The sequence below is a fragment of the Cibotium barometz genome, chromosome 25 (genome assembly GCF_041138505.1).
Source record: "Cibotium barometz isolate CiBa-2024 chromosome 25, ASM4113850v1, whole genome shotgun sequence".
NCBI classification, from domain to species: Eukaryota; Viridiplantae; Streptophyta; class Polypodiopsida; order Cyatheales; family Cibotiaceae; genus Cibotium; species Cibotium barometz.
The window spans coordinates 30,983,973-31,056,061 of NC_141070.1; the positions used below are offsets into that span (position 1 = coordinate 30,983,973).

Consider the following 72,089-nt stretch of genomic DNA (forward strand, 5'->3'; position numbering starts at 1 on the left):
ATGATTTCTTGGTCATGTAGATCTATCATAGGAAAGGAATTCATGAGTGCACTTATTTTCTAGGAGATATGATTTCTTGGTCATGTAGATCTATCCTAGGGGAAAGGAATTTATGAGTGCACTTATTTTCCATGAGATATGATTTTTAAACAAAAACCTATGATGAAAGAACACTTTTTTGTCCTATATTGTTACCAAACTAGTGTTAAACAATCCATACCTCATAGAAATTGAATAACACATGTAACACATTGTATTTTGTAGAAATGATTTCTTACATGGCATTTTGTCATTACTAAAAGAAGGAGTACATCCTTAGTTAGACAAATCTTATGATTATACATACTTTGTCATTTCTAAGAAGGAGTACATTACAATTATACTACTCCTATAATTTAGTCTTGAAAGTTGCTTCATCCATAACAATGACTCTAGGGTAATTTATAAATTTTAAAGAAATTAAGACACAAATAAAAAAATTCAAAAAGATGTGACATTACTTGAGTGTGCTTAGTTAGCACATGTCTCTACATATGATATGAACTTTGAAAAAAAAACACATTTAGTGCAAATTTGGAATTTTCAGAACTACCAAAAGTGCCTAAAGAATATTGTAGTATCCTTGATTTTGAAGAGAAGTATAAATAACTTATGCCTTGAATGTACATTCTAGTGATTTGTATAAATGCAGTGTTTGGAGTGTGTTAAAAGAAATCATTGGAGGTGTTTCTTAAGCAACCCCCCCCCCCCAAAAAAAAGCACTATTAAAATGATGAACATGGGAAGATATACTGTTTTGGTACTTGATATATTTTTTCCAATTAGTATTTGAAGAGAAATGGATATTCTATGAAATTCTCAAAATCCACAGAAAAGAGAGATGGCATGTTGGTTAAAGCACAAGTGTTAAAGGGTTCACTTAACTAAAAACTAGTAAAATAAAGCGTGGGGTTGGTGAGGAGGATATTCTTCTGTGGAGGAGGAGGAGGAGGAGGTAGGAAACAAGCGATTCTGCTTGGAAATGAAGCTATGCGCAGAGGGAAGGGCAAGGAAAGCACAAAGCCATGGAGGGTAAGAGGGGGAGGGCGGTGGCGATAATGAAGGCAAGAAGCCTGCTTTGCCACCCGGAAGAGCTTGACGCCGCCGCCATGTCTGGCCTCGCATTGGCCGTCAGCAGGCCGCCTCCACCAGTCACCACCGCCATCCAACGCCCATTACCAGAAGCAGTAGAGCTTGACACAGAGATTTATTCAACAGCAACAGTAAGAGAAGTGATGGGCTCCATGCACTCCATCGAGCTCCAACTGGTTGCATTTATCGTGGTGTTCTCTGCAAGCGGGCTGGTTCCCCTCATGGACCTGGCTTTCCCCATCTTTGTAACAATCTACACCTTCTTGCTGTCAAGGTTTGTGTTCCCAAGCTACCCCATGGAGGCGTCTCGCATGGAGGTCTTCCATGGAAGCAGGAGGTTTCAGCTGTATGTGGTTTTGGGCACCGTGGTGGGCTTCTTCCTACCCCTTGCCTATGTGCTGGGGGGATTCTCTAGAGGGGATCAAGGGGCTGTGAGGGCAGCCACACCCCATCTCTTCCTCCTCTCTGCGCAAATGCTTAGCGAGCTCTTCATCAGCGGCCAGTCCCTCCTCTCTCCGCCCGTCCGCGTCATCCTCACGCTCCTCTACTCCACGAGACGCCTCTTCACGCTCTCTGATTGGATGGTCGAAGCCTTCTCCGCCGACACTCCTTCTTATTCCGCTCGACCAAATGCACAGGCAAATATTCCTCTCACTCTCGTCGGATAGATCATATTTGGTCTCTTGGGATTGTTCCTAGGACTTTAAAAGAGCTTCTTTTTCTTCTTCTTCTTCTTCTCTCTCTCTCTCCCTCCAAGTGTAGCCTCCTCTAAACCTTGCATAATATGCACAACGTTCATTTTCGTCTGATCTTTTTTTTCCCCTCTCTCTTACTCCGGTCGGATAGATTATATTTGGTCTCTTGAGATTGTTCCTAGGATTTTAAAAGAGCTTCTTCTTCTTCTTCTTCTTCTCCTCCCTCTCTCTATCTTTCCCTCCAAGTGTAGCCTCCTCTAAACCTTGCATAGTATGCACAACTTTCATTTTCGTTTGATCTTTTTTTCCCCTTACCAATATTTTTGTGCATAACATCACCATTTAGGATACATTTCAACGGGGTAATTTTGTTAGTATTGCCATCTCCAGGGGTGAGATCACTTTTAAAAATGCCCCCTACAGGAGGTGGCTTGGTCTCACCCCCCCTACATTTGTCAAAAAGACAAATATGGCCGGCTCAAATATATCATTGGCCTAAAATCACCTTTGTCCTCTTATTAAAGGAAAAAATAACCCATCCATACATTAAGTGTAGAAACATTTTGCCCCTTTTTTTATTTCTTCTTTTTTAAATATAATTATAGATATATACTATCCAACCACATATACAACAATCCACCTTTTACAAATGCCATAGGATTAACTCAGACCTCATCAAGAACCACTTGAAAAAGACCTCATGTGTGTCCCTTTTTACTTCTAATGGGACGAGTGCCTCAAATTTGCAGCCTTCAAAGGGCAAAACAGCCCTCCAAGCCTTCTAGAGAAGGCCTCTTCTAAAATTGGGCAAAAAAGCCCTTCAAGCCTTCTAGAGAAGGCCCCCCTCTTCTAAAATTGGCTGCAGGTAGAAGGCCATAGATCATAATTTTTTAAAAATATATATATTTATCTAAATTTGAAGGCTAGCTAAGGTCAAAGTAAAATTTGGCCTTTTAATTGAAGGTTGGGGTCAACCATCAAATTTTAGCCCTAAATGGGCACCTCATAGAAGGTGATATCTTGCCTCAAAAATGGTTGCCATTTATTGTCTCTCTGAGATAGATATTTGATTTTATCTAATGAAATTGAGGGGCTGGTCCAGATTCTATATATGACCTTTCCATCCAAAACAAACAACTTCCTTGCCTCAAAAATGGTTTTTGGCATTTGTTGTCTCTCTAGGATGGTTATTTGATTTTCTCTATGAGATTGAGGGGTTCCACACTCTTTATATGCCATCCCTCTAAAATAGATAACTTTGTCAACACGGTAGCAGTTCAGTGGATAGAACGATTGGATAGAACGATTGTGTTATTCCCCACAACCAACGATTGTATTATTTCCAAGGTTATGGGCTCAAATTGTGCTGGCTACGATGGAGACGTCTTTGTAACTTGCCGAATGGTGGGTATGTGTTGTAACCAACATATCCGGGTTGTAATAAAAAAATAGTAGATTAGTCGCCAAACTTTTTTTTAAAATAGACAACTTTGTCATGTTTACGTGTTCTCTTTATTGCAGGATACATTGTGGATGTGGTTTGGAACATGGTTAGCTGTGGCCAACTTTGTATACTGCAGCATCAACCTATTTTGTTTCTTGATTCCAAGGTTCCTACTTAGAGCATTTGAGCGATACATTGTGGCTAAGAGTGTTTATCATGCTTCCCATCATGCACGTTCACCTCATATTACACACTCAAGCATAGATTCTAAGGAGGATGGGAAAAGTGAGAAAGCTAAGGAAAAACAAAATGTACAAGAGTTATTGAAAGATCAAAAGAATAAGGGCAAGGAGATTGTGCAAGAGAAGGAGAAGGAGAAGGAGAAGGAGAAGGAGAAAGAAAATGAGCAAGATAAGGTCAAGGATGCAAACACTATGCAAAGCTCAACAAAGGATGCACACACTATGCAAAGCTCAATAAAAGATGTTAAGAGCAAAGAGAAGACAACCTTAGCATTATTTTATCCTCTTTAGCTGCTACAAGCTACATTCTATCAAAGCACATTGGGACATAATTTGTATATATAAATGTTATTTAATTAAAAAATCATGATTTATAAGGTCCTAACAACACATCCACTCTTTGATATATGTAGTCATAGTAAAGAAGCTAGATAAAACATATACGCTCTCTCATTCTCTCTCTAGATCTAGTTCCACAAGGTCGTAATTATTAATTTATGTGTAAATCTAATCATTAATCTAAGTCCATCTAATCACATAATTTAATGATATTTTTTAATACTTGGGTGTTACGTCTACCCTCCAAATGGACATGCTAGACTCCACACTTTCCTCCATTTTACCTTGTTGCACTTATTTATATGTCATTCTCCTCACATACCCTTGTCTTCTATGAAATCCAACATTAATAATTAAGCTTCATTTTACTTCTTAAGATGTTTTTTGGAGTGTGGAAATGGGTATTTTTTAGATAGAAGTTTTTAGATAAATTGGGACTTTATGTAACTCTATTATGTGAGCCTCTCATCTCTCTCTCTCTCTCTCTCTCTCTCTCTCTCTAAAGGAGGAGACACATCGATCCCTATCGGCAAAAGAGAGGGCTAGTACTCTAATAATTAGAAAGAGTTTTTACTTTAATTACATCCTAAAGTCCCTTCATGAATACATTGTAACACTTCATCGTCTCATAGATCTTCCTATGTTAATGTATTACATAGGAAGAGGGATGGGCTTACATTCTCCCCCACTTCTCAATCATAGATCTTCCTATGTTAATTTATTACATAGAAAGAGGGATTTTACATTCTCCACCACTTGAAGAACTGAGATGTCCCACAAACTGGGGATAGTCCTTAATCAATTCTTCCTCTTTCTGCTAAGTGGCATCTTCAATTGGGAAAAAATTCCACTTAACTAGATACTCCATTAGAATTCTATTTCTGAGAGGCTTTTCTCTAACATCCAAAAGCTCTTCTATTTAGTTAGGGACAAAAGCATGATTGGGTAGCCATTTTTGAAAGTTTCAAGGAAAGATTTTTTATATTGGTAATTTTCTCAACCCATAACGTATGCATTTTTTATAAACTTTTTGTTTAAACTAATCTACATTTTCTAAATGTTAAATTTCCCAAAAAAAAATATTCAAAGAAATGTACAATCAAGTGTTACTACTAAAAACTATACTTCAGTGAAGGAGAGAAGTAATTGATGAAGTAACTGGGGGGGTGTGTAATGTTGGGCCACAACTACTGTTCAAACACAGTGTGAGCATACTTCATAAATTTCTCTATTTCTAATATAAAAAAAGAACCAATCCATTAAACTCAGAGCTATTGTATGATGGTCTTCAAACATTAATCTTTAGTGATTTTTACATAGGCTGATTCACCATAAAATGGATATAATTTAAAATATTATTTAATAATGTTGAATGATCTTCTAACAAATGGATATAACTGATACATGTTGAATGGTCATATTTAATTAGTACATATTGAATGATCATATTTAATTAGTACATGTTGAATGATCTTGTAAAAAAATAAAAGTTTTTATCATGTTGCATTGCTTCTTTTTCCATGTGATTCCTTACATTAGGGTCCACAAACATGTTAAACATGATTGTGTTGGAGCAAAAACCAATGGTAGCAACACACACACACAGAGAGAGAGAGATATAGCAATCAAGTGGAGATGGAGAGAAGCACAACACTCAAAGTACATTGATGAGTATAAGTAAAGTACAAGTGAAGTTACATAATGTCACTTATACATACTTATAAGAGTGTACACACTCTTAGAGGAAAAAAGTGCCCCCATCCATTATTTAGCCTACGTCTACACATCACTATCATATAAATGGCTACAAACCTCTCCTGTAGTGATGATGTAAACATATATAGGAATCATCATCTGGCTAATCAATCCTAAATGGCAATAAGCCCAAAGCTTTGAGAAAAGCTTCAGACTTCTTTCATGAGAGAGCCTTCATGAACATATATGTCATGTTGTCATGTGTAGAGATATAATCGAGTCTAATCCCTCCTCCAATGAGCCTCTCCCTGACATAATGATAATGCACCTCAATGTGCTTCGTGCGAGCATGAAACATTGGGTTCCTTGTAATGGCTAATACGCTATGGCTACTATCGGTGAAGGTGGAGGCAAGGAACTATTGTCTAACACCAAGATCTGCCAAAAGGCATCTGAGCTACATAATGTGTTGCCAGTGCAATAATACACTGGTTGTAGTAATACAAGACATTGGTGCAAAGGTCTCATCATAATCTATGCCCTTTTCCTAAGTATAACCCTTTTCAATAAGCCGTGCTTTATAGTAGTGGTCAATGTTACCATCCACTTTACGCTTAAGCTTATAAACCACTTTATACCAATGGCCTTTTTTTCCATAAGCCAAATACCAAGTGTCATTTTTTTTAAATTGTCTTATATATCACATTTTAAATTTTGAGTTTTTGCATGGAAGTATATTTTTGTGTCTAGAGCTTGAATTGTTGCTAATTGGCATGTCATAGCTCTATGTTACTCATAGCATATGTGGCAAGAAATTGAACAAGAATTATGTGTCAATCTCTCAAACATGTCCAAGTTATAAAGCTCATGGCTTAGAGTTCCAGATACCACATTGATGTCTACATCACTCCAGTCATGAATTGCCAGCACTCATCATCAACAAATCTGTCCATCGGGCCTACCCTAGCAATGGTAGAGACTAATAGCAAGTTTTTTTTAATGCAGACATGAGAGAGAGTGATTGTCCCCCCATTTGCAGTAGTGAGCATAACCTTACCAACTCTTTTCATTGGATATAAAGAGTTGTTTGCACACGTGAATGTGAGCACAACCTTACCAACTCTTTTCACTGGATATAAAGAGTTGTCTTGCATGTGAATGTGAACACAACCTTACCAACTCCTTTTACTAAATATGAGAAGTTGTGTGCACATGTGACTATGCCTCGTTTTGAGGAGAGCAAACTCAAGGGAGGAAAACAAATCACACTAAGAAGCACCACTATCAAAATACCATACATGCTGATATGTCATGATTGAGAAGTAATGTGCTTAGTAGAACCATTATTAAAATACCATACATGCCGATATGCCATTGACATGCATACATCATGAGAAGAGTCATAACTGTAGTGTATAATGAATGCCCAATCATTCTATGCATACTTTGATGACTTCTTCTTTTCAACACTTGGTGCTAATACATCAGCCACACACAACCATGCCTGGCTCTTTCTTCTTCGCCTTCTCCAACCTTTTTCTACATTTATTGATATAATGGCATGGCTTCTGGGAATTTTTATATTTCCCTTTCTTCTTAGGCTTATTACCCCCTTATCGGCATCCTTGCTTGTAACATGCCCATCTTCAATAATAATATACGCCCATTTGATAGATGAATTTATGGTCTTTTTATGATGTAAAATCATCAATTTTAATAATCGAGCTATTTCCACTTGGAATCTTAAAATTTTAAGTCCAAATTTAGAATCTACGCATGATTTTACCCTAATATAGGATTTTACAGTACTCAAAATAGACACTGGATCAAGCCTCTACGTAAATTTTTAGTTATTTTCAATTAAAATATAGTAAACTTCAGACCTTAATAAATGCATGACTGGGTATCCGATTGACGAATAGTCTGCACCCCCACAACCAGGGAAACACCCCAAACATTTTTGTCGAAAAAAAATTTTCAGCTCTGCAAGGCGTACCGGCACGCATATCGAGAGACCGACGCCCCAAAAAAGGGGTCCCCATCCCAAAAAGATGATGTTCCCATACCTAGGCGCCCGTATAACGGCCGCATAAGGACCAAAGGCGACCACCCTAACTTACGGTCCCCACTAGTCACATGGACACCTATGCGGCCACTAACCCGGAAGGTACATGCATACCGCATCTTTTGTCCACGTACAGGCACCATCCCTTTCCCCAAACTCATGCGGCCACAGACCGGTGTACTTTCACCGTACACCATCCTTTTCACCCCACTTTGCTCTCCGTTTCCCTACACTTGTACCCCGTACCAGCCCCTATATAAACCCCCCAGCACCCCCATGGTCGATACCTCGAGACCCTATGCTGCTCGTACCCAACATTCTGTGTAGAGACTACACCCAACAACCACCCGACACTCTGTGCGGGACTATACCCAATAGCCCTCTGCAGCCCCTCTCTCTCAGCAAGCCTTTTTAGCGCACCTCCAAGTAAGCTCTGCAAAAAAATTATCATTGTCTCACCCTTGTGTTGAGTAGAGGGTGTCCTTAGCTGCTCTCCCCATGCCTTCCCCCCCGGCGGTCCCCCCTATGTGAATAGACTTAAGGGAGAACCCCCATTTTAAGGACATCTTCCCACATAGGAGTTTTATGCTCATGAAGTGAGAAAAGGATCTCTGATTTGTGATCCAATTGAAGCGTTAAGTTTGCGGCAACATGGGCTATGAGAAGGTGAATAGAATGGCTCCTCCTCCTCGAAGACGCCAAAGTATTGCCTCGAGAAACGTGCACAACAACGACCCTAGAGAGAATGCCTCGGATGCGGCCCCACCAACTCTCCCTTTGGGAATTCCACAATGAACTAATGGCCATGTTAGCTTAATAATCGTTTAAAAAAGAGGTTTTTTGATTGACTTTTAATGTTAACATTAATTATAAGAAAGAAGTTGCTACTTTTCCTTGCTTTGAAAAAATACCAAATTTTTTGTGAAATCGTTGCTTTCTCGAGAAAATGATGTTGTCACTTGTATCCTATGGTTTAGTTAAGCAATTGTGTTGTTATCTTGACTAAGTTAAAAGTACAGATACATCTTCTCCCTACCTTAATGTTGACCCCATTTCCATGCTGTGTAGCCGAGCGGCGACGTTAGCAAGGCCCAGAGTTGGCCCAAGGTATTCCTCCTATCGTTGGAAAGATGAGATTCGTCGGTGTAGGTGAGTATTATGATGCTGCTTAGTTCAGCGAGTCAAATCAATTTTTAAATTTCTAGGGAGATAGAAATCAAATAAATTGCAAGAATTGATTTAAATTCAAACAATTCATCAAACATCACATGGTCATGACCAAAATATTCAAAAAATAAATAAATAAAATACTTAGCTCACAAAGATTATGCTCCAAGATTGGGTGCAACCATCCCTCCTCATGTGTGTATGGCCTAATTTTCCCCCACACATGAGTATTTACGAGATACTTTATTCCAATTTAGGCCATAGTCTCCAAAAATACAAAAAGGGTGCTTTTTTGCACGACACTCTCTTATCTTCAAAAATAGAGTGCCCATAAATTGAGGCTTGGGTTTAAAGCATATCACGCTTTACCAAATATTAAATATCAATTCTATGCTTGATAAACTAGGGCTTTTACAAAATAAATCAAAATGTGCACAAGCTAGCACATGTATATACAAAGCTTGTTTACAAAATAGTGTGCCAAGTAATAAATTTGTGCGACTTCTCACCTATAAAATAACCAACAATAAATTGGTGAAATAAATATTCCATAAGCATACAAACCATCATCACACACATGTTTGCCAAGAGTAAGTAACCCGAGAATCACCCCTACATACGAACCAACTGAAACAAACATTGGAGACCCCAAGCATACGTCAATATCCACCAAACATATTAATATTTATAATGGTATCACCCATGATATTAACATAATTTGGCATGACGCAAAGATAATCCAAGCATCCCTGAATTATTTAAGAGAGTAGAATAATATTTTTAAGAGGGCTTAAAATATATTTCCATAACATCTCCTCTTGCTTGAGTTTGCAATTGCCCTCAATTGTCGGTTTGTTGAAAAGAATGGAGGATCTCAGGGAAAGCATGAAAATATTTCTCAAGCACCCATCTTGCATCTTCACGAGGATGATTTTTGAAAGTTATTTAATATTTGCTATATTGGTTTCTAGTATGAGTTGGTGTAATTTGATGGTCAATGATGGTATTTGGGAGTAAGATTTCTTGGTCGTCTTCAATAAGAGAGGTGGTTCTTCGTATACTGGATGAGTGGGAAGTTGTTCTTTGAAAGGTTTTAATAAGCTGACATGAAATGAATTGTGAATGTGCCAATGAGAAGGTAATTCAAGTTTATATGCAACATCATTAATTTTGTGGATCACTTTAAAAGGTCCATAAAATTTTGGTGCAAGTTTAACAGTTGGGAATTTTTCAACACTTTTAAGTCGACGTTTTTTAATTTTCAAAAGTGTGTATAGTCTCCAAGTTCAAAGGATATAGCTTTACATTTACGATTTGATTGCTTAATATACTTTTCTTGAGCATGAGTAATGGAATGTTTTACTTCATTCAGAATGGTCGTAAAATCAATAGGGAATTGATCAGCAACTTCGATTTTGTGAGAAAGTCTAGTTGCCGGGAATAGGCAAAAGTTTTCCATATATATTTTCAAAAGGTGCTCAACTAGTAGAGCCGAATGAGGAGTATTATTGTAAGCAAATTGGAGAAGATGAATGTACTTATCCCATTAGGTTGTTGGGCAACATAGGCTCTAAGTAGATCTAAGATAGTGTTGCTAGTAACCTCAGTTTGTCCATTTGTTTTTGGATGGAAAGCTATTGAGAAATCTACTTTAATGCCTAAGTTGGAGAATAATGTGATCCAAAAACTACTACAAAATCTTGAATCTCTGTTAGAAACAATGACTTTTGGCAAGCCGTGATGTACAAAGATTTGTTTGATAAACATATTTGCGGCTTGTTGAGAAGTTAAAGTTTTCTTACAAGATAAGAAGTATGCTTGCTTACTCAAACCGTCAATTGTTATCCAAATCATATCATTATGACTCAATGTAGTAGGCAAACCTGTGATGAAGTCCATGGATATTTGTTCCCAAGTATCATTAGGAATTGGTAGGAGGGTAAGGAGTCCTTGGGTTTACCTTTGTAGCTTTTAATCTTTTGACAAACAGAACATTCAGCCATAAATTTTGCTATATCTTGTTTGAGATGAGGCCAAAAGAATTCCTTGGATACTAATTGTAAGGTTGTTGAAACAACTCGATGACCCATGTATGGTGGTTGATGCATTTCCTCCACATGTTAACTCTATAAGGAGCTTTACATATGGCGGTGAGCTACCAGGAATTATTTCAATTTTATGGTCTTCTGGACCAGGTCTTGGTAATTTATTTTTCCTTGAATTTTCAATAAAGCATGAATTGAAAACTTACCTTAATCTGAATAGTGGGGATCAGAGTTACCCTCTTGTTTGAAAGAATCTTCGTCGTATCCTTTGATAACGTTGAGTCGAGCCATCAATGTGGAATTCTTCTTTTTGTCAGGGCAATCTTGTGCGAGGTGTCCTTTCTTATGACGATGTGGCATCTAAAGATTCAATTCTTTGGTTGTCCATTTGAAGCTTTACTGTTGTTGTCCTTCTGAATACCTCCTTTAGCCATATCTTCATCCTTTTACATCCTGGATTTATCAAAAGTACTAGAAGAGAAAGAAGATTTTGTAGATTTTATAAAAGATTTATCCTGCATCTTGAAATATCGAGATATAGTTGTTTTACGTTCAGAATTTAGGGCAAGGTCCATAGAAGTGCTAAGGTCATGTGGATGAAACATGTTAGCATCAGCCCTAATGGTAGACTTAAGTCTTGCAATGAATTTTCTGCGTTGCTCTTTTTCCTTAATTTTTTCAATTACTTGAACTTGTAAAAGAATATCCCAAAATTTGTCGATATAAGCTTTGACATTCTCTTTATCAATCTGGCGTAGAGTATCCCATCGTTAACATGCTTTAGCTTTGTACTGCGATGGTAGAAAATGTTTCTTTAAGAGTTTCTGAAACTCTTTCCATGTTGAAGGTCGATGTTTACCTTACTTAATCACGTTCCACCACATAAAGCTACATTTTTTATCAAATGATTACAAGCACATTTAATTTTATCTTTTTTGGAGAACTTCTAGAGAAATAGTTATCTAGTTGGATAATCCAAGCAATGAGAACTCATGCATCCTTCTTGCCATCATAATTTTGGAAAGTAAATGCCTTTCGGCTGATTCGTGAGTCTTTCTTAGAGTTTTGAGCACACAATGTAGCTTTAACATTGTGTCTAACATGATCACTTTCCTCCTCATCTGCGTTGGAAGAATTAGAAGCATCGTGTTTACGTTTGGTACGCTTGACTTGACGCTCTAATTTGCGTTGGAGTTCTCGTTCACTAGCAATTTGTTCTTGAAGCGCTAAGATTTGTTCTTGTACAGTGGGCGGAATGGGTAAATCAAACATTGCAACTAAATTAAGAGGGAGAGTTTAGCTTATGAATCAGTCATCACGAAATGATGGGTTTGATTCCGTCCTAAAGATTTGAGATTTTTCTAATGTTTTTTGAATTGTCGCCTTTTGTGGAAAGTGATAAGTTCTCTTGAAATGTTCTCTTTTCAAGCGATGAGAATAGGCTTTATAAAATTTTAAAGCCTATTAGCAAGTTTAATTTTTAGAAACTTGCTTTAAGAGAAACTAGGAAGTTTTCTCTTCTAGAATTTGGCCAACAGGGATAGAAACAGAGGTAGATGTGGGTTTTATATATATATATATATATATATATATATATATATATATATATATATATATAAGGCTTGTTTTATTAAAGCTTTCTTTATTAAAAAGCTAACAAAGCTTTGGTTAAATAACCGGCGCAGATCAGCCCCCCGCCTTCTCCTTGAATTCGTGCAGTGCTACCCGTCGGGTTAATTTGAGAAAAAAAAATCCCTTGGAGGTAATAACCCATCTGGCCACCGTGGATAGAAAAGGGAATGAATAAAGAAAAATCAATCTAATTAACTAAGTCCCTTGGTTGCACACAATTCTTATCCCCTTCTCCCTAGGTCTAGCTCTGATACCACTGTCACGGATCTAAATTTCTAGGGAGATAAAAATCAAATAAATTACAAGAATTGATTTAAATTTAAACAATTCATCAAACATCAGATGATCATGACCAAAATATTCAAAAAAAACAAATAAAATACTTAGCTCACAAAGATTCTGCTCCAAGATTGGGTGCAATTATTCCCCCTCATGTGTGTATGGCCTAATTTTCTCCCACGCATAAGTATTTACGAGATACTTTATTCCAATTTAGGCCATAGCCTCCAAAAATACAAAAAGGGTGCTTTTCTTGCACGACACTCTCTTATCTTCAAAAATAGAGTGCCCATAAATTGAGTCTTGGGTTTGAAGCATATCACGCTTTTCCAAATATTAAAGATCAAGTCTATGCTTGATAAACTAGGGCTTTTACAAAATAAATCAAAATTTGCACAAGCTAGCACATGTATATACAAAGCTTGTTTACAAAATGGTGTGCCAAGTATTAAATTTGTGCAACTTCTCTTCAATTCTTGGAATTCTCTTCACCTATAAAATAACCAACAATAAATTTATGAAATAAATATTTCATAAGCATACAAACCATCATCACACACATGTTTGCCCCACAGGCGGGAATCACCCCTATATACGAACCAACTAAAACAAACATTGGAGACCCCAAGTATACGTCAATATCCACCAAACGTATTAATATTTATAATGGTATCACCCATGATATTAACATAATTTGGTATGACACAAAGATAATCCAAGCATCCCCGAATTATCTAAGAGGGTAGAATAATATTTTTAAGAGGGCTTAAAATATATTCCCATAACAGCTAGTGCAATGAATAAGTCCACCCTAGCGTGTAGACATCCCTCTGAGGAGCGGGAGGATCAAGCGATGGAGCCTAAGAGGGCGACAGGCCAGCTTGAGTCCTGTCCGACGAGGTGTATGGTCCCATAGGGATTGCCCAGTCTATAGAGGCTGGCAGGCCGAATTCTAGATCATTGGCAGAATAAAGTAAAGGAATAAGAGAGCCTGGATATGGCTACGGATAATTTTGAACATTGTATCTTTTTTTTTTGAAATCCCTTGTTTGTTAGTGGTGTTGTATTATTGTTAAAGGCTGTTTAAAGGAACAATGTGTAAGGTCATTAATTAAGGAACTTGTCTATATATGTTGCACAGCGTGGTAGGACTAATTAGAAAACAAAATTGATGCATGAGTTGGGTGGAAAGTAGGAGGATGGAATGCCCTGACGCCACCATCCTATGGACAGGTGGACTCGATTAGTCGGGTAACTTTCCACATTATTAGATTAATTGAAAGTTCTACGTTAGTTAAGTAGGTTCTTGGGCAACTTTACTCTAGAGGACTAGGCCAGCGGGTTGTGCCTTGCATCGGGTTGTGCCTTGCATAGATGCGGAAAAAAGCGTTGTTTCTAGGAATCAAGAATAGAGGTTGCCCGATTTAAGGTCAGTCACTCTATGAGTGATTTGATTTTAAGAGTTATTTAGAAGGCCACGCTCCCCTTGCGGGATAGAACTAGGTCTTACCTATTAATCGTATCATTGTATCTTTACATGGTCAAGGTGTCGGACGAGTAGGAAATTTTTCTCGAGTTAGACTTAGTAGACTATCTTATGGTTTCCCCTATTTAGGAAAAGGGGGAACCTTACATTGCTAGAAGATTGGGTTACTTCTACCTTTGATATATAGCACCCTAAGAAAAGACTTTTCCTTTAGCTTTTTAGGTGGTAGATCACGGAAACCAGCTCAACAAATGTAAGGGCATTGGGGTTACCCTTCATCATCATGAGCAAAGTGTGGATATAAAATTCTCGTATAAATCCAGTAAAGCTGTGAGAACATAGACACCAATGAATTTTCTAGGTAGGCCTCATCAATACATACAAGGTACTCTTTGAGATCTTTGATCCTTATGTGTAACTCATCCATTAAGTCTCCCTCATCCATATGCTTGATTCTAACTTCTTGACACAAGTAGGCCACTCATGCTTCGATATGCACCTAGTAAAGTGCAGCAAATGCATCCCAAGCTCGCTTGGCAGTTTTACATGAGAGAATACGAGGAATAATACTCCTTTTCGTGGAAAGTTCCACTAATACATGTGCCTATGCATCTCTACTATCCCACCTGGCTTTTTCCATTGTTGTGAGGTGCGGAGACAAATGCCACAGTTACATCTGAACTAGTATCACCATCCAAAGTACAGTGCTCATGAGACAGGGCATGCCTCAATGCTAATAACAACATTTTAAATCTCTTTTGAAATTGGCGCATCATATAGGATCACAATGGGTAGTTTTTCCTGTCAAGCTTATCCTCAATAGAAATCATCCCAAATACATCACTGCCTACCATTTGAGCTTGCAAATAATGAACCTCTAACATAAAAGGCAAATGTCCCAACTATTTGCACATATTGTTGATGCCCACTAAATGCAACCGAGATGGATACCACCAATAGATCATTGATGATAGACAAACTTGCATAATGTATGAAAAATGGAGAAGTGTAGAGTGTAGAAATATTACTAGCAACAAGAATGTAGAAATTGATGATAATGATGACGAATGATGTCAAAGATGATAAGATGATGATGAGCGCAAAGATGTGATGTCAATGATGATAATGGCCCTATGTGTATACCAAATGTATGCTACTCTGTGTAGTGCACAAAACCTAATAATAAACAAAGACAATTCAAACTAACACTCCCTCAGGATGTCTATGAAAACCTTATAGCATGCGAACGAGCCTCGAAACATGCCTAAAAATGGCCGAAATTCACCCAAAAAAGGCCCAAAATGTAGTTAACACCACACTAAGAGGATAGCTCAACCTAAGACAATTAAAAGAGCATCTTAAGGAGAAGATGATGAGGGGGTGCGGGCCTAGGGAACCCAATTGTAGGTGTGGAGACCAAGGTAGCAACACACACATAGATGCAGCAAAAACAAGTAGAGATGGAGAGAAGTGAGTTTAAGTGAAGTACAAGTGAGGTGACATAATAAGGTCACTTACACTTATAAGAGTGTGTACACATGCTCGAGGGAAAAAAAACCTTGTAAGGAGGATGAAGTGTCCCAACACACACATCACCACCATATACTAATGGCAACAAATTACATTTCTTAGTCCATAGCACAAACATGTTACACTTCTCAGTCTATAGCACCAAATCTCATAGCATGCCACATTTCCTATAGGGTTTCTCAACCATTTTTTAATGCTTAAATCATGAAATCAAAATTGGTAGCATGGTAGGCCAGAGTTCACAACCCTCATTTTTTTGGAAAAAAAAAGTCAAATCTCCTATACTAAATTTTAAAATTTTATAGCTCTGCCTTAGTAAGTAAACCTCAATTCCTATTCTTCCTCCTCTTTGGTCATGTTGCTTTCCTCCCTCCCTTATACTTTTCTCCAACAGGTCCTACATTTGGGTGAGTTCAACCACGACCCCAATTTTCTTAATCTAGAAGTTTTTAGTCCATAAAATAAGATATTATATTGTTCAATACAATGGGTTATGGGTTGCAACAAAACCACATAGAGGTTACAAAAAAGTGGGAAAACATGGTCAAGGTACAAGAACAAAGAGGGAAGCCGATGCTACAGTAACATCTAAATGGAAACATAAGGCACAATTACAATATATGTACAGGGAGAAAGAATGCAAGGTAAAACACCTCCTTGTAGACTAGCAACCACAAAAAGATAATAGATGAATGCACTTAAGCATTACCATTAGAGCAAAAAACAAGATTTGTGGGGTCAAATCCAAAAAGAAATTAGAAGTCATTTATATGTATACTAGGTATGTGTTCTCATAAGGTTTATTAGGCAGCTTAAGTCCTCAAAAGGTTTATCAAGCACCACATCCGATTTCTTTGATATCACCTCTAATAGCATCACGGTAGCTCCTCACCCACTAATAACATGGATTCCTCTTATGCTAACCATACTTTAAATTTGTTGTTGAAAGACATTGGAAAATGCCCTTTTGTTCAACCCACTTTAGTAGAAATTGTAAAATTCATAAGGGAGCATCAATTTTCATATACTTTTTGTTTTGCATACCAGGATCGATGTTTATTATTTTTTTGTGCCACAAGGCTTGCAATTGCATATTCTATGTGCTGAAGCGGCTTGTATTAGTTTTCGAATCCTTATGCGGCTAATAGATAGTGGGATCCTTGCAAGAGACACGGCTGATAGACATTGGGATCCTTGCAAGAGATGCGGCTCATAGACAGTGGGATCTTGGGTGATAGGCAAAGAATCCAAAGTATGTTATAGATTCTACAAAGTGTGTGAACTCAACATCATTTTGGCATAATATGCATGTGTGTGTGGAACTAATCTAAAGCATGTTATAAATTCTACAAAGTGTTTCATTTTGGCATAATATGCATGTGTGGGTGGATAGTTGGTGCCATAAAGCCTTTTCTCATGTTTCTACAAATTGTGGATTCACAGAAGTTTGTGATTGGAAAAGTTTATTGGCTTATGTCTGAGGCTACTCATCTTGTAAGAGAATATGATAAATTCTTTAATAGATAGCATCAACAAATGGTTGCAATAGCTAAGACTTCATGGTATGAGATGCACACCCCTCTTTATGGAGTTGGCTTTACATTTGACCCTAGCTCTTAAGTTTTTATACTCAATCTCAAAATAATAAGGTTAATGCAAATTTCAAAGAAATTTACAATCAACTATTTCCAAAAGATCATGAAAAAGAGGTCTTTTGCCAATAAAGAACGTGCATTTGGTGATCCCTACACTTGGATGTAATCAAGAGGGAATTGGCTCCAAGTTTGACTTGTTATAGTAACGATGTTATTACAATGGGCTTCTTGTGTGAGGATAACTGTGCATGTGTGCTCTAATGCGAGATTCTCTTCTAGCAATGGTTCTCAGCATCCAAGATGACTACACCAGCCTGACCAAAGTGAACCCTTAGGTCATGATCCATGATGGCCGAACTTCGCTTGATATTAGTACAAATAGGATATCGACAGAAAAGTTTTTAGCATCACCATTACTTGACATAAAAGAAATAGTACATGTGTCTTTTGATGGGCGTTTGGCATCATTCCCGAGGATGGACTCACCTACTAGCTATATAGGGAGCTACTAGGACGTACCTACTAGTTGTAGGGAGCTATATTTCTACCAAGAACTCCAATTCCACTTCAGCATTGTTACTTGACTCCTTACTTGATGGCTTAAAGTTGCCTCTTCTCATTCTCGACCAACTCATGCCATGATATAAACTTTTCAAAATCATATGCCTTAACTCAAAGAAAACACCCATAGCCATCCAACGATAACAAAAAATAGGAAGAGCCACCCAATGGTGGTAGGCATCTTGCCACAAAGATCAACTTGACAAGAGACTCAGCTATGTGAATGCTCTCTCTTCTTTTGAAAAGGACTTTCAATGCTACATACAAGCTTCACATGCATTTGGCATCTCTCAAAATGCTAGTAGATGTGCCACAATCCTAAACTTATGAAATCTTTTAAGACCATATAGCTCAAGTGCCTAAATATGGCCAAAATATGTTGTCACATCTTGTTAGTGCCCACATCAACTTGGGCAAAAAAGGCACACAAATCATAGAGATTGTTGCACCTAATAAGTAATACCTCTTCCAACGATATTTCCACTAGCATCTAAGATGACTACACCATCCCGTCGATCAAAGTGAACCCTTAGATCATGATCCATGATGGCCACAACAAAGAGTAGATTTCACTTGATGTCAAAACATAGAGGACATCAATAAACAAATTTTAGCACCACCATTACTTGACATAGAAGAAATAGTACACATCTTTTGATGGGTGTTTAGCACCATTCCCTAGGTTGGACCCACCCACTAGCTAGTTGTTTAGGGAGCTATACTAATCATGTGATGGGATACTCTGTCAATTTTGATGACCAAAAACAATTGGGTGTTATAGAATGCTCTACCTTTGCATTAATTTCTTCAATTTCTACAAAAAACTCCACTTCCACTTCAGCATATTGTTACTTGACTCCTTATTTTATGGCTTTAAGTTGCTCATTCTCGACCGATTCATGCTATGATATAAAATTTCCAAAATCATAGGCCTTATAAAACACCCATAAGTCATCGATTAGTAATAAAAAATAAGAACCACCATCCAGTGTGGTGGTAGGCATCTTACCACAGAGATCAACATGTACAAGCTCTAGAGGAGACTTATCTATATGACTACGCTCTCTTCTGTCATGTTGCATACGGGCTTCACATGCATTTGGCATATCTCGAAATGCTAGTACATTGTTTTCGTTTTGAAGTGCTCTTTTTGCTTGAGAGTGCGTAATCAATGGAAAAGGTTCAAGTGAAAAATCACTAGAAGCCAAATGGCATGCAAGCATATCACTAGATTGACAGGGTCTTTCTTAGAATCCTCATTGTATAAGGAGCCTATCAGATACATTATCAAATGCCCAATGTAAGATCTGCTACCACCCTACAATCAAATAGTCAAAATGATTTTGCAGATTTTATTACACAATATTTCTTTAGTACAAGTCAGAGATCCACACTCAATGCGCACAGGGGCGTACATCAAGAACACTACCTTGAATACCTTGTATTGTGTACCAATATAGGAGAAGCCTTAAACACATCAAAAAGTAAAACCACAGGGTTTTGGCTTCAAAGCCTCAACCTATGGAAGAAGTCAAGAATGCTTGCAGAAACTGATGCTGACACCACAAGCCAACCCTAATCCTATGGCAGCAAGATATAAAACTTGAGTGGCCAACGCAAATCTCCAGCATCCGCAATAGTATGCAGACTCATGCTTTGAACCATGCTAAAGTTGAGAGCGTGCGGATTACCTCTCTTTCTGAAACTTGAAAGAGCCTCGATCACACTTGAGAAGCCACCTGTCATTAGTTGCTCATAATAGCCAGAGTACTTGTGCCTCTGCATTATGCTTGCGCACACATGCACAGGCATGCACATGCCCATCTGTATGTTGAGCATTTAAAAGCTTCCCTTTCGAGCTACAAACATTGCCTCTGAGATCCCTATCAAACCACCTTCTGTGCATTGTCTTTGATGAAAAACAAGCATCAGAAGACACAAGCTGTGTGACAGTCAATGCCAATATGCCATGCTCACATAAAGATACAAATATATTTTTGAACGACATAAGTTCATCCATTTAAAGGCTCAAAAAACACCACCATCTTGCTACTAAGTTTCCTCTGATTTCAAAATCCAGTGCATTCTACATTTATTTACTGCTATCAATGCAATTGGAAAGTCAACATTTTCCCAACTTCAAAGGTTACTAAAAAACCCACCATGTCAAGCTGCCTTGCTGTTAAGATTTCTCAGATTTTATTACACAGCCCTTCTCCACCATTGCATTCATCAACTCCGTGGCTTCGCTTTGCCGATCCTTTTTGATCAGCAAGCTAAGAAGGTACTTGAGCTGCCGTGACTGTACCTTTGCATCTGTTTCCATGATGTACTTACAAAATTTCACACCTTCATCTAACTGTCGTGCCCGAGTCAGAGCATCGAGTACAGATGTAGACTTCTTCACGACAAATTTTGGGCCACTTGCTAGTAGCTCTTCAAATATGATGCCCACATCTTTGAACTTGGACACCCGGCTAAATGTCTGGAGGAGCACAATATACATACTAACGGGCAACTGCAAGCCTTTACCTTTCAGCTCATCCAAGAGCTGCTTCACCTTGTCAAGTCTATACAAGTTGCAGCAGCCTCGTAAAACAACTATGTAGCTGCTGATATCAAGTGCACATACACCACCCTGCATTTTTTCAAAGATTTTCAAAGCTTCATCCAGTTTTCCACCTTTGATGAGCCCAAGCAGCAGGCTGTTGCAGGCGTCAGGCGACAACTTCTGCCCGTTTTCTGCTGCCATTTCAAACTCCTGTAACGCTTTCTCCACCTCATTGGCCTTGCAAAGGTTGACAACAAATAGCCTTTTTGTCTCAGAAGTAGGCATGCAGCCATCTGCCTTCATCTCCTCCAAATGCACATGCGCCTTATCAACTTGCCCTGACTTCAGATATCCGATAATCATGCTATTATGGGTTATTATGTCTGGTGGACAACCATTTTCCTTCATGTTCGCAAAGAGCCGCAAAGCCTCATCCACTCTCTTTTCTTGACAGAGGTAGGTGATGAGAGTGTTGTATATATTGGCATCAGGGACCAGACCCTTTTCCTGCATGGTCTCGAGGGATTTCAAGGCCTCTTCGACCATGTCAGCTTTACACAAGGACCTCACAAGCAGGGTATACGTCTGCACATTTGGGAGGCAACCTTTCTTCTCCATGTCCTCTAGTACCTTCTGTGCAAGGTCTACTTTGCCAGCTCTAGTATATGCCGAAATGGCAGAATTGAAGTATTCCACACTACACTCAACATTTTCATCTGAGAATTGCTCCACGAGCCTATCAGCCCTCTCCTGATCACTGGCTTGGAGATATGCATCCAACACAGCACCATAAAGCTTTGGGTCCGGGCTAAAACCAAAAGACTTAATGATCTCCGGGGTCTCCTCCGCTTCTGACGCCATGCCGGCTTTCCCATAATAATGAACTAAAGTAACAAACAACTTGGGATTGATTGACATGCCTTTCTCCTTCATTTCTTTGAGAACTTCTAGGGCACTTTCAAACTTGCCTGCCCGCAGAAAGTTCCGGAACAGCACGTTATACACGTGCTTGCTGTGTTCGTAACCCTCTTGTTTTCCTGCCCACATGAAAAACTGCATCGCCAAGTCAGCTTCCATGTTCTGCACTACCTTTGATACCAGATTATGTGTGAGATTCTTTGAATATCCACCTAGAGCTTTCTCAGTATCTGCACTCCAGGCCTTTCCATCACAAACTGCCAGTATCTTCTTCACTTTGCCTTCAGGAATTCCATCTCCTTGTGGGCTGTTGCAGGCGTCAGACGACAACTCCTCCCTGTTTTCTGCTGCCATTTCCAACTCCTGCGTGGTTTTCTCCACCTTGTTGGCCTTGCAAAGGTTGACAACAAACAGCTTTTTTGTCTTAGACGTAGGCATGCAGCCATCTGCCTTCATCTCCTCCAAATGCAGATGTGCCTTATCAGCTTGCCCTGACTTCAGATATCCGGAAATCAGACTATTATGGGTTATTATGTCTGGTGGACAACCATTTTTCTTCATGATTGCAAAGAGCCGCAAAGCCTCATCCACCCTCTTTTCTTGACAGAGGTAGTTGATGAGAGTGTTGTATATATTGGCATCTGGGACCAGACCCTTTTCCTGCATTGTCTCCAGGGATTTCAAGGCCTCTTCTACCATGTCAGCTTTACACAAGTACTTCACAAGCAGGGTATACGTCTGCACATTTGGGAGGCAACCTTTCTTCTCCATGTCCTCTAGTACCTTCTGTGCAAGGTCTACTTTGCCAGCTTTAGCATATGCCGAAATGGAAGAATTGAAGTATTCCATGCTACATTCAACATTTTCATCTGAGAATTGCTCCACAAGCCTATCAGCCCTCTCCTGATCACTGGCTTGGAGAAATGCATCCAACACAGCACGATAAAGCTTTGGGTCCAGGCTAAAACCAAAAGACTTAATGATCTCTGGGGTCTCCTCGGCTTCTGATGCCATGCCGGCTTTCCCATAATAATGAACTAAAGTAACTAACAACTTGCGATTGATTGACATGCCATTCTCCTTCATTTCTTTGAGAACTTCCAAGGCGCTTTCAAACTTGCCTGCCTGCAGAAAGTTCCGGAACAGAACATTATACACGTGCTTGCTGTGTTCATAACCCTCTTGTTTTCCTGCCCACATAAAAAACTGCATTGCCAAGTCAGCTTCCATGCTCTGCATTACCTTGGATACCAGATTATGTGTGAGATTCTTTGAGTATCCACCTAGAGCTTTCTCAGTATCTGCACCCCAGGCCTTTCCATCGCAAACTGCCAGTATCTTTTTCAATTTGCCTTCAGGAATCCCGTCTCCTACTTCTTGGTGCATTGAGATACCTGAGCGTTTGATGGGCTCTGTGCTCCCAACTGAAAATGATCTGCAGCAATAATGTGCGGATGCAATAACAGACCTATTCACCCCGAAGGTTTGATCCAAATAAACCAGCCACTCACATTTTGGGGACGCAACCGATGGTGATTTTACGAGCAGGGTAAGGGCCTGGCGACTGCAAAGAAGGCCACCAGCTTTAAGTTAAGATTCTGATGCTGTACTGTAATCCGGAAAGAAAAATGTAGAAAAGCAGGTGTCCAACTCTTGCAGAGTCACTAATAGAATGCTTGCAATGCTTTGAACGATTACACTATTCAATCACACAAGGCACGCATCCAGTAGGCATGCCACATCTATTCTAAGAAGTATAGATAGAGAATTCAAATACAAAGAAAATCTGATTCAATTTGTGTTTGGCCCAACACCAAGGGAAGCTACAGATGACAGGAGTTGCGAGAGAGAGGCTTGAGAGAGCGGGGAGAGAGGGGCTTGAGAGAGAGAGAGAGAGAGAGAGAGAGAGGCTAGAGCTTCAAGAATCAAAGCTCAAGGCTCAAGCTATGTAGTATGGAGATTGGAGCTTCAAGGGCCAAGGCTCAACGTTGAATGTGAGGGAAGCTTGGGGGGGAGGGCTTTTTATAGGAGGTGCTCAAGAGAGGCCATAGCCATGAGACTTGGCCCAAGACAAGGCAAAGAAAACGTTCACAAAACAGGCAGCAAAAGAGAAAAAAGGGCAAAAACAGCGAAAAATGGCAGAAAACTGCGAAAAAAAAACGGTAACTACGCCGGTGCCAATGGTATTATCATACCGTACGGTATTGTACAGTACCGTACAAACCGTACGGTACGAATCAGTTTGTACCATAGTTACAATGAAACATGCTTCATTGCATCTGTATGAAATGAAACGTTTCATACGTTTGAAACATTTTTCACTGACATGGAGAACAGCACTCTCGGACTCTTGTATGAGTTCATGGACCGGATTGGAGAGGCTCTTAACCGATGCACTCTCTTGACAGATGACAGGTACTGAACATACCAAGTACTCTCTTTTCGACTTCCAACTAGTTGCCTTCTTGTTGTGACTTGTATCGTAGGCTTTAGCTAAGAGCTTTGATTATTCATGGCTAAATTTTCAGGGTTGAGGACATTCGACGGGTTTGGAACAACACTCTGGCGGTGTAAGGCATAATATGTTAATGAAGAGTTGGCAGATGGATGGCAAGATTACATTCAAAAATGGACAAGAGGAGACATGGAGCTCATAAGACGCTTGGAGGATGAGCGGCTAGTGTATCAGAATGCCAGCCACGCATTTGATAGATAGACTGCATGCATCCGATAGAGACAGCTTCAGCCAGTCTAATGGTGGGAGAAATATGGGATCGGTAGCCTTCACTTGGTGAGTACAACTCTAAAAGACAAGAATGTTATTTACATAATACATACATCAATGATGATTATACTTACAAAGTTTCTGTATTTTAATGGCAGAAACGTCTCGCCATTCGAGTCCTCTCATAGGATAGCAGTTCAGGTCCTGCTAAGAGGAACTGGAGCACATGGACCATGGTCTTGGACCAGTAGAAACGATTCACGAACCCTTCTCAGGGTGGAGGTTCGGAGGCCTTAACTGGCCAACGATCGAAAGGCCGTAACACGGACAAAGGGAAGGCTTCATCGGAGAAGTCTTCTGAGAAGAAGTCCGTCGCTGACCACGAGAAACTAAAGGTAGAGAGGACCTATAATGATTGTGGCGAGAAAGGCCACTATTGGAGGCAGTGTCCCAAGCGGAAGACTGAGAAGGGTGAAGATTTCTCAGCAGCAATCATGAAGACTCTGGCTTTTGTGCACCTGGAGGTGATGGACACCGATGTTTCATTTTCTTCAAGCAGGGAGGATGAAACCAATCCCGTCAAGTGGGAAAAGACTCCGTTGGACACCCACATGCGTAATAGCACAACTTAAATATCACAATTTGAATGGACAACTTAATAACAACTGAAAACTGAAATGAAATGAAATGATGATCAGTGGACACCAGCACTGGGGCCGGAGCTGGAGTCGCCTGAGCGCAAGGGATAGAAGACGTGTGTGTGCAGCCACCTATAAGATAAGAGGTGGAGAACCTGTACGCGACAGCCTGCAAAGCAAGAGAGGGAGAAAATCTGTGCAACCACCTGTGTGCAGCCTGTAAGCAAGCGAAAGAGAGGTCAGCACAGTCCACTAGCGTGTAGCAACCTGATGGCAAGCGGAGAAGAGGCTTGCGCAGTCCACCAGCGTGCAGCAACTTGAGGGCAAGCGGAGAAGAGGCGCAAACCAGGTGCAGTCGCGAGGTGAAGCAAGATAGGGATGGGTCGCTTGTGCGCAGCTGTATCTAGGAGGTTCACTCCTAAGCGATGGAGAAGCACCCAAAAAACAGCTGGCCGGCCCACCAGATTTGCATGGAGGCGGCCAGTTCCAAAGGTGGGGGGTGGGTAGGTGGCCATGCACCCACCCCCACACACAAGGGGTTCCCTTTTACCCTCCATGACCCAAACGTGGGTGCCCAAAAATGGGTGCCCACCCTACCAAGGACACCAAGAAATATTTGGGGAGGGTGTCCACTCATTAATGAGTGTGAACCTGCAACCGTATAAAAACAAAGGTTAAAAAGAATCCTATAAAACAAACAAGTGCAATACACTTACCACCTGTTCACATGCAACAAAACTCGTCAGAAGACAGAGCAAACTTCACAACTCACTGGCAGGCGTCCCCGCTCAGTAAGTGGCACGTCAAATAAGCAAACACAAGAATACAAGTCATGCGAAAACAATTTCAAACATGCAAAACATGAATGCATGTGCAAAACAGTATCATGGACATATCTCCCGTTCATGGAACAAGTACTAAACATTTCTATCAGGCACAATGATGGCACGACAGAAAACATAAATCCCAGTCTTCCTATGGAGTGACAGTTCCATAGGTAAGACACAGATCCAGGCACGAGCCTCCCTATGGAGTGACAATCCCATAGGCAAGACACGGCACAAACACTGGCTCTTCCATAGCGTGACAATCCCATACAATCCAGGTCATACACGGGTGGCACCAGTCTGGCTCCCGTCCATGTTATGCAAAAATGCTGGCCCCTTTACATGAGACACCGGCCTGGCCTCAAGTGAACGAGACACAAATCTAGAGATGGACCAAATGGTGACATCCCCCGGGCTTTTAAAGAGTTGTCCTCAACTGAAAAGCCTCAAGATATGCCTGCAACAGTTGTGGGTAATCAACAAAATAATCCTCGTTTACCCACTTTGCATCAATGGGCAAATAATTCTTGAACTTCACAAGGTATCTCCTGGAAAGCTTTCCTGCAGGTAGCTTCCTCTCCTTGTGAAAGACAATCTGTTATGGCTGGAGGATCTCCTCAAGCTCATCAATCTCTGGCGGATCTTCTATGACAGACTCTTCAAGATCTGGCCCAACATACTTCCGCAAAAGACTCACATGAAATGCATTGTGAATCTTCCAATGACTAGGTAAAGCAAGCCTGTATGACACTTCGTTGATCTTTTGAATCACCTTAAAGGGTCCATAATAGCGAGGAGAAAGCTTAGGATATGATCCTTCTCGTCCTGGCCTCTTCCGAAGCCTAGCTTTCTCAAATTTCAGCAAAACCCAATCACCTTCTTTGATTTGCATGTCCCTTCTATGCTTGTCAGCAGCCATTTTATGCTTATCTTGTGACCTTGCAATGGCTGTCCGTACCTGAGCAAAGGCTACATCCATGTCACGAACATACTCATCAACTGCAAAAATCTCATCCTTTGTACGAAGGATGGGAGGTAAGACCACTCTGCCATAAATAATCTCAAACGGGGCCTTTCCCGTGGAGGCATGGATCGTATTGTTGTAAGCAAACTCAACAAGTGGAAGAAGTCTTTTGATCTGCCACATAACACTTCAACAAACCCAACACGGCTGAATTTGCAGCTTCACTTTGGCCATCCGTTTGGGGATGATAAGCTGATGAAAACTCAAGTTTAGTGCCCATGTTATCAAATAAAGCCCTCCAGAAGAGACTCGTAGTCCTGGGATCTCTATCCGCAACAATGGATTTAGGCATACCATGATGTTTGAAAATATTAGCAAGAAAAAGCTTTACCATATGATCAACTTTAATGGTTTTCTTGACGGGCAAGAAATGAGCTTGCTTCCTAAACCTGTCCACAATGGTCCAAATAGCATCATTCCCATGCTGGGATCTAGGCAAGTCCATAATAAAATCCATAGTAATACTTTCCCATGGCTGCGAAGGAATAGGTAATGGCTGAAGCAAACCTGGAGGTTTTTGCCTGTCAAATTTTATCTTTTGGCAAGTAATACATGCACGTACATATGCCTCAATGTCTTTACGCATACTTGGCCAAAAGAAATCTCTCTCAATCATGCGTGTAGTGGGCATGATACCTCTATGACCAGCATAAGGTGAAGCGTGACATTCCTCCATAACCTTTGGACGCAGATCCTTTACCACACATAGGCAATTATCCTTCATAAGATAACCCTCGTTGATAACATAAGAGGCATGTAAGTGACCAGCCATCAAATCAGTCCATATATGGCAAAAATCAACATCCAAATGATACAAATCTCGCATAGCAGATAAGTCCCCATGAGAGGCCACTGAAACTGCAGCCACATAAGGCCTCCTGGACAATGCATCTGCTACCAAATTCTTCTTTACTGCTTTATTAATATGGATGTGTGATACAATAGGGATGGAATCTCCCTCTTTGCCAGTATGATCAACACTACCCTGCATATCGGGAATTGCATGCACATTAGGCTTAGACTGCTTGTCCTCTTGCATCTTGCTTACGTTTGGGGCATTGCCGAAACATATGCTCTTTGCTTCCACATGCAAAACATTTCCCCTCTTTCGCATATTGCTCCCTTTGCTCAGGAGTCAAGCCAAACCTGTTCTTCTCGAGCACACTATCCATGGATGAGGTATTTTCAGCTTTACCTCCCTTGTAGATCCCCCAGAAGCTCTTTTTAGGTGGTTGTCCACCTTTTTGCAAATTTGGGACAACCTTATCTTTGCCCTTTGAACCCCCTTGATCTTGCTTAATTTTGAGCACCAATTGCTCCGTAGCAAGAGCAGAGGCTATAAGCTGTTGCAAAGTGTGTTTTGGGTGCAATTCAATGCCCGAACAATAAGCTGGTTGCAATCCGGAGTGAAACTTCCTCTTTCTTTCATCCTCAGTGATTTGCATAAAAGGAGTTACCTCAAGCAACACTTTCCAAAACTTATTGACATACTGTTGCACACTTTCATTATCTCTTTGCTCAAGTCTATCCCACTTTTGGGTGAGAGTTTGCTCTGCGCATTAGGTGGCAAGAACTGGGCATAAAATCTGTCCTTAAACTCTTTCCAGGTGCAAATGGGGTCTTTGGTGATCTTTTCAGTGATCCACCAATGAGCAGCGGTCCCCTTCAAGAACATGCTAGCATGGCGTACTTTAGAGTTCTCAGTGAAGTCCTCATCGCGCTAAAAGCAATGTCAAACTGTGCCACAAATGCTAACATTGGAAGCATCATGCTCTCCATGAAAAACATCAAACTTAACGGACTTGTCACCTGCTTTAAATTCCTTGAGCTTTCTGGCATGAGGCTCATGGTCCTCTCTTTTTCTTTTTCCCTTATCCAACGGGGTAGCCCTATCTGCATGGGCTCCATGGGCCATTATGGAAGTTTCATGAAACACGGTGGCATGTGCTCCACGAACCTGAGAATCAGATGCATGTGACCTTCCTGCATAAGGCAATGTCTCTCCATGAGACAACTCAGTAGACAAGGCTCTTCTAGTGGCAGACCTGTCACCCCCTCCATGGGATACATGCCTTGAATACATGTGACCATCATGCCCTCCATGAGCACTAGCATACATATACCTGTCAGCCTTTGTGCCTTGTGGAGAAGATGCATGACGAGAGGTGACTGTCACCTCTTCCCTTTGCATAAATGACCTCAACCTTTGAGATGCGGGATCTCCATGCTTCAAGCGAGGTGGATTTCTGAATTTCAGCTCTCCATCTTCCCCCTCTTTGATGTCACCTTTGCATAAATGACCTCAACCTTTGAGATGCGGGATCTCCATGCTTCAAGCGAGGTGGATTTCTGAATTTCAGCTCTCCATCTTCCCCCTCTTTGATGTCACCTTTGCGGAGGAGGTAGGAAAGTGCGTTGGACACCCACACGCATAATAGCACAGCTTAAATATCACAATTTGAATGGACAACTTAATAACAACTGAAATGAAATGAAATGATGATCAATGGACACCAGCACTGGGGCCGGAACGGACCGCCCCCCCCCCCCCTCAATATATGATATATTATTGGGAGTATTTAAGTGATACAATGCTCCATGGGTTCAACGAACCAAATGATGTCCATGTACAATTGAAATGAATACAGTTACCAGACAAGAGACTTGGAGTAGTCGTTCGAAGGAGAGCGATCCACTTGAAGAAGTCCCGTGCCTTCACTGGAATCCGCAGAGCGCGCCCCACTCGTGTTCCAGGACCACACACAAACAGGCGCTCCTGTACTAACGCCTGGCTCTCCCGATCTCAGCACCCATGGACCGTGGTTCTCCAAAAGCTTGGACTACCCGGCACCGAACGGGTGTTAGCAGCAGAGAGTATCCGTATGAAAGAAGAAGTCTCTATTACTGCTGTTGTAGCCAGCTTGAGAGATAGATGATGGTTCGCCAGCAGCTACCCGATGATAGGGAGAGCTGGAGTTGCCTGAGCGCAAGGGATAGAAGACTTGTGTGTGCAGCCACCTACAAGATAAGAGGTGGGGAACCTGTACATGACAGCCTGCAAAGGAAGAGAGGGAGAAAATCTGCGCAACCACCTGTGTGCAGCCTGTAAGCAAGCGGAGAAGAGGCCTGCGCGGTCCACCAGCGTGCAGCAACCTGAGGGCAAGCGGAGAAGAGGCTTGCACAGTCCACCATCGTGCAGCAACCTGAGGGCGAGCGGAGAAGAGGCACAAACCGGGTGCAGTCGCGAGGTGAAGCAAGATAGGGATGGGTCGCCTGTGCGCAGCTGTATCTAGCAAGATGATAAGAGGCCTGTGCGCAGCTGATTATAAGCAAGAGGAGGTTCACTCCTGAGCGATGGAGAAGCACCCAAAAAACAGCTGGCCGGCCCACCAGATTTGCATGGAGGCGGCCAGTTCCAAAGGTGGGGGGTGGGTAGGTGGCCATGCACCCACCCCCACACACAAGGGGTTCCCTTTTACCCTCCATGACCCAAACGTGGGTGCCCACCCTACCAAGGACACCAAGAAATATTTGGGGAGGGTGTCCACTCATTAATGAGTGTGAACCTGCAACCTTATAAAAACAAAGGTTAAAAAGAATGCTATAAAATAAACAAGTGCAATACACTTACCACCTGTTCACACGCAACAAAACTCGTCAGAAGACAGAGCAAACTTCAAGACTCACTGGCAAGCGTCCCCGCTCAGTAAGTGGCACGTCAAACAGGCAAACACAAGAATACAAGTCATGCGAAAACAGTTCCAAACATGCAAAACATGAATGCATGTGCAAAACAGTATCATGGACATATCTCCCGTTCATGGTACAAGTACTAAACATTTCTATCGGGCACAATGATGGCACGACAGAAAACATAAATCCCGGTCTTCCTATGGAGTGACAGTCCCATAGGTAAGACACAGATCCAGGCATGAGCCTCCCTATGGAGTGACAATCCCATAGGCAAGACATGGCACAAATACTGGTTCTTCCATGGCGTGACAATCCCATGGATAGAACAAAATCCAGGTCATACACGGGTGGCACCAGTCTGGCTCCCATCCATATGACACCATCGTGCTAACACACGGGTGGCACCAGTCTGGCTCCCGTCCATGTTATGCAAAAATACTAGCCCCTTCACATGAGACACCGGCCTGGCCTCAAGTGAACGAGACACAAATCTGGCGATGGACCAAATGGTCGGCCAATTGGTGTGACAAAGGAGGTTGGAGGATTCTTGGCAACGAATACTCGGGAGTGGATTCTAGACAGTGGTGCTTCCAGGCACATGACTCCTTCCCGTTCAGATATATAGGATCTCTGCAGGTATTCTGGTCACATTCTTACTGGGGATACATCCACTATCCCAGTTCACAGTGAAGGCAGGTTGGAGATAGTTCCCAATGGCAGAGGGGGGAAGCATTCCTCCCATGTGTTGTATGTTCCGCCACTTGGTTTTCATCTGTTGTCAATGCATCAGGTTTGCAAGACTCGCGTACGGGTGGAGTTTGATGAGCATTTTGTTGCTCTCTGGGACAAAGCAACAGGCGAGGTGGTTTGGGAAGGCGGAGTGCAGAATGGAGTTTACAAGCTCTCAGCACTCTCTCTCCCAGGTTCTCAGGTTTGTGATAAGTGGCAATCTGGTAATGGCCACTTAAGTGTGGATACACTGCAGGTGCAGGCTTTCCGGGACCAGATGGTGGATAGCTTGCCAATTTATGGCAGCAGTTGGCAGGAACTTTCCAGTACTGATGTTGGTGGTTCTTGTGTTCGTCAGTCAGAGGAAACTGAACAGGTAACTTATGCTCTGATGTCTCGTCGTATTCGAGACAAAGAAATTCCCGTAGATGAGGATGTTCTTTCCATGGGAACCTCTCGAAAAGCCAGGCAGGTGGCAGTTGATTACTTGCAGAAGGAGGTGGATTCTCCACGCTTTGTGGTTCCGGATTCAGAGGGGGTGGTCAACAGGTTTCAGAAGGCCTTGCGTGGTCTTCAGCAGGTTTCCAGGACTTGGCTTTGCACCGTAACTGGTGTTGATCCTTGTGAGCAGTGTGATGCCTCTTTTACTCGAAAGCAGAATGGTTCATTGATTTGGTTGATCGACACCAAATTGGACGTGAGCTTCCTGATGAGGCAGTTGAGCTCATGGTTGCAGATGACTCTTTGGGAGGCAAGATTGCATATCTTGTGGTTTCTGCAGCATGCGAAGGATCATGGACTCTTTTACACAGGAGGGGGATTGATTGATGGAGTCCGACTCCATCAATGGAGTGACTCAGTTTGCGGAGGAGATCCGGACACGAGGATAGGCCCAAGAGCAGTTTTATCGAGCAGTAAGAGGCAGTCATCTTTTGCCTTGTCGTCGATAGAGGCAGGTACCGGGTTGCTTGTGATGCTGCTTGTGAGGTGGTGAGATTGTTGAGGTTGCATTGCAGGATTGGGCTTCCATTGGAGGAACCCATGGTCATCCAGAGGCACTTTGTTCGTGAACAGATCGTTGCTGATGACATCTTGCTAGAGTTCTATTCAACGGAGGACAATACGGTGGACCTCTTCACGAAGTCGCTATCTCAGGATTTGCTCCGGCGGCACCGCAGCTCCCTGTTTCATAGCCAGGAGCTGAGAGGGGATGTTAGAAGTCATCTCCTGTCTTTATGTGGACACCAGGGCCTCTGTTGTGGGTGTGCCCGCCCATTGTAGGTGTTTTCTCATTTTTCCTCACTCCCTGTATTTTTCCCCGCATTTTTTCCATTTTTCTGTGGCTTGGATGGCACTCCTGAGCTGGCAGGAGGCTCTATCTTCTGGCCGACTGTACCTGCAAGTACCCAACTTCAGTTGTGTGCTGACCGACTCAGGACAGCTGGCCGACTGTACCTGCAAGTACCCGACTTCAGTTGTGTGCTGGCCGATTGGTGTATGTGGCTGGTCAGGGAGATTCAGAGCCTGTCGGCTGCCTTTGCTGCAGGTCGACTGCTGTATGGGGGCCATATAAAATGGCCCCACACCCCCTTGCCACTTGTGTATCGTATTCGGGATCTTCTTTGTGTATATAGAGCAGGGTTACACGCCTCTATCTCTCTCCCTCTCTTGTGCTGTTTTCTTTCTGCATTGCGTTTGCTCTTGTGTTCCCAGATTTGGTCATCATCTCCGCTGCGCATTCTGACAGAGTCTTGAGTACAAGTTCTAGAGGACTCTCTTGTCTTTTTACATGTCTAAACAATGAGAGAACAGCTGAATTTATAGTTCTTGCCCCAAAGCACTTGCGAAAAGCGCTTTAAAACTCACTTATAGCCCAAAAAACATCTTTTTAATAATAAAAGCTCTTCTCTTTTTAGTATTTAAAAAGCTTTTAATATTTTTCTTTCCAAAATCTAGTCACATTATTCCAAGCATGTAAGATGGCCCTATATTGCTATCAAGCCACATGGCAGTGCCACGTCAGTATTGCCACATCATCAACACCACGTCACTTTTTCCCCCTCTTTTTTTTGGCATTGGATTGCGTTTTTGCATGTCAGCAACCTGTATTTTAATGCTTTGGAGACATCCCTCCAACTTATTAAACAGTTGTCCTCAACTGATAGGTCTAGCTTTGTGTCACCAATTGGCCGACCATTTGGTCCATTCCTAGTTTTTGCGTCTCGTTCACTTGAGGCCAGGCCGGTGTCTCGTGTGAAGAGGCCAGTATTTTGCTGACATGGACGGGAGCCAGACTGGTGCCACCCGTGTGTTAGCAGGATGGTGTCGTATGGACGGGAGCCAGATCAGTGCCACCCGTGTATGACCTGGACTGTGCTCGATCCATGGGACTGTCACGCCATGGAAGAGCCAGTATTCGTGCCGTGTTTTACCTATGGGACTGTCACACCATAGGGAAACTCGTGCCTGGAACTGTGTCTTACCTATGGGACTGTCACTCCATAGGAAGACCAGGTTTTTATGTTTTATGTCGTGCCAGTTTTGTGCCGACAGATATTTTGTACATGTTCCATGAACGGGAGATATGTCCATGTTACTTTTTGCACATGCACACATATTTTGCATGTTTGAAACTGTTTTCGCATGACATGTATTTGTGTGTTTGCCTACTTGACGTGTTACTTACTGAGCGGGGACGCCTGCCAGTGAGTCGTGAAGTCTGCCCTGTATTCTGACAAGTTTCAGTGCATGTGAACAGGTGGTAAGTATATGGTACATGTTGTTTATTGTTATTTTATTCTAACCCCTTTATTTTATAAGGTTAGGGGATTCACACTTATTTAAAAGTGGGCACCCCCTTTGGGCACCCACTTTGGGGCCAAGGTGGGGAGCCTCACTTTTAAGTGAGTGTGGGGGTGGGCATGGTCACCTACCCCCACTAGCCCCCCACATGCAAACGTGGGTATGACCAAGGCTAACTTCACTTTAATTTATTAAAAAGAAATCTCTCTTTCAAGCGTGGAATCAAATCGCTTCTCCCTGGCGCTGATTTTCATCAACCGGCGCTGGCTGCTCTTTCTGCTGGCGATTAGCTTGCTGCAGGCGGCTCCTATACTCTGCTGCCGCTGCTGCACCTACCCCTTTACAGGCGACTGAGTTTGGTGCTGCAGGCGGCTGCCACCTTTTCTACTGGCTGCGCTTGCCCCTCTACAGGCTGGCTGCAACCACCCCTGCAGGCGGCTGCCTTCTCTTTCCACCTCTACAGGCGACTCCTTCAACGGGCTGTACCCTCTGCTGCCGGCTGCTCTTGCCCCTCTACAGGCTGCAATCAAGCCCATCTACATGCTCCTACAGGCGGCAGCAAATTGGCAGTAGGTGCTGCCTGTTTCTCTTACAGGAAGTCGTGGGTCCTCTCCAGAAAGTCTACGCTTGTTTCTCCAGCAAGCTACCATCTACAGGAAGCTACGCAGGCTGCAGCTAAATAGCTGTGCACAGCAGCCTGGTGCCTCCTCCATACTCGGTGGTTTCTTTTCTCTCTCAGGCGGCTAAGCTTACAGCGGGAGGCTATCTTCAGTTGGCAACTACACAAGCCTCTCCTTCTTTCACAGCAGGTGGCTGTGATCTTTTGCGGTGACTCTTGTCTTGGTGGTTCTCCACGAGGCAACTGCTTCTTCATCACCTGGATGACTTCATCATACTCTGAGGATTGGTTTTCATATCAACCATCTACAAGTGGGAGGCAGGATTGCGTTTCCTGTGGTTTCTGCGGCATGCGAAGGATCATGGACTCTTGTACACAGGAGGGGGATTGTTGGATGGAGTCCGACTCCACGGCTGGAGTGACTCGGTTTGGGGAGGAGATCCGGACACAAGGAGATCTACTTATGGCCCAGGAGCAGTTTTACGGAGCAGGAGGAGGTTACATTGCAGGTTTGGGCTTCCACTGGAGGAACCCATGGTCATCCAGAGGCACTTTGTTCGTGAACAGATCGTTGCTGATGACATCTTGCTGGAGTTCTTTTCGACGGAGGATAGTACGGTGGACCTCTTCACGAAGTCGCTCTCTCAGGACTTGCTCAGGCAGCACCCCAGCTCCCAGTGGTTGGTTACACAGCCAGGAGCTGAGAGGGGGTGTTAGAAGTCATCTCCTATCTAGATTTATACACAAGGGGCTTTGTTGTGGGTGTGCCCGCCCTTATGAGGTGTTTTCCCATTTTTCCCCACTCTCCGCATTTTTCCCCTATTTTTCCCATTTTTTCTGAGGCTTGGGAGGGCTGCCAGAGGGTGCCAAGAGCAGTACAATGCTGGCCGACTGCATTTATGCAGTCGTGGACCTTTTTATCAGTCGTGGGCTTTTTCCTTATGCTCGCCGACTGCCCTCTAGGGAGGTATATATAGGTCCTCAGCCCCCATACCTCATTTGTATCATATCTCGGGATCTTCTTGTGTATATCAGAGTAGAGTTACACGCCTACATCTCTCTCTCTCTTGTGCTGTTTTTCTGCCTGCGTTTTTGCTTTTGCTCGTGTTCCCAGATTTGGTCATCATCTCCGCTGCGTATTCTGACAGAGCATTGGTTAACCCAAAAGGTAATACGAGAAACTCGTAATGGCCACACCTAGTCCGAAAGGCGGTTCTTTCGACATGCCTTTCATGGGTGATAGCCAGTACGTAAATCTATCTTCGTGAAATATTTCGCTCCTGCTAACCGGTCAATCAGGTCATCTGATCTAGGGAGAGGATAACGGTTCTTAATGGTCAGCTTGTTCAATCTCGAGTTGTTTAGCCAACTCATCTTCCTCAGCTTGGCTCGTCCTATAAGGTGGAATACTGACAGGATGAGCACCAGGGATCAAGTCAATACGATGATCTACTGCCCGTTCAGGTGGCAAATCCGATGGCAATTCCTTAGGAAATACATCTTGAAACGAATCAAGTATCTTCTGTAATTCTTTGCTTTCAAACACACTTAATTCATTGACAGCCATGGAAGATATGAGAAATGAAGAAAGTGGAATCAATACACAATGGAAAGCGGTATACAAAGAAGAATCCGTTATATTTCCAAAATCAATTGTATTTACAAGAGGTCCCTGAGAGGGATGAATACAATCACCTAAAATACTATACTTGGTGTCCCTATGCTGAAAAGAAAAAATATGACTAGACCTATCTATCTGGACTTGAAGAGTCTTAAACCACTCAATCCCTAATAACAAGTCTATATTTTCTAGATGCATTACATAGCATTCCAGAGTATCTTTGTAGTCCTGAATCTGGATTGGAAGCATCTCCACCTTTCGATCCCAAACTTGCCTTCCCGCAGGTAGGCGTACCTCATAGGTATGATCGCTGGGTGTGGTATAAAGACTCAATTTCTGCACAAGTTTGTAGTTAACAAAGTTGTGTGAGCTACCAGGGTCTAAAAGAATGTGAACCTTATGGCCATTCACTTCTCCATAAACTCGGAGAAGATCATGCAAGCCAAATACTTTAGAATTTAACAGACAATCAGAACAAGTACTAGGGCGAGAAAGGACAGTAATTGACGTACCTGTCAAAGACAACTGATTAGCTGCCTTTGGCTTGGGTCCTGCATTCGTCTTGGTACCCTTTTGCTTCGAGCACTCGATACGCATGTGTCCTTTTTCTTCGCAGATAAAACAACATCCTTCCTTCTTGAGCTTTAAAGCCCTAAGGAGTCGTTTCTTCTTCGCTGGTGTTGAACTTGAATTCTTCGAGGGTTGGTCCGAAGACTTTCCTTCTGTCGTGTTAGCCATAGGTGTGGAGAACTTTCTTTTATGCTTGTTCCCCTGCTCGGTAACGGGTTTCGACTTGGAAGAGACCATTGTATCATCATAGATACGAGCTGAATGAATGGCCTCGTCTACATTTGTTATTTTTAACCTGTACTCGGTACGAGTCTGGTAAACCAGCTACGAAAAACCCCAAAAGAGTAGTGGGATCCATCTTTGTAGCTTTCATCTGCAAGTCACGAAACTTCTGGAGAAAGACCTCATAAGTGAGGTGCTGCGAGGTCATGGTCAAAGCTGAAAACCGGGCAACAACATCATAATCATCCTCTTTCTTGAGGAATTCCTTCTTGAAGACGTCTTCGAATTGTGCCCAAGTCGTTGGCTTAGGGTTAAGTTCCTTCCACCAAAGCAAAGCTTTGCCGGACAGGAAACCTACTGCTAACTGGATCTTCTTTCCATCATCATATGGATGAAACTGAAAGTGAACTTGCCACTTATGTAGCCACGTGTCCACGATCTCCTTGGTGCGCTGCTTTTGCTTGCCCCCGAACAGTTCCGGAGTAATATTGGGGCCTAAAGCTGAAGCCAAGGTATCCATACCCGATAGAGTAGAGAGGGTAGTGGTCAAAAGAGCGATGGAATTCTGCAAAGCTTGCATCTGGGCTGTGATTTGTGCCTGACGTTCCATTGAAGAAGCTTCGAGAGCTACTTTGAACTCTTGGAAATCTGATTTTGACACAATCGTCAAAAAGATCGGCATCGGTACCTGCCGTAGCCGGCAAGCCTTCGCGTTCCACAAGGGGCTCCAACTCTGATTCTTGGGTCGACATCGGGAAGAGGGTAAGGGGAGAGAAAATTTGATCTTTGCACAACAAAAGTGCGAGTGAACTTGAGAGCTTGAGAGCTTGAAAACTTGAGAGATGTGTGGCAAGAAGCCCACTTAAGGGGGTTTATAAAGGTTTCCACAAAAACTAAAAGCCCCCAAAAGCTATCTTTGGTTTTTGCTTTTGTGTTATATATATATATGTGTGTGTGTGTGTGTGTGTGTGTGTGTGTGAATATATATATTCTATTTTCTAAAAAAAATAACACACCTTGAAACCTTGGAGGAGGGGGTTGTTTAAACCTTTTAAAATTTAAAAAAACGAAAGCCCATAAAAAAAAACGAGTGCTTTCCTTGTTTTTTCTTTTTTTTCTCATCCCTCCTGGATTAGCCGGCGTACTGTCTGCTAACGTCGAGTGCTGCCGGCGCTTGCTCGCCTGTCGATGGCTGCTGACATCCTGCGCCTTCTCGCCATCCTGCGCCTGCGACAGCCCCGTATAGGCGTGGCCACAAATCCACGTGGGCCTGGCCTGGCCTGGCCTGGCCTGGCCTGGGCGCTGCCTGGACTGGCTACGCATGCCTGGCCGCCTGGCTATGCAGGCCTAGCCACCTGGCTTGGCAGACCTGGCCGCCTGGCTATGCAGGCCTAGCCACCTGGCTTGGCGCCTGGCCGCTTGTAGCTGCCGCCTTTGCCTACACGTACAGCTCTTTACGACCAGGAGCTCCTCACGATCAACACTGCAGCGTGCGCCTGGCTCGCTTTCTCTCGCTCTCTCTCTCTCGTTCGGGCCAAAAGCAACGTGCTTTTTCTGTTTTCTCTCTCCGTAGTTCATGCGACTGCACCAACGAAACTCTTTTCTTTGCAAAGCAACGACCCTACTTAGACTACCACCTCCCATCAACATGGGTTTCTTTGATGAAGAAAAACACATACTGAATCTGAAAACAGCAGTATGCACAGAAAAAACAGCAAGCTTTTTTAACACATACCTTTCTTCGACCTCATCTTCTCTACCTACCGACTTGCTCGTTCACGAGGTATGCTCTGATACCACTGTCAAATCCCCACGGATCTCCTCGTGACCGGTCCTGGTACTAGACTCGAATCCTGCAAACAAACAAACAAACAAACAAGGGGGTGTAGGCCTGACTCACCTCCCAACCATGACAGCTGAGGGCAAGCCCACAATCTTGGCTGTCCCCACCGAGCCACGAGCTGAGCTAACTAGGTTGACGTACCGACCAATCTCCTCCTCGAGACGTCCCATACCGCCACGAAGCTACCCTCGCGGGCCTCAAGATTGCTGCCGGGCTCGGCTGCATAAAGCAAGTGCACGTCTGCACTAGATCCAGGCTCCAAGACCATAGAGCTCTCACAAACTCGCGAGACTCTATCCCCAATAACTAACCTTGGCCACCCTTTTATAGGCTCTTGGCCGGTCATCGGGCGTCCACACTTGGGCGCCTGCCCGTCCATACTTGGGTGCCCGCCCGTTAGTATATCCCTAACTCAGCTCATCAATCAGCCTGCCTAGCTCCAAGCTTCCCCAAGCCTCGAAACTAGTCTTGCGTGCGTGTAGCACACGGTAGATACACACTGTGCACATGACAGGGAAAAATACGGAGAGTGGGAAAAAATGAAAAAACACCTCATAAGGACCTGCACACCCACAACAAAGGCCCTGGTGTATAAAAATAGCAGGAGATGACTTCTAACACCCCCTCTCAGCTCCTGGCTGTGAAACCAACCACAGGGAGCTGGGGTGCCGCCTGAGCAAATCCTGAGATAGCGACTTCGTGAAGAGGTCCATCATACTGTCCTCCGTCGAACAGAACTCTAGCAAGATGTCATCAGCAACGATCTGTTCACGAACAAAGTGTCTCTGGATGACCATGGGTTCCTCCAGTGGAACCCCAAACCTGCAATGCAACCTCTGCATCCAACATCACAAGCAGCCCGGTCCTCTGCCTCTGTCATCGACAAGGCAAAAGATGACCTCGTATAACTACTCCTAGGCCTGAAGTAGATATCCTCGTGTCCGGATCTCGTCCCCAAACTGAGTCACTCCAACCGTGGAGTCGAACTCCATCCAACAATCCCCCTCCTGTGTACAAGAGTCCATGATCCTTCGCATGCCGCAGAAACCACAAGAAACGCAATCCTGCCTCCCAAAGAGTCATCCGCAACCATGAGCTCAACTGCCTCATCAAGAAGCTCCCGTCCAATCTGGTGTCCATCAACCAGATCAATGAACCATTCTGCTTCTGAGTCAAAGAGGCATCACACTGCTCACAAGGATCAACACCTGTTACGGTGCAAAACCAAGTCCTGGAAACCTGCTGAAGACCACGCAAGGCCTTCTGAAACCTGTCAACCACCCCCTTCCCAAACTACCAGGCCTGTTGCTTTGTCCCGGAGAGCAACAAAGTGCTCATCAAACTCCACCCGTACGCCAGTCTTGCAAACTTGATGCACTGACAACAGATGAAAACCAAGTGACGGAACATACAACACCTAGGAGGAATGCTTCCCCCCTTTGTCATCGAGAACTATCTCCATCCTGCCCTCACTATGAATTGGGATAGTGGATGTATCCCCAGTAAGAATGTGACCAGAAAACCTGCAAAGATCTTGTAAACTCGAACGGGAAGGAGTCATGTGCCTGGAAGCACCACTATCTAGAATCCACTCCCGAGTATCCGTTGCGGAGAGTCCTCTGTCAAAGACGCAGCGGAGATGATGACCAAATCTGGGAACACGAGCAAAAACGCAAGCAGAAAAACAGCACAAGAGAGAGACAGATGTAAGCGTGTAACTCTGCTCTATATACACAAGAAGATCCCGAGATATGATACAAATAAGGCATGGGGGCTGAGGACCTATATATATTTCCCTGGAAGGGCAGTCGGCCAACACTAAATGCCCACGACTGAAGAAAAGAGGTCCACGATTGCATAAATGCAGTCGGCCACGACTGATCAAAACCAGTCGGCCAGCAACAAGAGTGCCCACGACTGATAAACACCCAGTCGGCCAGCACTGTACTGCCCTTGGCACCCTCTGGCAGCCCTCCCAAGCCTCAGAAAAAAAATGGGAAAAATAGGGAAAAAATGCGGAGAGTGGGGAAAAATGGGAAAACACCTCATAAGGGCGGGCACACCCACAACAAAGGCCCTGGTGTATAAATCTAGACAGGAGATGACTTCTAACACCCCCTCTCAGCTCCTGGCTGTGTAACCAACCACTGGGAGCTGGGGTGCCGCCTGAGCAAATCCTGAGAGCGACTTCGTGAAGAGGTCCACCGTACTGTCCTCCGTCGAACTCCAGCAAGATGTCATCAGCCACGATCTGTTCACGAAAAAAGTGCCTCTGGATGACCATAGGTTCCTCCAATGGAAGCCCAAACCTGCAATGAAACCTCCTCCTGCTGCTCCGTAAAACTGCTCCTGGGCCTGAAGTAGATCCCCTCGTGTCCGGATCTCCTCCCCAAAGCGAGTCACTCCAACCGCGGAGTCGGACTCCATCCAACAATCCCCCTCCTGTGTACAAGAGTCCATGATCCTTCGCATGTTGCAGAAACCACAGGAAACGCAATCCTGCCTCACAAACAGACATCTGCAACCAAGAGCTCAACTGCCTCATCAGGGAGCTCCCGTCCAATCCGGTGTCCATCAACCAGATCAATGAACCATACAGCTTCTGAGTCACAGAGACATCACACTGCTCACAAGGATCAACACCTGTTACGGTGCACAAACAAGTCCTGGAAACCTTCTGAAGACCACGCAAGGCCTTCTGAAACCTGTCAACCACCCCCTCTGAATCCGGAACCACAAAGCCTGGAGAAACCACCTCCTTCTGCAAGTAAGCACCTGCCACCTGCCTGGCTTTCCGAAAGGTCCCCGTGGAAAGAACATCCTCAACCACTAGAAGTTCTATGTCCCGAACACGACGAGACATCAGAGCATAAGTGACCTGTTCAGCTTCCTCTGACTCACGAACACAAGAACTACCAACCTCAGTACTGGAAAGTTCCTGCCAACTGCTGCCATCAACTGGCAAGCTATCTACCATCTGGTCCCGGAAAGCCCGCACCTGCAGCGTATCCACACCTGAGTAGCCATAACCAGACTGCCACTCATCACAATCCTCAGGACCTGGGGGAGAGAGTGCTGAAAGCCTGTAGACTCCATTCTCCACTCCACCTTCCCAAACCACTTGGCCTGTTGCTTTGTCCCGGAGAGCAACAAAATGCTCATCAAACTCCACCCGTACGCCAGTCTTGCAAACTTGATGCACTGACAACAGATGAAAACCAAGTGCCGGAACATACAACACCTGGGAGGAATGCTTCCCCCCTCTGCCATCGGGAACTATCTCCATCCTGCCCTCACTGTGAACTGGGATAGTGGACGTATCCCCAGTAAGAATATGACCAGAAAGCCTGCAGAGATCCTGTAAACCGGAACGGGAAGGAGTCATGTGCCTGGAAGCACCACTATCGAGAATCCACTCCCGAGTATCCGTTGCGGAGAATCCTCCAATCTCCTCCCTGCCTGAAGAAAATGAAGCATCGGTGTCCATCACCTCCAGGTGAACAAAAGCCGGAGTCTTCATGATTGCTGCTGAGGAGTCTTCACCCTTCTCGGTCTTCCGCTTGGGACACTGCCTCCAATAGTGGCCTTCCTCGCCACAATCATTACAGGTCCTCTCTGCCTTCAGCTTCTCGCGGTCAGCGTCGGGACATCTTCTCAGAAGACTTCTCCGATGAAGCCTTCCCTTTGCCCGAGTTACGGCCTTTCGACCGTTGGCCAGTAAAGGCCTCCGAACCTCCACCCTGAGGAGGGTTCGTGAATCGTTCCTCCTGGTCCAGGACCATGGGCACAAGCTCCTCCCACGTGATGGTGCTGAGCCTGCCAACCACCACTGGTAATCAAAGAGGAGTAGAATGCTGAGTACGAAGAGGGCAAATGTGACAGCAACGTTATGGCCATGTCCTCTGACGATATCTCCTTCCCAGCTTGGAGAACTTCCTGCTGAAGAGCCTGCAGCTTGTTAATATGCTCCCGCATCGTCGACGACTTTGCAGGGCTCATAACCCGCATCTGTACTTCCAAGGAAATCCTCTTCATGGGCGATACCCTGTTGTAGAGTGAGGCCAAATGCTGCCATATACCTCTGGCCAGCGTCATATGCTTTACATGATTAATTACCTGTGGTGTGCAGTTGAGGAAAATAAACGAACGGACCCTGGCGTTGACACGATCCCACATCTGTGTCTGGGCCTCCCGGTCCTTTCGGATCAACGGTACCTCCCCTTCCTCTACTTCCGGCCGTGGAACACCAACAACGACGAAATCGGCGAGGTCGTAAGACTCCAAAACGGATTCCATCATCACCTTCCATATGCCGTAGTTGCTCCCGTCCAACTGACGGTCCACCGGGAACGTGGGGAGAGTCGGAATCTTCACATGTCTCTCGGCCATCTCAAACAGATCTGCCATAGCGGGGATGTACTCTGAAAAGGGTGGGTGGGTGGGAACAAAGAAGAACTGATACCTGCAAGTGGCTGTCCAGCAAATCAGCCCGCCTTCCTCTTGCTTCTCCTCTTCCTGATCAGCCCAAAACAGTCCACCAATCAGCCACAAAACAGTCCCCCTCTTGCTCACACAAATCCCAAGACCTATCTAGAGCCTAGGGCTCTGATACCATGTCAGAATACGCAGCGGAGATGATGACCAAATCTGGGAACACGAGAGCAAAAACGCAGGCAGAAAAACAGCACAAGAGAGAGACACATGTAGGCGTGTAACTCTGCTCTATATACACAAGAAGATCCCGAGATATGATACAAATAAGGCATGGGGGCTGAGGACCTATATATACTTCCCTGGAAGGGCAGTCGGCCAGCACTAAAGTGCCCACGACTGAAGAAAAGAGGTCCACGACTGCATAAATGCAGTCGGCCAGCTATCTGGTGCCCACGACTGATCAAAACTAGTCGGCCAGCAGCAAGAGTGCCCACGACTGATAAACACCCAGTCGGCCAGCACTGTACTGCCCTTGGCACCCTCTGGCAGCCCTCCCAAGCCTCAGAAAAAAATTGGGAAAAATAGGGGAAAAATGCGGGGAGTGGGGAAAAATGGGAAAACACCTCATAAGGGCGGGCACACCCACAACAAAGGCCCTGGTGTATAAATCTAGACAGGAGATGACTTCTAACATCCTCCAATCTCCTCCTTGCCTGAAGAAAATGAAACATCGGTGTCCACCTCCAGATGCACAAAAGCCGGAGTCTTCATGATTGCTGCTGAGAAATCTTCACCCTTCTCGGTCTTCCGCTTAGGACACTGCCTCCGATAGTGGCCTTTCTCACCACAATCATTACAGGTCCTCTTTGCCTTTAGTTTCTCGCGGTCAGTAACGGACTTCTTCTCAAAAGACTTCTCCGACGAAGCCTTTCCTTTGCCCGTGTTACGGCCTTTCGACCGTTGGCCAGTTAAGGCCTCTGAACCTCCACCTTGAGGAGGGTTCGTGAATCGTTCCTCTTGGTCCAAGACCATGGGCACAAGCTCCTCCCACGTGATGGTGCTAAGCCTGCCACTGGTAATCAAAGACGAGTAAAATGCTGAGCACTGAGAGGGCAAGTGTGACAGCAGCGCCTCTGAGGATATCTCCTTCCCAGCCTGAAGAACTTCTTGTTGAAGAGCCTGCAGCTTGTTAATATGCTCCCGCATCGTCGACGACTTTGCAGGACTCATAACCGGCATCTGTACTTCCAAGGAAATCCTCTTCATGGGCGATACCCTGTTGTAAAGAGAGGCCAAATGCTACCATATACCTCTAGCCAGGAACGGACCCTGGCGTTGACGCGATCCCACATCTGTGTCTGAGCCTCCCGGTCCCTTCGGATCGACAGTAACTCCCCATCCTCTACTTCCGGCCGTGGAACCCCAACAACGACGAAATCAGCGAGGTCGTAAGACTCCAGAACAGATTCCATCATAACCTTCCATATGCCGTAGTTGTTCCCGTCCAATTGACGGTCCACCGGGAACGTGGGGAGTGTCGGGATCTTCACATGCCTCTCGGCCATCTCAAACACATCTGCCATTGAGGGGATGTACACTGAAAAAGGGTGGGTGGGTGGGAACAAAGAAGAACTAACACCTGCAAGTGGTTGTCCAGCAAATCAGCCCGCCATCCTCTTGCTTCTCCTCTTCCCGAACAGTCCCAAACAGTCCACCAATCAGCAACACAACAGTCCCCCTCTTGCTCACACAAATCCCAAGAACTATCTAGAGCCTAGGCTCTGATACCATGTCAGAATATGCAGCGGAGATGTTGACCAGATCTGGGAACACAAGAGCAAAACGCAGTGCAGAAAATCACAGCACAAGAGAGAGAGAGATAGCGGCGTGTAACTCTGCTCTATATACACAAGAAGATCTCGAGAATGATACAAAAATGACAAGGGGACTGGGGACCATTTTATATGGCCCCCCATCAGCAGTCGGCCTGCCGTAGGGCAGCCGACAAGACACAAAACACCCCCACGACTGAGAAATCCAGTCGGCCAGCAGCAGAGGGAGTCGGCCAACATCAAGGAAGTCCACGACTCATGAAATGCAGTCAGCCACTTCCAAAGTCTCCACAAATGCAGTCGGCCAGGTTCAAGGTCCTCCTGCCACTACTAGACTGCCTCCCATGCCACAAAAAAATAGGAATTAAATGGGGGAAAAATACGGAGAGTGGGGAAAAATGAGAAAACACCTCATAAGGGTGGGCACACCCACAACAAAGGCCTTGGTGTATAAAAATAGACAGGAGATGACTTCTAACAAAGGCTTCCTAGACAAAGTATCTGCCACTAGATTCTTATGGGAAAAATCAGCATCCAAATGATACAAATCACGCATGGTAGATAAGTCCCCATGAGAGGCCACTGAAACTGCAGCTATTTAAGGCTTCCTGGACAAAGCATCTACCACTAGATTCTTCTTTCCTGGAGTGTGTACAATCTAAAAATGAAACATGGACAGAAAGCTTGCCATTCTCATTTGCTTTTCTGAAAGCTTTGTTTGAAATAGAAAATACCTCAAGCTTTGGTAATCTATCTTGACTACAAATTCAGTCCCAAGAAGATAATGTTTCCATATTTTTAAGGCATGAATTATAGCCAAGAGCTCTTTTTCATAAATGTCCATATGGATCTCGGCATCATGCAATCAACGGCTCTCATAAGCAAGTGCATGACCCTCTTGATTTAGGACAGCTCCTATACAATTCCCACATGCATCACATTCCACCGTGAATGGCTTTTGCTAATCGAGAACAATCAAAACGGATCCACAAATGATGGCATTTTGAGTTGCAAGAAGGCATCTTGCTCATTCGAAGTCCATTGGAAAGTGGTGCACATACTTGTTGCCTCATGTCCCATGAGGAATGGATGCATAGCGAGAAGTGACTGATATCTCTTCCTTGTGTATAAAAGACCTCAACCGTTGAGATGCTGAGTCTCCCTGCTTCAAACGAGGTGGATTCTTGAATAATAATTCCCCATCCTCTCCTTCTTTGAGATCACCCTTGCGGATGAGATAGGAGAGTGCCAACTCCCTTGGCTTCTTGCCCACTTCACGAGCCATAGACTCAAAGGTCATATCCACCATGGCATCAGCTTTCCTTGCTTCAATAACACTTTGTACTAGGGATCTTCATGCAAGAATTTGAGCTCTTACTCCTTTGCCTGCAAAAGCTTCTTCATGTGCTCCAATTCATCCCTCAATGCATTGGGCTCATCCTCATGCACAGGCTATTTTCCACAGGATGGCTGTCCCATGAATGCACTGTCATAAACTCTCTCAAGAGGCTTGTGCCTTCCATGCAATGCATCGGAATCACGAGAAATACTAGACTAGTCTCTTGAATTTGGCACTTCCAAAGGGTTGCCTTGGCTGTCCATTGAGTCAAGTGTCTATGTTTGCTTCCGATCTCAAAACACCGTGTCTCCTCTGAGAAAGAGAGACGACCAGGCTCTGATACCAATGTAACCGCTCCCTACAGGAGGCCTGACAAATCGGAAGATAAAATACACATGTTTTAGATCACTTAACTAATTCATACAATGGATAATTCTTGCAACAGTAAAACTGAAAATGATAAAGAACACTTGACACCATCACTACGGCCGGAAAGAGCTGGCCCCCCTCAATACTGTTGTATTTCTTGGAGTATTTATATGTACAAGTGTTCACAGATCCTAGGCCAGATTTCTCCATAACAAGGAGTAAGTACAACTGGTAAACAATAAGATATTGTTGATGAAGAATCAGTTGTTGGAGTAGACCAAGTCACAGGTAATCTCCCACCTTCACTGATCTTTCAGGACCGTACACCAACAGGCACGCCTGTACTAACGCCTGGCAAGGTTAAATACCGCGAAGGGAGTAATACCTAGTGCTCTCAAATCAACTTTGCTCCCAGTTTTCCTCATACCCCAAATGACCTTCACTGGCTCCTCACAATGTGAGGGTGCGGTCAGGATAATCGTGGAAAAAAGTCACCGTCCTGGTGGCCTTACTTAATGAAGACAACAGGGTGTGATATTTTGCCTGACAAGACTTGTACAAAGAACATTTAATTTTAATAATTACTGAATCTGAAATACAAAGATAAATACCTGACAAATATTCAAATTCAATTCTCAGGAGAGAAGCTCATCTCCTCTTTAATGCACTCCCAATCTATAGGCAGGTCCCGACAACAGTAGAAGCAGGACAACAGCTGGTAGAAGTGCAAGTATAATTAGGTACTCCTAGCAAGTACATCAACAGGTGCAATCGAATGTAGTCAGGTATAAGCTGGTACAGCAAGTACAATCAAGTACAATCGAGTACAATCGAGTACATGCTAGTACAACTGGTACAACTGGGTACAATCAAGTACAAGTTGGTACAATAGGTACACCATGTACAGTCGAGTATAGTTAGATACAAGCTGGTACAGTAGGTACAGCAGGGTAGGGTACAACCAAGTACATGCTGGTACAACAGGTACAGCTAGGTACAGGGTGCTGAACAGAGGCGGATACAAGCTGGTAGACAAAGGCGGATACAGGCAACAAATCAAAGGTGAACACTGGCTGCAAATCAGAGGTGGATACTGGCTGCAAATCAACACTGGCTGCAAATCAGAGGTGGATACTGGCTGCAAATCAAAAACGGTTACTGGCTGCAGATCTGAGGCGGGTACAATTGCATCTACCACCCTCCCACCAACCATCCACGTGTGGGAAAAGAAGTACTTCTTCATGGAATACTAACTATAAATACTATTAATAATGTTGGGCACGTGAATCCCCGGAACATTGGTCAAGAAGCATGCAAAACAAAAAAAAACAGCCCACGTGAGCAAAAATAAGAACAACCAAATGGCAGAAAGAGAAGCACAGGACGACCGGATTACCGAGTGGACATGTGTGAAATAGAACAGTAAGGTTTGTCGAGCGCTGGAACAGCGGAGGGGTCTCGTATGGATCCTCCTATCTCGGGTGATCCACCACCCGAGGAGGGACTTGAACTCATAACCTAGAGGTTACAAGTCACAAGCTTGACCACTACACTAACTCAGTTGGGACAGAACAGTAAGGTTTTGTTGACTGAAGCCAACTTTTGACTATAGACCCACAGAATCAAGAGCCACAGCACAATGTTGGTAGCTGCATTGTTTACGACCAGATTACCGAGTGGACACGTCCAATATGTGAACCAGAACAGTAAGACTCTAGTCAACTTTTTCAGAATAGACCCACAGAATCAAAAGCCACAGCACAAAGTTGCTAGCTGCATTGTTTTTAAAAACTAAGGGGTGTGTTTATGGTTTGGGATGTTTATAATTAATGCATTGTTCGGGATTTGGGGTTTACGGTCGCATGCACATAAGAAATTTTGGACTAATCTGTTCAAGCTGTTTAAGTTTTTTGGTCTGGAAATATCTGTTTAGGGATATGTCACGTTTACAAAGTGATGACTAAATCAACGTAATTAAGCTTAGATTATATTTCCAACAAAAACAGCAAGGGACAAAGTTTTACCCGGCAGCAGAGAAGACTCGCCCGCGAGTCATCTTCGAAGGAAGTACTTGCTTTAAGACCCGATCGCCCACTGCAAAAATGTCGTCTCTTCTCGGCTAAAACTATAAACCCTAACATTGGCTTGGGTTTCTTGAGTTTAGACTATGGTAAAACATTAAGCTAAGCATTTGAAAAATGATACTTCACTATAGGCTAAGGGACTGAAAAGCTTGTCCCTTTTAATTTTCATAAGCATAATTTATTTGACTTTCTAACAATGTGTGTTTTTTTTTTTGAAACCAAAAATACACCCGATTGGAACTAGAGTAGAAATGGGCGAAAAAATAGATGAATCTTGAGTGTTCGAAAACATCATGCAAATAATAAGACCAACACAAAATCAATTCAAGATACATAATTTGAGAAATAACGAGCAATCATAGCCCTATCAACCAATGTGAGAACATGTTCTAGGTAGTGCCATCTTGCCTGATGCACACATGGCCAATTTGATGTCCACGCCTTATGTAAAAAGGGACTTCCCAGCTTTAGTTTCCAGCATGGTCACGTACAGGAAACCACGGGCATATCAAATCTTGAACCATTCTAGATGCAGATGGCATCATTTCAGAGGTATAGAAAATGCTATTGGACACAATTCTCACCACCTACCTGGAAGATTTTGAAGGGCTTATGATATAGCATGCTCATGCACAAGCATCCACAACAACCTGAACCCTATGCATACCAATTTTGAACCAATTATGACCATGTACACTGACCCAATTACCATAACACACGTGTTTCGGGCACTATAGGACAACTAGGTGTACATGAAGCTAAATTAATGTCCACGCCTGATTCAAAAAGGGGCTTTCCATCATCAGTTCAATCTAGGGTCTCGTACAAGCCTTGACAATACCCTAGAATAGCCTCATATCAAATCCCAAGTCATTCTAGCTAAAGGACATATGCCGTATGTTTTCACTGGTCCACCATGCCTATGAATTTGTGTCATTATAGCTTCTTGTTTGGACATTACTAAACCAAGTAAATGGGTGGGAAGACAACCAATTGACGCTTGCCAAAGTCGCCAAATTAGATTTCCTTACTTCTCAAAGCAGCAAGAGCTCCATCCCATCTGGCAAAGCCAAAGGACCTCTTCAATGCCAATTTGTTATCAACTGTACCTTAACAAGTTTAAAATCCACCTTCAATCCATGGAGGTAAAGGCCCACATGAACTCACTAATAAAAGTGAGATATTTATCCCAAAACCTCACCAATTTTGTGACCATGTTGATAACTAGCTTCACTCTATTTTCCAGTGGCATGACACAATTAAATCGATTTACAAGGCACTACACTTTGCATTCCATTCACTGTCTTTTCACTACACATCATCGACCAACACACACTTGTGGAAAAGTGTGTAGAGCTTAGGCAGGGACAAGGGTATTCTATGGGTTTCCAACCTTCAAAATATGCAAACACCTTCAACATAAGAAGGTAAAGGGCCACTAGAACTCGCCATAGAAGTGGGAAATTTTTTGACATTGAAGTTGGTCCTACTACTAAAATTGGGAAGGGAAACTATAGTTTGTTTATGCATGCATCGATTTGCACTCCCTCGAAGCTTTAGTTGGAGTACTAGCCTATGGGTACACGGGACCACCCTATGCACCAATACATGGGACAAGCCTATGGGTACACTAATACACGAGACGAGCCTACACACCATTACCCCCAAGAGCTCAACCAAGATATATAGCCCCCAATGGCTCCAGAGCCACAAGTCGAGCCTCCATAACTTAGAGCATGCGCTTGTATTCCCCACAAAATGAGAAGAGTGCTAGATCTCGTTCCCATCGTGATCAAACCACCGCCTAGAGGAATGAGAGACGAGTAACAATCATGGCGATCTGAGGATTAAATCCTCTCATACACCCAAGTTAATGTCGACGTTTAACAGATCAAGGGATCCCTACAGCCATAGCTACATTTTGACAAATTTGTACGACTGAGAGAGTAACTGATCCTACAACTAAGATCAATACCTTTGGATTGACCTTAGAAGGAAATATTCTAGTATGGTTCTAAATGCTAGGAGATTCACAAAGAGTGACCATGACAAGGCTAGAGACTGAACACATTCCATATGAATCCCCTAGCATGTTAGAATTCTATGTAGAGTATCGAGATTCAGTCTCACTAGAGCCCACCTAGAAGTGAATACCATTCAAGACAACCAATACCACTGATGTGAATACCATTCAGTCTCACTGGAGCCCACCTAGAAGTGAATACCATTGAAGACAACCAGTACCAATGATGTGGGATATGTAATAGTTGACAACATTAATTGAAATAGCATGAGCGTACAGGCCATGGGACATTAATGGCCTAAGGAGAGCTCCTTTTGCTTATTTTAGATGTTAAGGATCCCACAGAGTGGTAGAATGCCCCATAAAGGCAAATCTTGAAGTGACGATGAAAAACGCGCACCACCTTTTGATAGATGATGTGGGATATGTAACAACTAACAACATTAATGCAAATAGCATGATCTTACAGGCCACGAGACATTAACGGCCTGAGGAGATGATGTGGGATATGTAATGACTGACAGCATTAATGCAAATAGCATGATCTTACAGGCCACGAGACATTAACGGCCTGAGGAGATGATGTGGGATATGTAATGACTGACAGCATTAATGCAAATAGCATGATCTTACAGGCCACGAGACATTAACGGCCTGAGGAGATGATGTGGGATATGTAATGACTGACAGCATTAATGCAAATAGCATGATCTTACAGGCCATGAGACAACATCATGCAAATAGCATGCCATGAGACAACATTAATGCAAATAGCATGATCTTACAGGCCACGAGACATTTGAGGAGAGCTCCTCTTGCTTATTTAAGATGCCAAGGATCCCACAAAGTGGTGTAGAATGCCCCATAAAGGCAAATCCTAAAGCGGCAACCCACCACCTTTGGATAGATGGTGTATCAGGTGCGGCAACCCACCCACCTTTGGATAGATGGTGTATCAGGTGTGGCATAATCACTTGACCAGCGGTGATTGCGTGCATAAGGCTATAACTCCAAATCCATCTACCGTCACACCGTGTGATGACGTATGCAAGTCTTCTTTGGTGAAAGAAGAACATAAAGTACCAACAAACAAGGGTTTTGACTTGGGCGCAAGCCCAACAAAAGCAAGATCAGGCTAGTCCTAAGTTTACCACCATAACGCCGAAAACTTTTAAAAGTGCTAAAAAGAAGAGATGAGACAAGGACCGTATAGCAAGGAAGAAGCTACATTGCCCACCCTAGAGCTAGAAAAACTAATAAATCAACAAGGGACCTCCAAAAGTCCTAGAGGTAATGAGACAATGAAAAAGGACCCAAAAGACCATCTAGGTTATGCTGAGATCAAGGATGTTCCAGATTCAGCAAGTCAAATAACCTTGGATGAAAAGAATGGATTAAACGGTCTTGACGGGGACATGTCTTAATAGAGAGAACCCCCAGAACTTCGAGAGAAAGCTAAAAGAGCTTTACAAGCTCATAGGGACGAATGAACAAACCCAGGGTTAAGCCTAATTGATGATCCGAGCTATGTGGAAATAGAAATTATCCCCAAAATTGCCAATTCAAATCACACTTTGATAAGAATGAGGTGAAGAAACTGAACATAGATATATCATAATGGACCATAGGACAAGCTTCTTGAAGCGACCAAGAAAGCCATGGAAGGGAAGTATAAATTCAAAAGACTAGAAGAACCTCTTCCCAAGAAGTTACAACCTTACTCTAACCCGAGAGAGGAAAAGGACACACTTGAAGTTGGTGCAGCAAACCACAAAAGGGCCAGTAGGACCAATTTCCATGTTTCCACAGAGAACCCCTGATTAAGGCTCCATTAGAACTAGTCATAGAAGAATCGCACGACAAGGGGAGTGTCTCGGGTGGTGAGGAACCAAAAGAGGAAGCTATAATTGCCCATAGAAACCTGAGCCTCACAAAGAGCTTGAAAGTGAAATGAAACCATTTTGGGAGAGCTCCACAAAAACAAAGAATATAAGGTTTCTCCATGAGCACATCATTTAAAAAAGGCTTGACAAAGAGAGATTATATACCTTCAAAGAATCCCTAATGGGAGGATACACAAAGAGACAACATTCAAAATGGGCATGGGTACCATGTAAATCTAAGCCTAGCTCATCAACCGATTGCACCATCCTACATGGGTATAGACATGAATCGATGACAGCCATGAATGTGCCATCTCTAAGGACTCCACTGAAAGGAGAACTGGGAGCACCTTGAGAGCAATCCTTTCAGTCCCAGTCACTATAATCATGGTTGAATACTTGGCATGCAAGCCGAAAGCTTGGGATGAAGACATCAATAGATGAAAAAAAAAACTTAATCTTGTTGGAGAAATTGTGGAAACCGACCAAGCTGAAGAAGAGAACCCACAACAGACATTCAAGGATGTACCAGTCTGTGTGCTTGGGAAGTACTACAAAGGATATAAACATTACTGTTCCAATCAAATTGGAATGACTGACCACAACTTATGATCCTTGATGGGGGAGTATTAGTGAGCATTGTGAACAAAGATATGTGGCAAGAATGGGGAAGTAAGCCCCTTAAAAGAACCAAAATAGTCCTCAAGCTAGTGGACAAAAATTTAGGAACCCCTATGGGAATCTTGAAGGATGTTGAGGTAATGTCGTGGGGCCTAACCTAAAAACATACATTTAGGCTCATGCCTTGATTGCACTTTCTATCAAACGTAACATCACCCCACATTTTCGTTCAGCTAAAACAGCAAAACAGGCTTGGGATATTCTAGCTAGTTTGTATGCAGGTCGTAACGAGGCAAAAATCGCTTACCTGCGTAAAGAGCTAGAATTGAAGATTATGCAGGAAGATGATGACATGAATGTTTTTCTTGCTGAGATTAATCTCAAAGAACAGTTGATTTTTGCAGGTGAGATTATTCCTGATCATTCTCTTGTGCAGATTGTTCTTGATGCTTTACCTGAGACATATCAGACTTTTGCTTCCACGTGGAGACTTCTTAATGAGGACAGACCTGATGCTGTCAAGTATGATACTTTAGTCAACAAGCTCTTGCAAGAAGCGCAGTCCAGGCAAAACAGGTCCAGGCAGCGTGCAGTTGATCAAGCATTTATTGCTGCCCAGCAGCAGCAGAGAAGAAGTGGTAAGGCAGTCCCTTCCATTGTTTCTTCTCCTATTAGTAGGTCTGCAACTTCTTCTCCTTCCACAGGTAGCAACAATAAGTCTGAGAAGGCTCTTGATAAAGGCAAGAAAAAGACCAGGTGCAACTATTGTAAGGCAAATAATCATGTCATTAAGAATTTCCCTAAGCTAAAGGCTAAAGAGGCAAAGAAGAAAGAGTCAAATGCAGCCACAATAGCGGATGCTTCTACAAATGCAGATTCTGTAAATGTTGTGCAGGATACAGAATGGGCGTTTAGCGTGTATTGCCAGTATGACCCATCTGTACATGATGCATGTTTGGCAGTTTCTGTTGACTCTCATGTATGATATTTTGACAGTGGTGCTACAAAGCACATTACCTCACATCGTGATACGTTCACTTCTCTTGAGGCTGTCCCTAATGGGAATATTGTCACATGTGCCAATAATGCTTCTTACCCAGTGAAGGGTGTTGGTAAAATTATGCTTACTGCTGCAAATGGCAGCGCTTTCACACTTTCAGATGCTTTGTATGTGCCAGGGATAAAGAAGAATCTATTGTCTGTCTCTGCGCTTGCTAGACTTGGATTTGTAGTCAAATTTGTGGATGACAGATGTACTGTTCATGATTTGACTTCTGGTGATACGATTATTGTATCTGGCACCTTGTTTCGTGGGCTGTATAGGCTCAATTCTTATGACAAGTGTGTGGAAGATTCAGCAAATGCAATTTCTGATGAAAAGGCAGTTTCAGATGCAAAACTATGGCATGCTCGTTTTGGTCATCTGAACTTTGCTAGTTTGCTGCGTTTGCATAAATTTGATATGGTTGCTTCATTGCCCCCTCTTGAGGCACCATTGAAACATGTTTGTGAAGGCTGTATTTTGGGCAAAATGCAGCGTTCTGCGTTTCCAAAGGATGGTTCTGTGTGGGCCACTCGCAAATTGCAACTTGTACATAGTGATGTATGTGGGCCTATGCAAACTCCGTCATTTGGTAAACACTTGTACTTCGTGACTTTCATTGATGATTACTCAAGGCATACATGGGTATATCCGCTGAAGGCAAAGTCCGAAGTGTTTTTGTGCTTCAAACAGTTTTTCCTTATGGTTGAAAATGTATCCAATTGTACTGTGGGCACCCTCCGTTCTGATCGAGGGGGGGAGTATATGTCTAAAGAGTTTGATGCATTTCTGGCTAGTCGTGGGATAAAACACCAATGTACAGTGCCGTATACCCCTCAGCAAAATGGTGTTGCTGAGAGGAAGAACAGGTCACTTATGGAGATGGCACGATGTATGGTTAAGAGCCAAGCTTTGCCACATGCGTTTTGGCTTGAGGCTGTCATGTGTGCTGCATATGTACTCATGCATATGTACTCAACAGGTGTCCCACTAAGGCCTTGCAGTCTATTACTCCATACGAAGCTTGGCATGGCAGGAAGCCTTCTATTGGTCACTTGCGTGTCTTTGGTTGCTTGGCCTATGCTTTAGTGCCTGTGCAACAACGCAGAAAATTGGATGATAAGGCTGTCAAATGCATTTTTGTTGGTTATAGTGCTGAGAGCAAGGGTTACAGATTGTATCATCCGCAGTCAAAGCGTATCTTGGTTAGTCGAGATGTTGTTTTTGTGGAAGATGCTGTGCAGCCTTTGTTATCATGTACCAAAGAGACAGGTGTGAGCTCACGGGATGTATTTGATACATTGTTGCCTCTGTTTACAGGTGGGAATTCAAATGTAAGTCCTAATGAGGTAAATATTCAGCCTATGCAGATTTCAAACGACATCATAGATCAGCCTATTTCTGATGTAGATTTACAGGATGTAATTCATGAGGATAGGGCTGAAAATGAGCAGGCTAGAGGTATGCCTAAATGGCTGGTGCAAACCTTGCGTGATAGTAAGATTGATGCACCTATGACTAGTCGTACTCGTTCAGGTTTTCAGCATGCCTCTTATACATCAGATTGTTATGCTTTGGCTGTGTCTAGTATGTGTGAAGAGGAAGAGCCTCTTTCATTTGATGAGGCACAAAATTCAAAAAATTGGTTGGCTGCAATGCAAAGTGAATATGATGCTATAATGAAGAATGGTACATGGTCTTTGTGTGATTTGCCTATTGGTAAAAAGGCCATTGGATGTAAGTGGGTTTTTAAGTTGAAACGAAAGCCAAATGGCAGTGTTGATCGCTATAAGGCTAGACTTGTTGCAAAGGGTTATGCTCAAGAAAAGGGCATTGATTTTGATGAGACCTTTGCTCCCACTTGTCGTATGACTACCATTCGTAGCATTTGTGCATTGGCAGCTCATAATGGTTGGAATGTACACCAGCTGGACATAAAGACTGCGTTCTTGAATGGAGATTTGCATGAGGAGGTGTATGTATCGCAGCCTCGTGGTTTTGTTCAAAGAGGGCAGGAAAACAAAGTGTGCAGGTTGAAAAAGACTTTATATGGTTTAAAGCAAGCTCCACGAGCTTGGTATGAAAAGATACATGCATATTTGACTGCACATGGGTTTCAGAATAGTCCAACAAAAAGCACTTTGTATGTTAAACGTGTGGATGGTGTACATCTAATCATTGCTCTCTATGTCGATGACATGCTGCTCACAGGACCAAATGAGAGTCATATTGCTGATTTTAAGGCTGATTTGAATGCCTCTTTTGAGATGTCAGATTTGGGGCATTTGCATCATTATTTGGGGATACAGTTTAAGCAGTGTGATGGAGGTATTGCTTTGTGTCAAACAAAGTATATTGAGACATTGTTGCGGAGATTTGGCCTTGAGGACTGCAAGCCTATTGCTACTCCAATGGAGACAGGTTTGAAGTTGAGTCTTCATGATGCTGGAGATCACTTTGATGTCACACTCTATCAGATAGTTGTTGGTTGCCTCATTTATGTATGCATTACGAGGCCGGACATTCAGTTTGCAGTCTCATAGGTGAGCAGGTTTATGCATAGCCCAGGGTCTCAGCATTGGAAGGCAGTTAAACGCATCTTTCGCTACTTGAGTGGCACCATACATCTTGGGTTGTTTTATCCCAAGGGGGGATCGTTGCCGTCAGATATACATGCTTTTTCGGACTCAGATTGGGCTGGTTGCTATGACACAAGAGTGTCCACAAGTGGTTTTTGTTTCATGCTCGGTAGCTCATGCATATCTTGGTTGAGCAAGAAGCAACCTACTATGGCCACTTCTAGTTGTGAAGCTGAGTACAGGGCAACTTTCACAGCTACGGTTGAGTGTGTGTGGCTCAGACGGCTTATTGGCTGACTTGGGTGACAGGAGTCTGCCACCTCTATCTTTACTGACAGTCAGAGCGCATTGGCAGTTCCGAGAAACCCAGTTTTTCATGCTCGCACAAAGCACATTGAGGTGCATTATCACTATGTTAGGGAGAGACTCTCAGCAGGAGAGATCAGCTTGGCCTATGTGCCAACACAGGACAACCTCGCCGATCTTTTCACAAAGGCGCTTCCTCGTGAGAAGTTCGAAGCTTTCCGCAAAGCTTTGGGCTTGCTCCCCTTTGTGGACTGATCTACTTTGGGCATGGCACTCCCCTATACATGAGTGCCAGCTCTCGTTCTCACCATCACTCCCAGGGGGGATTTGTTGCCATATATATATAGGCAGTGATGTGTGTGAACACACTTAGGACCGCCGGGGTACTTTTTCCCTCTTTAGGAGGTTTTTTCCCCCGGCTTGTATATACGCCCATCCTTCTAGGGCTAACTTATCTTTTGTACATTGACACAATCTAATACACTTTGTGTTGTGTGCATTCTTGCTTCTTCTTCTCCAAGCTTTGTGTGCTTTCTTGCAACCCTAATTCCAATAACTTTTGAAATAAAAATAAATCTTTTATGCATCTTTCCATGCATAAATTCAATTTTAATGAGAATGACACTTTTGAAATAAAAAATAAATCTTTTATGCATCTTCTTATGCATAAATTTAATTTTAATGAGAATGACACTTTTGAAATAAAAATAAATCTTTTATGCATCTTACTATGTATAAATTCAGTTTTAATGAGAATAGAACTTTTGATATTAAAAAAATTCTTTTAGATTGCACAAACGGAGGGAATTACTCTTTTAGAATAACCTAATGATAAACTTTAGTTCCATAAAATTTAAGAAAATTTTGCCATAACCTCCTTTGTATGGCTGACCATTTCTCAATTTTATCATTTAATTTATGACGAATTAATCCAATCTGAATTAATGATGAATTAATCCAATCTGAATTCTAATATCTCTAATCTACTCCATTTTCTAAAAATCAAGAGAGTAAAAAATGAAAAGAGTTTAATCAATCTTTTAATTAAACTTTCTAGGATTGAGAAGGGCTGAATTGTAAAGAAGAGAAGGGGGTGGCCTTTCCACCATCAAGGCATAGCATCAGATTTAAATTCAACATTTACTAAGCATAAAATTTGAGAAAACCATAGATTTGAAATTTCACAATAAGTAAGAATTAAGCTTACATAGAGCTTGTAAGCTTTCCTTTGGCTTGAGGGATTGAGGGTTCTACTCTTGTTTGCAGCAAGAGTGGCCACCAAATTCACTTGGAGAGGATTATGCCAAAAAACAAATTCAATGTTAAATGGCTCAAGACAGAAGCAGAGTAACAGTGCATAAACACCATTAAGCTTTTACAAAGGGGGAGGCTTCTATTTATAGGAAAAATTGAGCCTCTAACCAAGCAAACTGATTTTAGAATCTTCCAGATCACTTTGGTCACTTTTTGACCATTTTTAGGTCAGTTTAGCTTACTTTTTGAATCTAGTTGAAACAACAGGAGAGAGGAGAGATGAAAATATCTCATTATTTGTGAGTTTAAAACTCATCCACACATGTGAAATAGGCGCCTCCTTCATGAGGAGACTCCTTCATGAGGGGAATTCCCCACACTGAGGTGTCAAAAATGCATCATTTCCTCTAAATATCTCTTCTTTTTTAACCAATAAACCTTGTCCTTAGTCAAGTCTTCATCTTATGTGAGTATTTACTCATTTTTGGGAGATTTTTTTTATTATTCAATTTATCTCCTCCCTACATTTGGATTAATCTTATTGGTCCATATGAACCTTAATCTAAAATTTTCAGAAAATCTGGACCCTCAGGGGATAAGGTTCTTTTTACCTATTTTCAATTAATTCCAATTACACATTGGAAAGTTCTTTTTGAATTTCTGTTTAAGGAGAAATCATTTTAAACACTAGGAGGATTTTTATATCTAAAAATATCTCAAATTTGAATTACCTCCCTCTAGACATTTTCTCTCTCTAGGCTAAAACAGGGTAAAACATGATCTTTCTTTTATTTCAGAGAGGGGAATAATTATAAGATCAAAAGGGGAGGTTCTTACACCTGTACACCTCAAAAGCTGGAGGGAGGAATATTACACCCTCTACCACTATCTCTAGCTGCTCAACCCACCACTATCTTACAACCTCCACCACCTCCTCTCAGCCTAGCCCACTTTCTCCCCTCTAGACCAATTTATCTCCTCCCTTCTCTCTCTCTCTCTCTCTCTCTCTCTATATATATATATATATATATATATATATATATATATATCTATCTCCCAATCTCCCACCCTTTTCTCTCTTTGTCCCTCTCCCACCCTCTTCCCATTCTCACTCTTTCTTCCTTATCCACCCTCCCTCTCATTCTCTGTCCTTCTATCTCTCCTTCCCTCCATATCTATCCAAACCTCTTGCCTTCCTCTCTTCCCCCCCCCCTCTCTCTCTCTCTCTCTCTCTCTCTCTCTCTCTCTCTCCCATCCTCTCTTGCTCTTTCCCTGTCCCTCCCTATGCATCATCTCTCCTTTCCCTGTCTCTCTATGCATAGGTAGAGAGAGAGATGACAGAGATCAGAGCTCGGTTTCACAGAGAGGGTGCGGAGCGACTGGCTCGCTTCAGAGCACACCCAGGCATGTTCTTCAGGGAGCTGTGGACACCCCCTTCACTGATGTATACCATTCTATACCCCCAGTATGGTACAGGATGGAGCTAGCTAGGTTGCATATCATGATTGTATACTCCATGCATATAGCTTTGCATTTTTCTCCTAGTAGTAGAGCTCCATCCCCCGCACACCCAGATTCAGCTTTTTTTTGTTCAGTACTTTTTCATTTTGTTGGGATGATAGAGGATACCCCATACAGGTACTTCGATTTGTCTCATAGGCCGAGTTCGGTCTTTTGGAAGACGTTAATAAAATCTTTCTTTCTTTCTCTCTCTCTCTCTCTCTCTCTCTCTCTCTCTCTCTCTCTCTCTCTCTCTCTCTCTCTACCTATGCATAATCTTTCCTCTCCTCTCTTTTCTCTCTCTCTCTCTCTCTCTCTCTCTCTCTCTCTCTCTCTCTTCGTAATAGAAGATATATTACCAAATTACTTTACAAATGGCCACATGGCCGCCATTTGATGTACTAGCTTTCCCTCACTCATTACGCTGAACCATAGGTGCATCTCAGAGTACCCTTATCCAATAAATAGCCGTCACTCTCTCTTTCTCTCTCTCTCTCTCTCTCTCTCTCTCTCTCTCCCCCACCCTCCCTCTCAATCTCTCTTCTTCCCTCTTTCTCTCTCTCTCTCTCTCTCTCCCAACCTTGTTCCTTTCTCTCTCCCTCTCACGCTACTTCTTCCTCTCCCACCATCTTTCCTCTCTCCTCCTCCCAACCTTATCCTTTCTTTCTCCCTCTCCTCTCCCCTTCTCCCACCCTCTTCCCTCTCTCCTTCTTTGCCCTCCCTCTCAATCTCTCTTCTTCTCTCTCTCTCTCTCTCTCTCTCCCAACCTTGTCCCTTTCTCTCTCCCTGTCACGCTACTTCTTCCTCTCCCACCATCTTCCCTCTCTCCTCCTCCCAACCTTATCCTTTCTTTCTCCCTCTCCTCTCCCCTTCTCCCACCCTCTTCCCTCTCTCCTTCCTTGCCCTCTCCCTCACTTTTCCTATGCATAATCTTTCCTTCCCTCTCCCACCATCTTCCCTCTCTCCTCCTCCCAACCTTATCCTTTCTTTCTCCCTCTCCTCTCCCCTTCTCCCACCCTCTTCCCTCTCTCCTTCCTTGCCCTCTCCCTCACTCTTCCTATGCATAATCTTTCCTTCCCTCTCCCACATCCTTCCTATGCATCATCTCTCCTTCCCTCTCTCCCACTATTTCTCCCTTTCCCCTCCTCCCCTGCTCTCTCCTTCCCCCCCTCCTCTCTCTCTCTCTCTCTCTCTCTCTCTCTCTCTCTCTCTCCCTCCCACCCCCTTCTCTTTCTCTCCATGGGACTGGGGGAGAGAGAGAGGGACGAGGGTGACTAGTTTTTTTTAAATAAAGAGATTCCCTCTCCCCTCCATCAAGAGAGAGATGAGCAAAGAGAGTGGGACAGAGAGGGAAAGAGAGTCACAACATAATTATTTGAGAGGGAGAGAAAGAGAGAGAGAAAGCAAGAGGGAGTGAGAGAGAGAACATGATAACGTTTCATCTTCAGGATTGAAAATACTACTTTCAATTACAAATAAAACTAAGTTCATTCACATACAACTTCCAAATACAACTCTTCTATCATAATTGTTATTCACTACCATCGATAATTCTATGGGCATCACTTATCCTCTGGGGTTGAAGGCACAAAGTAAGAGAATGATGTTCGTTCCCTTCCACACTTCCTCTAGTAGGAGTCGCTATCAGATGCATCATCAATAAAGTCATGGGCTCGCCACATATAGCAATTAATCCCATCACTTTGGTCTGCAATGGAGAAATATCATAATTAGTACTAGGAAGTGGTAAGGATGTGAGAGCTTTCCATGCGTGTGCACCATTTATGGTGCCCGTTGCTTGACCTCCACATTAGTAGCCTCCCTAGCGATACGTGCAACAACAACTTCAATGCTAATTTTTGATGAGGCCATCACAAACAATTCAAAGAAGGGTTGTGGCTGGTGTACTCTACTAAGAATGCTAAGGTAAATGGTGATTAACAAAGTTTTATGGAGGTTATCTGTATATTTATAGTAGTGGTAGAGGTGTACTCTTCTTTTACACTAAACAAAAAAATACCTTTCTTCTTGTTTAATATCGATAATAAGGCAAATTCCCTCAAAATCCTACATCCCATTAATGAAGGCATCTTTTGTTACTTTTTTGGGGAAGAGCGAGTATGTCATGAAGAACAACGGACAATAAAAATTGAATAGGATAATATAGGTGCCAATTGCATGCAAGACATAATTTTACTCCCGAAAAGAAATTACATTGGGATCACATAATATTTTCTCAAAAAAAGACCTAAAATTTGACAAGGCAATTAATAAAAAAGACAAGGAAAATTATAGTTGAAAGAACAATTTATACATTTGCAGTAGGCGAAGACTAAAGACATCTACGTGCTTGTAATAAGGGCTACAATCTTAAATATTGTTTACAAAAGATAACATACCATAAATACATAAGGGTTCCTACACCTATGCGCTTTTATGGGCTACTGCTTTCTTAAACTGCTCTCGAAGGGACTCTTCATTCTCTTCAACAATGTGTCCATAACTTCACCAAGTGTGCCGATAGTGCTTTCAATCTTCATATTCCAGACATACAAATCTCCGGAATCGATAGGCTCATCTGCTAGCATCTTGCTTCAAAGACTATGAGACTCTTTCATGATTTTCATATGTTCTTTCGTATCTTTGCCTGTTTTCGTGCACAAATCTTTACAAACCTTATCAAGGGTATCCTTGAGAGTATAGTTGGGGCAATTAGAAGAAGACATATGAGATCAACAAAGATTAGTGGATGATGGCAAGTGTTGTTAAGGTAGAGAATGATGGTGAGGGAGAGAAATACAATAAGAGGGAGAGGGAGGTAATAAGATTTGGAAGTGAGGATTAGAGTGAGAGCCATGGGTCATATTTATAGATACATCATGTTAAAAGCAAAAAGAGATTTTGCATGGATATTCCCTAAATTTAGAAAAGTAGATGCAAGCATGGATATTTCCTAAATTTAGAAAAGTAGATGCATGACTAAGTTTTATGTGTAAAAAAAGGAATTGCATGAATAAGTAATATATTCAAGGAAATCTATGTAGACATCAACATTGAGAAGACCTTGAAATAATAAATGAACATATTCCAGCCCATTGACATACAACCATATTGATTGTCCCGCTGAAATATTTAAAAACAAAAAGTAAATAGACCTTATTAGAGAGTTGATCAAACCATGATACAAAGGAAATTTTATTATCGCAAAATGAAGGACCTTTTCAAAACTACAGTACAATGTCATCAACAATATAAGGTCTTTTTTAGATTATTCTCCTGCTGCTGCTGCTGTTGAACATTCTCATTAGGTCCTTCTTTTTTAGAGTGAGTTGATGTATAAACATATTATGGCTCACATCTAACCTAAAAATATGCAAAGATACAAAATAAAGGTGCTTACATGAACAATATGGTCTACCAGCCTCTACCCTAATTTGAAAATAAGAACATGTGCATGATGGATTCTTTTCCATAGTCACCCGATATTTTTCATTGGGTAGTAGTAGGGATTCCTCGATCTCAATTATTACAAAACACTTCCATCTATCCGGCCTTGATGACCAAATGCTCAAAGACCGTAGTTGTGTTTGAAATTGTAGAATCTATTCTCTTGGATGTTGCCATATCCGATATGCCACTTCTGTACTTTGTTGACCGATGAGCACATCATTTGCTTGTTGGCATAGTCCCTTTTGCAGCATAAATCCACTAGCCTCCAATGCTCGAATCTCATCCTCATAGTAAGGTTTGTACCTCATCCAGCTGGCCATACAACTAGGGGTAGGTGATTGTGACAGATGGTATTAAATACTCTCTAAGTATGATCCATGCTGCTGTGTTGTAAAACCACATGAACTGATGCCTTTGCCCCATGACCACTCTCTTATACCATAGAAAGATGGAGTTGGAACACCTAGCCTGTAGTTCTTAATGCTCTTCTTACACTTGCCATCTTGGCCACCTAACCATCCTTGGCAAGTAACCTTGTTGTGTAGAGGCATTTGACGTAAAGCCCACATTGAGTCATGTATGTCATTCTCTAAAATTTTCTACACCTCTGATTTCAGTCGCTAATCCCTCTGATTTCAGTTGCTAATCCCTCTGAATTGTGACCACCTTCTGCAAGCTAAAGGAATATAATGGGTGAAAAGTTTAATCTCCTATCTTGTTTCTTGCATGGTTGCTTTTCTCTGACATACTCTGGACAATGTGATGAGTTAACTTGTGTTGGTGGTTGACAGACTTGGAGCTTTTGATGTTTTGGCCTTCTCCATCAACTTTGTTATTATAGGGCCTGCTTTGCAATATTTACCTTGCATGAATGCATGCTTTTTTGTGAGTTGCAAGAGGGAATTAGCGAGATTTGAAATAGCAAAATCGTATAAAGATATGGTTCCCTTGAAACCCTCTCCTACTAACCAACTTGCATGTTTTGTTTCTGCTAGATTGGTCAGCATGTGTGACAAAGTGGCATCGTCCACCTCCTATAACAAAAGATTAACTGATGAGAATCAAAGTTATAAGCTCCAACCACATTCTGTATAACAAAAGATTAGATTAACAATTCAGATTCTAAATGCAAGCTATTTCTTTTCAAATCCAAGAAAGCAACACTGACCCCTACAAGGTACTTCCTCCAATGGGAATATCTAGTATGCCACCAATTAACTTAACAATACATGGCCAGTAAGTTTGCATTAGCGACTTTAGCGTTTATCCAACCACAATCTAATATGTTGGTATTTCAAGAGTATCTCTTCTTCACTCAATGTACTGTGACACAAAGTTGGGGTTTTCACTTCAGTCACTTCTTAGAATCAAAACACACTTGTATGAAACCTCACAGCCTCCTCACCTCTCTTTCTCTCCCTAGGTTAAGATAAAGATATACACATCAAAGGTGAGATCATAATTCATGGAAAGAAAGATGAAAGGCTCAGGAGAAGCAAGAATTTCTGCCAGTCTGGTAGCTCCAAACAAGAGGGCAATTCATTGTTGAAAAAAATCTTCTGACTCAGAACGGAAACATACGGGGAATGTTGGTAAGGTTCATCCGTTCGAATTAGGCGATTTGGATGGAACATATTAAAGCAAAAGAATGTAGCAATCACTTACAAGAGGATAAGACACATGGGGTTTTCCTTTTGATAAGAGATTAGGAGGAATTAATCATTATTAAGAAGAAATAATGGCCAAAAGTCTATAAAAATAGAGATTCACACAGAATTATAGTTTTAAATCCATATAGACTATGCAAAACAGGATTACATAGGTGCGTAGAGCTTGAAGAGAGCTTTGCGTCTATATAAAAACTTTCAAAAACGGGCAACCGAGCAAAAAGTTATGAGCATTTTACTACAAGACTATAAAACTGCCACCAAAATTCGCCTAAAAAATAGCAAATTTGGGAGAAATTCTGATCATCAATGAAGTAAGGGATTAAGAAATTAGTTACATGAGTGGAAAGAGCATATAAAGAGCTTCCTAGCCATATGATCAATTTTGGAAACCAATACCTGAGTGATGAAATTATTGGTTGAAATTTGGATATTGGACCACAAAAACTGCACTTCCCTCTCTTTGCATGAAACCTAGCCTTTTGCCTTTCATCTCCTTCATGATTCAAGCTAGAGGGTAAGGGTTAACATTGCTCAGCGGACAATCGTAAAGATTTACCTATGGTCCCCAAAGGCTTTCCGCATGCTCATTACCGCTAAAATCATTGGTACCTCCAAAGGAGGGCGGCAATAAGGCAAGGGGCTACCTTGAGAAGTCACAGGCCCACCAAGATAATAACTCCTTATCCCACTTATCATGAATCATCAAAGAGGTCCAAAAATGCCTTAGCCGCTATACCACTAGCTTACTTTGGGGCTTGAGATCAATCTTGTGTTCTACTAGGGTAACTTGGCGTACTTGTGATGAGTAGCTGTTTGTTTGCAAACAGGTTAGGAAATCCATCCAACATTTTTAAGTAATTCTTCCTTTCAGTACACCTGCTATGGACTCATCAAGAAGAAGTTCATTCTGTTGGTGAAGACTAGTGAGGTCCACATCTCCTTTCTTGCACATGGTTGAAGAAGCTTCCCCTTCCAAGGCTCCATTGTCTTCAGCATCCCCTCGATCCCTTCCCAGGAAAAGACCAAATGCAACTCCCTCCACCTCCCCTTTTGAGATGGAATCCTCGGAGCTACCACTTGTCTCCTCTTCATCGGCGGATGACTCTGACTCTGAACTTTTGGAAGTTGAAGGTTTACCTCTTACCACTTTCTTGCGCGACGACTCTTGATGTTGTAGAGTGGACCTTCTTATTCTCACCTTGTAGAATAAGATCCCCTGTCTCCTACTTTTGAATTACCTTCACTTGGCGATATCAATGGGTAATCCCTAGCATTAGGCTTTGTAGGAATGACTTGGAAAGTTGTAGGCATAGAAATACCACATACATCCACTCCCAAATTCCTGACAATTCCTAAGGTTTTCACCCTAGTATTATCAGCAAGTTTGATGCGATAGGGAGAGTTAGTAGAAGATAACTTTAAATCGGCATCTTTCATTGTTTTTTCACTCATGACATTGATTGACGCACCTCCATCAATGTATGCATTAGAAATTGTTTGTGCCTCAATGATGACATCAATCACAGGCACATCATCTCCTACATCAATATCCACCTTTTGAGCCATATATTTGTGCCTCAATGATGACATCAATCACAGGCACATCATCTCCTACATCAATATCCACCTTTTGAGCCATAGGAGTCCCATTATCCCTCTTCTTCTTTTTCTTAGATTCCCTTGTGCTAGCCAGCTTACCCCATTCCTTTCTAAGCTTTGCAGAGAGTGCCAAAAGCTACCCAAATGTGATTTGTGCCGTTTTCTCCCTAAGATCTATTAAGAGGTCATAACTAAGAGATCTTTGTCCAAGAGGAAAGTCAGATTGTTCAATTTTTCTCCTAGACGACTTCTTCTTCTTCTTATTTTTCTCCTCTTCTTCAAATTTATCTTCTTGTTCTTCTTCTTCTTGGCTCCTAGTTTTACAACCCCTTTTTGTCATTAATGGCATCAATGTTTCCTCTTCTTTCCTCTAAAAGTGCTAAACTTTTATCCTCTCTTTTCCTCAATTTTGGACACTCAGTGCGATAGTGCCCCTTCTCTTGACATTTATAGCATGTGACACTACTTCTATCCCTAGGTTTATCCTCAACTTGTGGAACCATAGGTGGCCTTGCATTGACTAAGTGTAACTTCAAATCAGCAAATTTTGCCATAAGTTATACAATGTTATGATCCAAGGATGGAGCTTGTACCTGAGATGTTGAGGCTATCTCTACTCGTGGTGGGGTCGGTACACTCGGAGAAGATTGGAATGTGGACTCAATATGAAGAGTGGCCTCCTTCTTCAAAGCAATACGAAGAGCCTCTTTAAAATTAGTGGGATCTTTGCTAAGAACTTTTCCATACAAGCGGGGATCCAAAGCCCTGATAAACTTGCTCATCTTAAGGTGCTCCATTGTAAAGAACTCTTTGAATCTCCCATAGAAGGTGAAGAAGAAGAAGAAGCAACAACATGTAAAGTAGCTTGTTGATATTTGATGAACAAGGCTTCATACCTCACTGAAAAGGAAGAAACTGACTCTCCTTCCTTTTGGAAAATCCCCAATTGCAATAGTAAAGAATTTGGTGACTCCACTGTCCCAAATCTCTCCTTCATTACTTTGGTCAGCCTTTCCTAATCTGGACTCCTCTCTGGCAAAGCCTCATGCCAAGTTAAGGCCACACCCTCCAAGAAATCTGGAAGTATTTGTGCCCTCTCCTTCATAGACCAACCTGTCAAGTGGCATGCTCGGTTAAACTCTCGGAGATAACTCCCCGGGTCTTCTCCTTCCGATCCTTGGAACACTGGAATGTTGAACATCTTGCACCAAAAGATGAGTAGCAACAACAAGGAAAATCTACTTATTTCAAAATAACTTTTCTTTAATCATGCGGGACCTTGAGGTTAAAATAGAATAATTCTAAGTATAACCTGCGCGCGTCTCCACCAAAAGATGTGACACAAAGTTGGGGTTTTGACTTTGGTCACTTCTTAGAATCAAAACACACTTGTATGAAACCTCATAGCCTCCTCACCTTCCTTTCTCTCCCTAGGTTAAGATAAAGATATACACATCAAAGGTGAGATTATAATTCATGGAAGGAAAGATGAAAGGCTCAGGAGAAGCAAGAATTTCTGCCAGTCTGGCAGCTCCAAACAAGAGGGCGATTCTTTGTTAAAAAAAATCTTCCGACTCAGGATTATGTGAACGGAAACATACGAGGAATGTTGGTAAGGTTCATTCGTTCGAATTGGACAATTTGGACAGAACATATTAAAGCAAAAGAATATAGCAATCACTTATAAGAGGATAAGACACATGGGGTTTGCCTTTTGATAAGAGATTAGGAGGAATTAATAATTATTAAGAAGAAATAATGGCCAATAGAGATACACAGAGAATTACAGTTTTAAATCCATATAGACTGTGCAAAAGATGATTATATAGGTGCGTAGAGCTTGAAGAGATCTTTGCACCTATATAAAAACTTTCAAAAACAGGCAACCGAGCGAAAAGTTATGAGCATTTTACCACAAGACTATAAAACTGCCAAAATTCACCTAAAAAATAGCAAATTTGGGAGAAATTCTGATCATCAATGAAGTAAGGGATTAAGAAATTAGTTACATGAGTGGAAAGAGCATATAAAGAGCTTCCTAGCCATATGATCAATTTTAGAAACCAATACCTGAGTGATGAGTAATTATCGGTTGAAATTTGGGTATTGGACCACAAAAACTACACTTCCCTCTCTTTGCATGAAACCTCAATTTTCACATAGCCTCTTGCCTTTCATCTCCTTCATGATTCAAGCTAGAGGGTAAGGGTTAACATTGCTCAGCGGAAAATCGTAAAAATTTACCTATGGTCCCCAAAGTCTTTTCGCATGCTCATTACCACTAAAACCATTGGTACCTCCAAAAGAGGGCGGCAATAAGGTAAGGGCTACCTTGAGAAGTCACAGGCCCACCAAGATAATAACTCCTTATCCCACTTATCATGAATTATCAAAGAGGTCCAAAATTGGGTTAAGCATGAGGAGCTAATGCTAAATGAGATATTCACATGTAAAGAGAGTGTTTGAATAAGGGTTTGAAAGATAAGAGAGTGGCAATGACAAAATGCTCAATTGAGGAGGCTTCATTCATTGATTTGAAAGGGAGAGGAGGGCTCCTTTTATAGGTGGAGAATCACCCTCTCTTCCATTGTTACAAATTACAACATAAAAATCTTCACCTTCAGTGACATAAGGATAGATGTCACCATCAATTGTCCTCTTAGGCTGTCTTCTATTGATTATTAAATTGAAGACTTTTTGACTTTGAAAGTGTGATGAGATAATAGCCAAGTCTAAGTGGCATGTAGGTGGAGATCCCACTTACACATGGCAGAATTCTCCTCTTCCATGTAGGCATTCTAGAAGAATCTTTTCCAATTATGCACCTACACACACTCCTCCACATGCCTTCCACACTCCCCAGCTTGTAGCCTTATGGTGAATACTATATTAATAATACAATTAAAATCCATGTGACCATGAAGGCCCACTTTTATTTTCCACATCACTAGCCTATCTACCATACCAAAGTATTTATCAAGCATACTTGTGGCATTTATAATGTGTGCACCCTAAATCAAGTAAAACCATTATATTTGAAGATAGAATGCTGTTATCAAGGTAGCCACCAAGCCGCCGCATCACCACGCAGTTATTCCATTGTGGGCACGCCGCAATCTTCTCTTGGACAAGCTTCCACCTTATTACCATTGAGAAACCATTAAAATATGCACAAATTTGAAAATGAAAGATATCAAATTTTCATGTCACAGTACAATGCCATTGATGGCATAGTCGCTTGTGCTCTTTTTGAAATTTCATGACTACATATTGTACTGTATGGATGTTTTAAGCTTTGTTCCCAATGAAAAAGATAGGAATGCTTATGACCTTCCAATATATTCTCTAGTCCATTATTATAGTCCATTATTATAGACTGGCCTAACTGCTATCTAGTTGGCTCTAGCCTCATCATCCTAGCTAAAAAAATCTGGTTTGGAAAAGCCTTTTTGCACCACAACATTAGTAATCATTTTCCAGAAAAGAACTTGTGCCACTGTGTCCTCCTTCTTCAGTTTGCAAGTCGCATGAGCTCTTCTGCAGGCTACATGCCATCATATAATAATTGAAAAGCAACTAAAAACAAATTTAAAATTTTAAAGAATTTGACAAGACCAAACTGTACCTTGGATCATATACATGTGCAGCCATTGTTGTCAATCCCTACACATGCTTGACGTGATCAAAACAAACCCAATCTCTCCTCACATCATTGTCTCTTGTTTGGCACATCTGGTTCAACAGATCCAAACCCGATTATGTGGGCCCTGTGGGGTTGACATTTTAAACATGTAACATTGCTCTGACTCAGCTTGCCCATGAAAACGACTACCATGGAAGAACTCAAAAGTGTATTGTCTCTTCAATTCTAGGACACCGGACTCTACTCCTTGCACCAAACTGTTGAACCTAGAAGCACGTACCATCCCCTGAATCTACAAGAGAATTGGACAACTTAACGAACTATGTTAACTTAAGTTGACAAGAATAATCAAAAAATTAAAATCAATATGAAATACATGTTACCTTTGACGTTGAATTAGGGAATGCATATATTCCAATAATAGCGACAACTCCATGTTGCTAGTATTTGATCCATCCTTTGTATGCCTACTAACAACTAAAACCAATACAATTTGTTTGGTGATATTTGTTTGTATCTTCCTTGGACCACTTATAGCCACCTTTGAAACCACCTCTTACACAAGTTCTCTTATCTTTTGCAATGCTTGCCTTGATGTGCCCCTTTGCACTACATGCAAAGGTTCCCCTTGATGTATCATCAATCTGGTCATATGTGGGTCAATAGGCATACAATAGTACACCATAGCACCACACATTCTTCTATATATAGGTTTATTCTTGTAGAGTAGAAACAAGCTAGAGAGTTATATCTATATGTTTGTTAAGCCCAGGGAGGGAAGCTTCTGTCTGAGCTTGCCTATTATTTGGAAAATTACAAAGTCCTAATAAATACTCTTATTAATCAAGATTTACTGAAATTGAGCCAAGATAATAAGCTTACCAATTCATGATGTTGTATTTGGTGTGTCATTTCATAGTTCTACTTCCACTCAAGGCATAAGTGTACTCAAATAAGCCTCCACAAGAACTCTTTCGTACTCCTCCGGGAAACTTCACATGACTCTCCGTTTGCAGGTTTCACCCAACAATGGCCATCATGTGCTTACTCCATTCCTTGCATTAGAGAGGTTGAAGAATCACGTACATTTGGTAATTCAAAATCCACATTGCCATTATTGTAAGATTCCTCCCCTAGCCCCTCAAGATGTCCAGTTTCTCCCCCTACAATCAATCCCCTTTTCAGAATAATAACAGATCTTGTTTTTATTTGTTTTGGTCCTAGAGAGAGAAAATATTCTAGAGAGAGATAATTTAGTTTCTAGATATCTTAGGATGGAAAAATATCCCTTCTTATTAAAATGATTTCCCCTGAAATAGAAATTCAAAAAGAACTTTTCAGTGTGCAATTGGAATAAATTGAAAATAGGTAAAAAGGACCTTAGCCTGAGGGTCCACATTTTCTGAAAAATTTAGATTAAGGTTCCTATGGACCAATAAGATTAATCCAAATGTAGGGAGGAGATAAATTAAAGAATAAAAGAAAAATCCCCAAAAAATGAGTAAATACTCACATAAGATGCTAAGGACAAGGTTATTAGTTAAAAAAGAAGAGATATTTAGAGGAAATGATGCATAAATTTGACACCTCAGTGTGGGGAATTCCCCTCACGAAGGAGGTGCCTATTTCACATGTGTGGATGAGTTTTAAACTCACAAATAATGAGATATTTTCATCTCTTCTCTCTCCTGTTTCAACTAGAACCAAAAAGTAAGCTAAACTGAACTAAAAATGGTCAAAAAGTGACCAAATTGATCTAGAAAATTCTAGAAT

The 72,089-nt window shown here is 42.5% G+C and overlaps 2 protein-coding genes across 3 annotated transcripts; one reads left to right on the forward strand and one right to left on the reverse strand.

Moving 5' to 3' along the window:
* Nucleotides 1-1,077: 1,077 nt before the first annotated feature.
* LOC147624465 (uncharacterized) lies at nucleotides 1,078-3,887 on the forward strand. Its single transcript, XM_086819967.1, has 2 exons — nucleotides 1,078-1,769; nucleotides 3,348-3,887. The coding sequence occupies exons 1-2, from the start codon at nucleotides 1,098-1,100 to the stop codon at nucleotides 3,801-3,803; spliced, it is 1,128 nt and encodes a 375-aa protein (XP_086676093.1). The 5' UTR covers nucleotides 1,078-1,097; the 3' UTR covers nucleotides 3,804-3,887.
* Nucleotides 3,888-19,235: 15,348 nt separating this feature from the next.
* Nucleotides 19,236-48,824, reverse strand: LOC147624466 (uncharacterized). Of its 2 annotated transcripts, XM_086819458.1 has the most exons (4): nucleotides 48,687-48,824; nucleotides 22,887-22,939; nucleotides 22,618-22,810; nucleotides 19,236-22,500 (listed from the first exon to the last, which is right to left on the reverse strand). In XM_086819458.1, the coding sequence occupies exons 1-4, from the start codon at nucleotides 48,801-48,803 to the stop codon at nucleotides 20,089-20,091; spliced, it is 2,775 nt and encodes a 924-aa protein (XP_086675584.1). In that variant the 5' UTR covers nucleotides 48,804-48,824; the 3' UTR covers nucleotides 19,236-20,088. The 2 variants fall into 2 exon arrangements, with proteins under 2 accessions (XP_086675584.1, XP_086675583.1); XM_086819457.1 differs by having other exon boundaries at nucleotides 19,236-22,810.
* Nucleotides 48,825-72,089: the final 23,265 nt, after the last annotated feature.

Coding starts and splice junctions, on each gene's coding strand:
- LOC147624465 (XM_086819967.1), top strand. CDS start 1,098: ATGAAGGCAAGAAGCCTGCTTTGCCACCCGGAAGAGCTTGACGCCGCC. Junction 1,770..3,347: donor CCGCTCGACCAAATGCACAG/GCAAATATTCCT, acceptor TCTTTATTGCAG/GATACATTGTGGATGTGGTT.
- LOC147624466 (XM_086819457.1), bottom strand. CDS start 48,803: ATGTTAGGGTTTATAGTTTTAGCCGAGAAGAGACGACATTTTTGCAGT. Junction 22,940..48,686: donor CGAGTCTTCTCTGCTGCCGG/GTAAAACTTTGT, acceptor CCTTCTTTGCAG/TCGCCAGGCCCTTACCCTGC. Junction 22,811..22,886: donor ATCGGTTGCGTCCCCAAAAT/GTGAGTGGCTGG, acceptor TTATTGCTGCAG/ATCATTTTCAGTTGGGAGCA.